We start from the raw sequence: 70,848 nt of genomic DNA on the forward strand, positions 1-70,848 counted from the left end.
AACAAAATGAAAAACATGAGAACAAAAAATCCCAAAGAATTTTGGAAACTTTTTCATGGTAATAGGCAAAGAGATATTTCTAAAATTCCTTTGCAAACTTTGGTTGACTTTTTTAAAGATTTAAATACAAACAAAGATCATTCAGACGATTTTGTTATTACAAACGAGATAAATTCAGACGAAGTAAATGAGATGATTAACAAGGAAATAACTGCAGATGAAATAAGAAAAGCAGTAAAAAAAGCGAAAAATAACAAGTCTCCAGGTGATGATTTAATTATTAATGAATACATTTCATCTTCATTGGATTCTATGATTGACATTTATGTTTATTTATTCAATTTGATTTTTGATACAGGTATTGTACCAGAGTCCTGGCTTTTTGGTAATGTTTTACCTATTTTTAAGAATAAAGGGAGTAAAATGGAACCAAAAAATTATAGACCTATAACACTGTTATCTTGCATTGGGAAGATATTCACATCTATTTTGAATGATAGATTAAGTACATTTTTCGATCATTATAAGATTTTACATGAGAATCAAGCTGGATTCAGATCCGGATATTCTACTAACGACCATATTTTTTCTCTGTATGTATTGTTTCAATTATTGTTTTTAAAAAGAAAGAAACTTTACTGTGCGTTTGTAGATTTTGAAAAAGCCTTTGATTTTGTACATAGAAACTCTTTATTTTTCAAACTTCTACAGAACCACATAAATGGTAAATTTTTTAGAATTGTACAAAATATGTATCAAGATACGAAATCCTGTATAGTACATAATAATGAAAAGTCTGACTTCTTTGCTTGTGATATAGGAGTTAGACAAGGGGAGAATCTCTCTCCTATATTGTTTTCTTTATATCTAAATGACTTGCAAGACTTTCTAGAAACTACAAATGTTAAAGGTTTAGAAACTATTAGTAAAGATATAGAAAATGAACTGATGGTTTATTTCAAAATGTTTATTTTACTGTATGCTGACGATACAATTTTGATGTCAGAATCAAATGAAGACTTACAATTGATGCTTAATGAATTTTGTGATTATTGTAAACGATGGAAACTGAAAGTAAATGTGCAGAAAACAAAAGTTATGGTATTCTCAAAAGGTCGACTGTCAAAGAATTTAAAATTTTATATTGAAGATTATGAAATCGAGATAGTAAATGAATATAAATATCTTGGAATTATTTTTTCAAAAAGTGGCTCTTTTTTGAAGACAAGAAAATATTTATATGGAAAAGCTACAAAAGCAATGTATGGATTGTTACAAAAATGTAGAAAGAACAATTTGTCTATTGAATGTCAATTAGATATGTTTGACAAAACTATTTTACCGATACTTTTGTATGGATGTGAAATTTGGGGGTTTGGAAATTTAGAGTTACTCGAAAAAGTACATTTGCGATTTTGCAAACTTATATTACATTTGAAACAATCTACTCCAAATTTTATGATTTACGGAGAGCTGGGAAGATATCCCATTTCATTTCACGCAAGAGTTCGTATGGTAAAGTTTTGGTGTCGTCTTTTACATGGAGAAGAATGTAAAGTCTCTTCACTTTTATATAAGCTATTATTCGTCTATTCTAATAATTATGGTTTGGAGAGTAAATGGTTATGTTTTATAAAAAGCACACTAGACAATTGTGGAATGTCAAATATTTGGAATCAGCAGGGTACTTTTTCTGCTCTGTGGATTTCTAAATGTGTAGAACAAAAACTGAAGGACCAATTTATACAGGAATGGTATGAAAATATGAATTCTACCTCAAAAGGTATATGTTATAGAATATTTAAAAAAGAATTTAAATTTGAAAAATATCTATCTATTTTACCATTGAATTGTATGTATATGTTTTGTAAATTTAGATGTGGTAGCCATCGTCTACCAGTTGAGACAGGGAGATGGCACAATCTGTCGAGAAATCATAGATTGTGTCGTATCTGTGGCTCGGCTGAAATTGGTGACGAGTATCATTATATTTTGTCTTGTAAATCTTTCGTTAATGAAAGACAAAAATATTTACCGAAATTTTGTTGGAAAAATCCAAACACCTTGAAATTATGTAATCTGTTTTCCTCAAATAATATTACTGTTTTAGAAAAATTATGTCGATATATTAAAGCTGTTAATGTGAAAGTCTCTCCTCCTGGTTAACGTATATCATTTTCCTCATACATGCACTGTATATTATATTGTTGTATATACTTATTGTCTCTATAACTATGTCAGTAGTTGATGAGAATAAAATTCATTCAGTTACAAAAGGCCAATATGCACCATATGAAAAAAAAGATCAAACGAAAAAACTAACGGTCTATTTTACAAAAAAAAAATATGCACATATGTGTACAACGATAACAATTGAACTCCATGCTCCTGACTTGGGGCAGGTACATAAAGAAAGTGCACGGGGCGGAGTTAAACATGTATGTGAGCAAACATCGGACTGTAACAGAGGTGTAACAGCACAACACGAGAAAAAATGTAAACTAGACAAAGTGATGCCCCGCACTCCACTCATTTAACCGCTTATACCCCAAAAAGGACAAAATTCAAATTTTCTCCCAACAGAGGAAAATTATAAAAAGAAAAAACCCTGACCACATGCACACCTTCGATACATGTACAAACAGCTAGCAGAGTGATAAATTCCTAGCATTCAAACTGTAGGAGGAGTTATCTGGAAACGCCCTACTTATGCAAGCACCTTTCCCAAAAATGACAAAGTTCAAATTTCTCCCAAAAGAGCACATATTAATAAAATTAAACCCTGACCACATGCAGCACACTTTCAATATATGTACAAACAGACAGTAAAGAGAAAACTTCTTAGGATTCAAACTGTTGGAGGAGTTATGCGGGATAACTATATACCCCTAATGGGACGGAAAGACCGACGGACGGGCAGAGATTAAACACTATGCCCAACTTTCAGTTGCGGTAAAGTTGTGGTGGCTTAAAAAACAGTTTCAATTGGCTGACTCAATAGATCAGTATGACTGGGTAATTTAAATCCATCCGGGTGATCTTGGGTTCCACAGAAAGGTAAGGAGATTCTGCTCAACGTGTGGCACCCGTCGTGTTATTCGCGAAATTACAAACCGAGTGATTTGGTTTTATTTGGAAGTTCACATTCGAGTAAAAGATGAAGGTATTATGGTTACGTCAACTGGAACATGTTCGTCGTCACATGTGAAACAGTTATTCCAGGTAAATCAGAGAACTCAATTGATTAAAAGTAAAAGATTAATATTCGTGTATATGTTCAAATGATCATTAACGCTAAACAAAAATCGGAGAATTCTTATTTTATAGTATTGATGCTTTGTCGCTTAATCCGAGCCCCTCCCCCGATTTTCTTGTGCCCTAAGTGTAAGTTGATTTGAAGTATTAGTCTTTTGATTTGCGTCGAGCCTGCGACATCAATGTAGCGGCAGTGAGACACAACAACGTCGTCGAAAGTGTCGTCATTTTGCGACCTTTTATAGCTTACTATGGGGTATGAGTTTTGCTCATTGTTGAAAACCATACGGTTGTGTTTCAGTTAAATAAAACCGAGTTCAACTTTTTTGACAAGATAAATTTATTACCTCCATGAAGTGTAATACAGGAGTTTCCGTCAATATCAAGAAAAAGCATCTACAGAAAAACATTTTTTTATTTTTTTTTTTTGACCGATGAATGTACAGCCGATCAGCAGCAGCGATATCAGGCAAGACACAGCGTTCCGTGGACTTTTTTACAAATTTATTATAATACTGCTTCTATTTGAGAACATCGGATCAAATAACAGGACCAAGAGGTTTGGGGATATTCCAATTATGTCCGAAATACTGTAAAATTTTTAGGATTTTATTTTTTTATTATTGTCTGCCGTTCCCCTTTTTCATATCAAATAACTCTCAACAACCACTCGAACTTTGATTGGAACTTTGGTGATACCCATCCAAAGCACTTTCAACAAACGACATATTGAAATCTGTTAACAAATAGATTTTTTTTCACATAGTGTATGGTGGCCTTTTGTAGCTGACTATATGGAGTGTTGAAGGCTGTACGGTTGCCTATTTATGATTTCTTACACCCACTGTCATTACTGTTGTTCAGTATGGGGAAACTGTAACAGGTTTTTAGTTGAAAGTTTATTAAAATTGCAAAAAAGGGCAGCTAAAATTAGCTAGAACACAATATTCATGAACCATCTATTGAACTATTTAAGGAATCTGGAATTATTCCTGTTCCTAAGAGAATATTTGATCACAAATCATTATTAATGTATAAATCAAAACACCAACTGGCACCAAAATATTTATCCAATCGTATTGTGCAAGTAGTAAACAATCGTATAATACTCGACTTTCATCATCGGATAATTTTATTATCCCTAAATCAAATACAGAATTATACAAATCAAGTTTTCTTTTAGTGGTCCAAAAGTGTGGAATTCATTGTCCAGTGAAATTAAAAAATCAAAAATTATATCTGCATTCAAAAACTCTTACAGGTCATTTTATTTTTAAAAGTGTTAAATTTATAAGTTAAGCCACAATGTATACCATAGGTGTTTTTGTTGTTGTTGTTATATTACTTTATATACGTCTATTGTTTACATGTGTGTAATAGTAGATTAATTATGTTTTATTCATATTGTTAACATTGTATGTCGAGAGCCTTATTGAAAATTGGTTTAATCAAAATGTCATTATTGAGGGACTCTCTTTAAATAAAGATATTATTATTATCATTACTGCATTTAAACTCTGGTGAATAGTTGTCTCATTGGCAATCATACCACATCTAACTTTATTTCAACTCAAATGTTGCGTTTTGTATACTGCAACATTGTTAATTTAGTACGCATATCCCGGAGCCCTCTTATCGGAAGCCCGAGCAAAAGCCCTTGTTCCGCGATAGAAAATTTAATTGCGAACTCCAAAAGACATATAAAATAGCTCGAATTTCAACTCGAAATCTTAATTAATCTAAATGAGACTTAAATTCGAATCTTACTCAAATTCTACCTCAAGAAGTGACTCAAATTCAAACTTGTAACTAGAACTCTGCCTTTAAATGTGACTCAAACTCGAAGTCCAACTCGAAACTCAATGCTAACTAGAATTTTAATTCTAAGCATGACTTGAATTCGAAAACTTACTCAAAGTTTAATTCAAATAGTAACCCGAACTTAAATTTGAACACTAATTAGATCATTCAAGGCACATACAACATGGAAATCTATCTAAAAATAGAACAGGTTTTTCCGAATTGGTCACGTGGTTTTACCTCATCAAGTAATGGGATAACCACATCAAAGAATGACAGGACCACATCAAAGAATGACAAGACCACATCAAATAATGAAACAAACACATCAAGTAGCGTAAAATCGTCAAATTTTGAAACATCATTACGTAAAGTTAAAACCATATAAAGAATAGACAAATCATCATTACGAAATAACAAAACCACATCATGTAATGAAACAACTACATTACGTTAAGTCACATACACATCAAGTAATGTTAAAACCACATTGACTAATGACACAACCATATTAAATAATGGTGAAACCACATCGAGTAATGACAAAACCATATTAACTAATGACAAGTTAAAACGGAACCATATCGTGTAATATCGAAATATCATAAAGTCATGACTATTCCATATTGAGTTATATTAAAACATCATCACGTAATGTCAAAACCATATTAAGTAAAGACAAAACAACATAAAGTAATATCAGAGTTCCACATAAGACAGCTGTGGCGTTCCATAGACAGCCACTGAAAATCCGGTTCAAGACTTAGGACAGGTGCAAACAATTTCAGAATTAAACGTTTTAATGGTACCCTTAAACCTATCACTTTGTATGACAGATGTTAATTGCGTTTTCACTGGTGTCAAAATGCTCTATGTAATTTCCATGCGGCTATCTCGCAATAAACTCGGTAGAACAAGAATGTGTCCATAGTACACGGATGCCCCACTTGCACTATCATTTTCTATGTTCAGTGGACCGTGAAATTGGGGTCAAAACTTTAATTTGGAATTAAAATTAGAAAGATCACATCATAGGGAGCATGTGTACTAAGTTTCAAGTTGATGTAACTTTAACTTCATCAAAAACTACCATGACCAAAAACTTTAACCTGAACTTCGCACTATCATTTTCTATGTTCAGTATTCCATGAAATTGGGGTCAAAACTATAATTTGGCATTAAAATTAGAAAGATCTTATCATGGGGAACATGTGTACTAAGTTTCAAGTTAATTGGACTTCAACTTCTTCAAAAACTACCTTGACCAAAAACTTTAACCTCGCACGGACGGACGGACGAACGAACGGAGACACAGACCAGAAAACATAATGCCCCTCTACTATCGTAGGTTTTTTTTTATTATTTTTACGAAACCAGGGATGAGGCAATCACAATGAGAATACATTTAGGGGTTGGTCAGCGTTAGAAGAGAGTCAGCAGTATTTGACTTAAAACTCCTATTTTCTGGTCTAGGCGATCTACCAAATTACATGTTATGATTGTAAATTCATTTTTGATATCATCTCGCCATGCATCTAAAGGTTTAGTATCCGTTATGAGGAATCATGGGCAATTGAACAAAACCAATGTATGTGTTTGTATATTTATTAAAAAGATCACCCATATAAACTAAATCTAAACTAGACAATACTAGAACATAATAATAAGGATTCAGATATGAATCAAACTTCATTCATCTATGAATATAACAGTCGATTCCAATAATTTCATCAGTCTGACAAGTCGAATTGATAGACATATGACCGAAGGAATTACCGGTCATCAATTTGCCGGTTTCATTTTGTACACAGGTTATGGAAGTGAAGGCTGGCTACTATACTAGTTAAGTAGATAAATATGCCCGGTATATATCTATTCCGCTATGAAAATATACTGAATTATAATTATTAAATTCTAGTTAAATGGAATCTAACAAAAATGATAGGCCCAATTCAACTTGAAATCAAAAGTCTCAAGGAGTTATATGTATCTCCGAGTTTTCATCTTGTACGTCAGGTAAACAAATTTTTAAAGTTTGAAACCATTTTAAGAGAATTCATGGTTATTCAGGACATCTGAAAATTGCAACTATGATTCTTAAACAAAATTTAACTTCTTATTGAGCGTTTCTTAAATTCGGTAGTTTATCTTTTAAAAGAAAACTATATCACCTTGAAGCCTATATTTACAAACATTTGTCTGAAAATGTTATGACAAGGATTAAACTTTACAAAATACCAATTCCTCTGTTCGTGATGTTTCTATAAGTGTTTCTCAAGAGAATTTGCTGCAATAAAGTATGAATTTAGGTCAAAGACAAAGAAATACTGTCTTTATGTCATCGGATGGGCCTTAATGAATATATCAATAGGAGGTCGCTCTATAACGACATTTTCCCCGCACCCTTTGTGTAATCTTGAGTATGGGCTCAATCGGAAAGTCTTCTAATGTTTTGTTATTTTTATTTTAATTGTCAAAATCAGAGATAATATCGTATAAAATTGCATGGAGCCATACTTAAATTTAACAAAACGACAGTAAATAGGAGTCTACTTTATAATAATTGTAAACTATTAAAAGTTTCAATAAATGAGTCTTAGTTTTACACGTTTCTTGAGATTTGATGTTTGAAATAAGGTCATTATTTTTTTAACCTCATGTTCGTGATGATTTAGTTGGATGAAAACCGGTAAGTGTGTATTTCAATTTGAAATCAGTGTTTGTGCTTTAATAAAATTTGTCAAAGTTCGGAAAAGATCCGGCGATTCATGGCTTTAAGTTTGTAAAAACATTTATTTAATCAAGACAACAATAAGATATTGTAAAACGTCTGCGTCCCAATCCTCCCGTTTGAATCCGATTCTGTTCTGATTTGTAATTATTGCATGATTAAAAAATGAATTAATCTGTCTCTTCTCTCGAGTTCGATCAAAGAATATCATACAGTGAACCGATGTCTGACATTGTTCCGAATTTGATAGTCACGATTGTAAGTCAACTAGAGAAAATCGGCTGAGTATTACGAACAACACGAATGCATCTAACTATCAAGGGTACTTGGCTGACAAATACCGATCATTCCCGATCATTAAGACTTAGTAACGAACGTATATGAAGCTAGGTTCACACTGCCGATCAGATCAACTCGATCAAGCCAGATCAAGACAAATTACGTGATCGGGAGACTGGTCTGACTCAATCGACAAGGATGTTCGGGATAGTATACCCTACTCGTCATCGGTCTGACCATCTACCCGAGAGTTTTTGACATGTCAAAAACAATCGAGTAAGCACCGAGAAGCAAGTAACTCGAGAAGAGATCGAGAATTCGTCGAGTAGCGGTCGAATTGATCGGAAAAGGACCGTGTAGAGATCGAGATTGGTCAGACCAGTGTCCCGATCACGTAATTTGTCTTGATCTGGCTTGATCGAGTTGATCTGATCGGCAGTGTGAACCTAGCTTAAATTACTGTGTTCAGACAATGATGCCACATTTCAGATTATTGAGGATAATTATACGTCTTTTTCACTTTTCGTGTCAAATCTTGTTACACGGGAGCCATAATCGGCTATGTTCAACTCCGCATTACATTGTATGAACAGTGTTGTTTTCAATGGACGAGAATGTAACCCACTAAAACAATACAATATAAAAGGACATGTGTGGGTTTGTAATATATGTATCCTATCAGTATGAAAGAAACATATCATTAATACTTCTGTTCAGTTGACCCTGTCAAACAGATCAGAAATTATTTCAGGTATTGTGAAAATGAATGTTTTTATTCATTCTAAATAATCACCGAAAACTGGACTTTTGTATCTAGATGATATGAATATATTGTGTAATGTTGCATAATTCGGCAATTCTTTTAAACCTAATATCTTATAAACATTTTTGCAATTTTTGTCAAATGATTTAACGACTTTAACATTGATATATTTTCTCCATAAATTGGCTGTTAATGTTGAATTTCTTCTGACAGTGTCATAGTATCCATTACTGTAGCCTGCCTTTGTATGACTTCCTAGCCACGATTCAAAATGTGCTGGTTCAGTTAATCCCAAAAATCGAAAAAGACTCCTTGCTGCTTTTAATGGTTGTTCTGCCACTGTTTCGTACAATATTGTTTTTATTCTGTCGGGATAAAGTGCTTTTAACCTGAATCCAACTTTTAGGTCCGACTTTAAATTATCACAATTACTTCGTGTAATCGCATCTAGGTCATTTTGATTCTTTAGGAAATATCCATTTTTCCTTGATTGATAAGAACCTCTAGGATCACGAATTAAATGTATAATCTTCAACTGTGGAAATTCTTCTATTAGCTTTTCTGCTACTTTCATATTCATTCTAATAGTTTTAATCATCCTTACGGATTTTCTACATTTATCCTGGAAATCTAAAAGACAATTGTATTGTGTATTATAATGTCTGCAATGGTCAAACCGATGCATTGTGCTACTCTTGTTTGAGGAGCGGAAGTACGAAATTGGCACATGAAGTAAATCACATTTATAAAATTTGGCTAAGTCATCTAAAATGCCATCGATATTCTCTCGCCTTCCCTTTTGTTTCCTGAAACACATAAAAAGCGGAATGTTTAATTAGAACATGACATTCATAGCAAGTTTACCTTAACTTGACATTTTGCTTTATAAACCATAGATACATTCAGAAAGTCAAACAACTGTTTACTGGTAACAACTATAAGTATGTGCAGGTTTGGACAAGTTTGATTAAAAAAATGTGTCACCTTGAAAAGCTAATAAGACAAAAATGCACGTGTTGTCAGGATAAGCATAATTATCACAATCGTAACTCAAAACATAGAAAAACAGATAAAAAAACAACACACACACACTTAACACTTGTTTTATATAAATATATAATCGTTTGTTTTTCGACTTGTAAGATACACATGTACTAGTATTGATTAGGAAATATGGTTATTAAACATTATTACTATAGACAATTTGTAATTCAGACCTATTTAGACGTACTTCATGTAAAAATGTCAATTTTAATGGAGTCAAAGTATGTTGCATGTTGAATAGTTCCTACGTCATTTGACTTATATAATTATAGAATAAACCATTATAATATTAAATACTTATGTTCAATCACATTGCTCTATTTGCAATACTATATCACAGAAGAAGTTGAATAAATTCGAACATAACAGTACTTTAGCTTTATATATTAGACTTAGATCGACGCCCGTATCTCTAATAGTTTTTTTATATAGACGTCCAACCACGGGGGGGTAACTTCGATATTTTTTTGGTAGGGGTGTGCCATTTTTGCCTCAAAAAACGTACCCATTTTAATATTACATTCACTGAAATTCAGTACCTATAGTTATATAAATATTTAATAAAGAATGACCTATACTTATATACAATACACCTTATCGCTATTCCCGGCTGACCCGTCCGCTTGAACTTTTGACGTCAACAACAATCACTTTTCCATTGTGGCGTCAGACATTTTGTTTTATGACGTCAAAATTTTACGGGAACCTGTGTGATTTCCAGCAATGGCGGACAAATAGCGATAAGGTGTATATTTAAAATATGACCCATGCTCATAATTCATAAATATACTGGTCAGCTACCCTTAAGTTTTTATATATGAATTGACATTCTTAATAGCATATTTATATATGATATGTAGATCATACCCCAAATCAATATACAGTTATCAAACGTAAATGCATTTTAATATAGGATGTCATTAAAAAGGAGGGTCATTTTTATATAAAATCTCGCAAAATTATGACCCATATTTTTGGCACATCCCCGTATACCCAATAATAGGAAGTAACCCCCCCCCCCCCCCCGTGCGTCCAACGTTATTTTATGTTCTAAATTATTACTATAAGTCGAAGTAAATGTATGGTAGGGATTATCATTTACAGGAGGACACTATATCATGTATATATAGCTATTCTGTTTATGAATTGCTCAAAAAACGAGAAACAAATGCTTTGAGTTCTAAAGAGATGTCTGGAGACGCGACTGTTTTTTTTTTTCACTCCAGTTACTGGACGACACAATTAAGCGTAACTATTTGAATCGAAGTTGAAACATTTTTAGCGACATTACAGTTCGTCTCCCCTTTCAAAAAATTTAAATCACAAATATTCTCTTGACCAGAAGCTTTATTTTTCGAATGATGTATATTAAAATTAACAGTGAAATATTATATAATTATAAATTTAATACAATAAATACCTGCATGTTCCGTTGATCGTATGACAAACTGAGTCCATTGTAAAATAATGCTGACCTTTCACATAAGGTTTTAATGGTTCATATATATAGAACATATCTGCTGCTTGCTGAATAAGGTCCGCAGTGAATGTTGATCCACTGCGCAAGTATGTTACTAATAAAACTAGAGTTTGATTGGAACTTTTCATTTTCTTTAGAATTGATGAAATGTTAGAAGAATGTTTTTGAAATTCATTTTCTTCTTTTAAAGTTCTCTCTTTCTCTGTATAATTATTGGTCAAATGTTGTCCAGGTCTGTAATTTGATGTGTTATCCAGTAAAGGAATTCTTTCTTTCTTTTTCTTTGACAACATAATGTCAATATTTGAATTCACAATATCTTGAAAGTTAATAAAATTTCCATTTGAATTTCTATCTTTAGATGAAAAGTTTAACAGTTTTGATCTCTTTGATATGGATGAAGTTGTAGATTTCTCTATTGTAGGCCCTGGATTTGTAGATTGACTGAACTTTTGTAAATTGTTTTCATTAAACGTTTCAACATCAACTGCTGAGTGAAGGCTTCTAGATTCAATGTCTTTTACGTCATATTTGATGTAACTTTCAATATGGCGATTCTGAAGATAACGCATTTGTTGAACTGAAAAAAAGGAGATAGTTAAATTAATTGCAGGATGCATTACGTGTACTACTTGTATACTTTTGGCTAATGTTCGTTTTGATTTTAATTCATTTCAATGAGATAAAAGAGGGGTGAAAGATACCAGAGGGACAATCAAACTCATAGGTTGAAAATAAACTACTGTAACAACGCCATGGCTAAAAAATTAAAAGACAAACAGACAAATAATAGTACACAACACACAACATAGAAAACTAAAGATTAAGCAACACGAACCCCACCAAAAAAATGGTTTTAACATGTACTACTTAATAGAATAGAGAATTTTAGAAGGGAATAATCAAAGAGACAACAACCCGACATAAAGAAAACAACTGTCCGAAGCCATCAATGACATCAATGGGTGATCAACCTAGCGAGAAAATACCTCACAAAAAGGCGGGCTTGAGAGCTGGCTCATTACCAATACTGTATACCTTCTCAGCTAAATGAACGCCAAAACAAACACTGAAACATGCAAATGAACCAAAATTTTAAAAAATTCCACAAGACTAACATGCTAAAGGTTTTTGACAAAGTTTTTGTTCATTTCACGTGTTTTTAAATCGTATACTTCGCTTAAATACGGCAAATTTCAACGCAAATCGACGTATACCTACAAATTAAAAATGATACTGCATATTCCGCTATTTACGTTTCTGATTTATGGGCTTTTATTCATTACAAAATTCGTAAGGGTTCCGCTGAACCCGGTGTCTTGCCTACTTTTGCTGTTAATCGCAGGCTAAACAAAATTGAGGGAAAAAATCAATGAAAATATTACTCTCGATACTATCTTTTGATTGTAAGAAACTTCTTATCTGTCCAAGTTTGGTAAAAATCCAGGATAGTTTTTTAATCTACTAAATGTTTTTAAAAAATTAACTGTAGACTGAATGTAATATTAACTGGAAGAAAAACTAAGGTCAATTATAAGTAAAATACGGATAAACAAGTACAAAATTTAAACAAAATTTTAAAAACTTTAACCACATAGTGAATATTTGTGGACGCCGTCGCCGACCACGATATGACAGTGAGGAGTTACGGAACTTTATTCTTTGAAAAAGCGACGGGCGCGTCGTGCGCTCATAGCGCAGCTTTTTTGTTGTTGTAATTTTGCCTTTCTGATCATTTAAGGTGTTAAAGTTTCTTTATATATTATACTTATCTCAGATTATTAGTAAAAAAGACACAAACATGGGGAAACTTTGGATATTTATCTGATATTAAATCAAATATTGTATTGTCATATAAACTTTACAGTTTGTGACCAACATATATTAACACAATAAACATACATATTAAACATACACAATAACAACAGCATCAAAATGTTTTAACAACAAATAGGTTGTTAAGAGTCCCCTGCCCTCAGTTCTAATGACTTTTTCAAGAAGGATCCTAACTTATTTGTTTGTAAAGGCGATGATGGATTTAGTAAATATTGAATTTTTTCTTCTTCATTTAAATTATTAAAGTTATTATTTTCAGTACATATGTGATGAAAAAATTAATTTCTTAGAGTTTTATTATACTCACAATATAGTAAAAAATGTTTCTCATCCTCTAGTATTTTACATTTATGGCAAAATCGTTCTTCTCTTGGGATTTTAAAATATCTCCCCTTTTCAATCAAGAGGGAGTGATCACTTACTCTAAATTTAGTGATTAATCTCCTTATCTGAAAATTAGATGTATTTAGATAAGATTCTAGTTTGTAATCTTTTTTAAGTTTTTTATAAAGAAAAAATTTACTTTTATCATCAATGTTTTGAAATTTAGTTTGAATTAAATCTTCATATCTATTTTTCATTTTTAACTTTATATCGTTCTTTTATTTTATTTACATCTTTTGTGTCCTTACAAGTAGAAAGAATATTAAGGTCAACATTAGTCTCTTTAACAATATTTTTTGCATATGTATACCATGAGTAAGTTCCTGTCAAATCTAGAGACTGTGCTGGAGAAAAAGCTTCCTTTATCAATGGATTAATATTATTATTATATAGTCTAGCTAAATATAAAAGGGTTTGTGTTTTAATAAAACATTCTATAGGCAATCTCCCTAATTCAACTTTTGCTCCTAAATTGGATGCATTTTTTCTTATTCCTAGAGTAGATTTACAAAATTTAAGATGCATATTTTCAATGGGGGTTTTGTCTATAAAATCAAGTTGATTAATTTCTTTTCCTGAAGATAAGACTCTGTTTTGGCTCGATGAAAAGAAATATGTTACTTCTGAATTATAGGTCATAATTGGTTTTACTAAAGAATCAAAAAGATTATTTGCTACTTTTATAGGTAGATTATTCAATGATTTAGTATAGGATTTTATTGCAAAAAATACTTTTTTTGCCTTTTTTGTCAACTCTAAAGTACTTTGTGATAAATTTCCATTACATTATTTTATCAACATTCCCAAAAATGAATATTCTGTTACACTCTCTATGGCTTTATTCTCATAGTAAATATGTGATGTTTTACTATTATGTTTTGACTGACTAAAAATCATGGATTTAGTTTTGTTTGTATTCAAAGAGAGTTGCCATTTGTTACAATATAATGTAACATTATTTAAACTGTTTTGAAGACCCTCTTTTGATTCTGACAGGATTAAAAGATCATCCGCAAAAAGGAGGCATCCCACCTTACTATTTTTATCCATTTATCTATAATAATATTCAAGATAATTAACAAAATCTGCAATATTTTCTTAAAATTACCAATTCAGGGGCAGCAACCCAACAACGGATTGTCTGGTTCGTCTGAAAATTTCAAGACAGATAAATTTTAACCTGATGAACATGGTTACCCCTACATGTATATAAGATTTGCTCTAAATGCTTTAATTTCAAAGATATAAGCCAAAAGCAACATTTTGCCTCCATGTTCTTTTTAAGCAATGAAAGCCATGTTGGTTGGAAGGCAGGAATGTCGGACACATTTTTTAAACCCGAATGATGGTTGTGGCCAAGTTTGATTAAATTTGGCCTTGTTATTTCAGAGGAGAAGTTAAAGCCTCGGTCACACCGTAAAGCTTCGGTCACACCTTATAATGGATAGCTCGAACGGATGCCTAACGGATAACTTTTTTTCAATCCGTTCATGTCCGTTAGACGTCCGTTCTTATCCGTTAGACGTCCGTCCATATCCGTTGCATGTCCGTTTAGCGTACGTTTTATTCGTCGACGTCCGTTCTGTCCGGTGGAAAATTTTGAGCATATTCAAAACTTTGAACGGACGTCCAACAGATGATATGTTCGTTGAACGTCCGGTAGGCGTCCGTTTTGTACGGTACCAAACTCCATTCGGGTCATACTTCCCTTTCTCTACAAAGAAAGTTTGGTACGGTACTCGTCCGTTTCGTTTCCGTTTAGTATCCGTTACGTGTTCGTTATACATCCGTTGGAAGTCTGGCAGATAAATTCACCAACGGATTTCTAACGGACGTCTAACGGATAAAACGGTTGTTGAACGAATGTGAAACGGACTTCTACCAGACGTATAACGGATAAAACGGGATGATGAACGGATCTGAAACAGCTAATTGCCAACTGAAAATTTCGCGTCAGAAATTGCCAATTAGATATTTTAGGTTCATGAATTCTTGTTATTCATAATCAATCTTAGAGTTCGACATCCGTTCTGTCCGGTACGTTTCTGTTTCTCGTACGTTGCATATCCGGTGTATGTCCGTTATGCATTCGTTACGCGTCCGTTTTATTTGGTCAGTACATCAACCGACTCCCAACGGACAACAGTTTTGTCATCGGACTACTTTTATTTTCTTCCGTAAGGCGTCCGTTCGTGCTATCCTGTGAGGTGTGACCGAGGCTTAACGTACGACGACGACGGACACCGAACGCCAAGTGATGAGAAATATCGATTGTTCATTTGGGTCATTTGGGCCAAATGAGTTAAAAAGATTGAAAGAGTCCATATACCAGAAGAGAGTCAAATTAACTTCTAGCATCACCTTGTATGTTTGTCTTTTTATATAGATTTTCATCATTTTAAATTGTGGAAGTTTGTTGAATCAATTTTTCTATGGAAGATTAATCATAAAAGAATGAATTTTGTATCAAATAAACCGACAGAGATGATTTGAGTTGTGTAAAGAATTTACAAAGCTATTTTACGATATATATAAATCAAAGTTTGATATATGTTTTTGCAACGTAAATATGAAATAAATTGACCATTAATCTGTCTTTTCTACTTGGCATGCATCAATACATCTTTGTAAACAAGCCAAAGTTTAGCCCACTTAAACAGTGAAATCTTTAAATTTCACTAATTTAAAAACAACTCTCAATTTAATATATTCTGCATTATTAGTTCAATTCAATTCAATATTTTATTTAAGTCTCATATCTCAATAATATATCATACAACATTACATTAAATGTAAAAATATATAAATATAAAAAGAGAGCCATTCTGTACAGAATTACAAGAGACTATAACATTAACAAGAGGCTGTCACAACGACAGCAAACCGGATTTATTAATATTTATTTGTGTCCTGGCAATATCACAAGAACCATTACTGATGAATGGTGAAAGTGAAAATCGTCAATATCAAATTTGACCTCTAATTTGCCATCAGTAACAACATATAAAAATTTCAAAAGCTTTGGTTGAATGGTTCATGAGAAAATGCACGAACACGACTGGAAACACCATTTTTCAATCTTTCAAGAACCATAACTCCTGAACGGTAAAAGTCAAAATCGCCATTATTGAACTTGACCTCCATTTTGTCATCAGTAACAACATATTAAAATTTCGGAAGCTTAGGTAGAACAGTTCATGCGTAAATGCACGGACACGACTGGAAACTCCATTTTTCAATCTTTCAAGAACCATAACTCCTGAACGGTAAAAGTCAAAATCGCCATTATTGAACTTGACCTTCATTTAGTTGTCAGTAACAACATATTAAAATTTTAAAAGCTTTGGTTGAACGGTTCATGAGTTAATGCACGGACAACATTTGATGACGCCCGCCCGCCCGCCCGCCGTACATCCCCAAATCAATAACCGACATTTTTGTCACAAAAATCCGGTTAAAAATTATATAAAGAATACATCTATTATAAAACATATTGACAATAACATTATTTACAGTATAAAACATTTCTACGTCTATTTAAAATTAGATTACAGGCTTTGTGGCACAGCTACGAATCATATTATTATCTGTAAATAAAAACACTAATTTCTGTTTATCATCAAAAGACATAAAATCACTATTAAAATGTGTTGCTTCATCAAATATTTTTTTTTTCTAAAATCGTCATATAGAAGACACGACAAAAATAACATGGGCTTCATCTTCTAAAATATTCATACAATTCTCACAGACTCGATCTTTTAAAATGAATTTTTCAAATCTTCCCGTCTCTATTCTTAGTGGTGCTACACCACATCGAAATTTGGCAAAAGAACTCCTTTGCGAAAATGGCATTGGAATTTTACAATAAGTTTCCGTTTCAAAACTGTTCTTAAATAGATTATATGTACGAAGTTTGTAACCACCTTTACCAGATAAAGCTTTCTCTGATTGTAAATTGCCTTGCTGTTCGACATATTTACTACCTAGACATTTTAGACGTAACAGTATTGACAACTGAAGTACTATCAACATATTCTGTAATGATATACAAATGTTCTGCATTATACTCAGAAAATGTTTTCCTTACATAAAAATTCCAATTTTTTATACAGTTTTGTTTTTTACTCATAATGTCTGCCCACATGAAAAGTCTAAGATTGCGAATTGAATCTGTCATAAGAATGATTATCACCGCTAAATCGTCCATCCACTTTTTGAAGGACGTGTATATATATTCTTTTCCAACTATGACCCGATAACATGTTGACTTTAAAAACACATTTTAATTATTTTATTTTTGTTATTAATTAATGACATTCGGATGTCTTGTTTTTGTTGTTGTTCGTGTAACCGATCAAATATAGTACTTAAACATATTAATATATTTGAGTATTATATTTGTTACTACTGTTATCGAGTCGATCGTCTGATAGAAAAAGAACAAGTTCGCTGTATTTTGATTATCTTCATTATACGATGATAGTGTTAGGTCTAAATCAGGATTATGTATATGTAATGCACATTTCCGAGGATCAAATTCAGCTATTATTTTATTTGGCAATCGCCAATGGCAGTCAGCAGGGTTTAAGAACATCAGTTGTTCGACCTGGTAGTCAAATGAGTTTTGTTGAAATATACTTTTTCACTTTTTTGGTCTTTTGGAAAATGTTATTTGTGCTGTATTTAGACCCTTCTACAACGAAATTTGTTTTACATGCACACGTATAAAAATTGCGGTTTTTATCCAACGCAATCATAGGTTTGAACGTAGTTTTCAAAATTCATAAGTTAACTGGATTTTGCCGTACACTTTTTTTCGTCTCTGCAGAAGATGATAAAATTAACAAACAGTTGAGTTTACCTTGATATGGTCCACTCAGGTACACAGTTTAGATAACCAATTATTGTCAGGTATCTTTTGTTCATCTCATGTCCATGTCAATTAAAAATGCTCACTTTAATTTTTACCTGTGGGGACGTTCTCAAACCTGTTTCCTAACTTAGTTTATTTTGGCACCTTCTTGAGGAATAAAAAAAAGTGCACGGCAAAATCCTGGTAAGTTTTTATTTTTCTAAAACATAAAACATACTTAAAATTCATTTGTCTAGGGCATGCTATGCCTGAATTTTTTTACAGATGCGCAGGTTTGTCTGTACTCAGAGTAAATTTTGAGGTGAAAATACGGCCATTTTAGCCATAGGGTCCACATGAACCTTAATGACTGTTATGGAATTTCCCGAGACCTCGGTATCACTGCATGCAGCTAATAAGAAGGCTATCTTTTCGCTCGAATGCAAATGGTGTAACTGCGAATGATCGTGCCCAATCAAGACGTGCAAATGGTTATGGTACCGTGTGGAAGTAAATGTCATCCTAAGCGTAAATTTAAGAATACAATTCGCGATGAAAACTAGCTGTGGCATCAATATTTGATTTTTATATAGCCTTTGGATTATAAAATCAATACATTTTCATGTAAACATCATTGTTTTTTTTTAGATAAAGTTAATTAATATTTGAAAAAATACCTATATGGTCCAAATACTCATATGGTCCGGTTTGTTAATAACCAAACCAGCATATATACTCATATGGTCCGACCATACGCGTACGTGACCATACGCGTATGGTCAAAATACTCAAATGTTCCGGAACATATGTATATATTCAAATACGGAAAGTTAAGGCACGGACCACAAAAGGTGGCATGAAAAAAAGAGGGGTGTAAATTTGAAAAAGAGAATGCGTATGTTATTAATGTACATGTTCAAGCCTAAATTACCGCCTTCATTATTCACTGTAATTTCAACTGCAAGGAAATGTTCACCGATTTGATCTCATAAACAAACGACATTAATAGATGTTTTCAAAGATAAATTACATGAAAACGGATGTTATGGAAACAAAAATAGCATCAATTACAATACATCTTCTTATTTTTGTATATAAGTGTTATATATCATGTATCAACGAGAAAAATCTGAAAATTCCGGAAATTTAATACATGCATGCATTGTTTTATTGCATATTCTATTACATGCACGAATAGCTGTATCCATCTAGTCGTATTATATAACCCCCTGCGAACATAGTTATTCATTTCCAAGTGAGCATCTTTACGATAAACAAATTCTTCATATCTGAAAATAGTATTTTATCCCTCAATACCCTTGGTACTTAAGCATTCTTTTGCTGAACTTCCACTTTATAGTGGCATTTTAATACATGTCAAGTATGAAAAACAGCCTGATAGCCATTTAACTCTCATCTTTAAGGTTATTACATACAACCTATAACTTATATGTGACAGGTTTTATCTGTAAAATACCTACTGCTGGAAATTCCTTACACAATTTAAATCATCTATGCTAAACTATTTGGTAAACTATTTCATTCATGTTGGATATAAATATTTTCCCCATCATAAACACAGATAATTTATGTTTAAGATGCTAAAACGTTTGAGGGAATCGGGAGACTCGCCTCAACTGCTTTTGTCTTCCTTGGTCATTGTGTTGGTTGTTGCCTTTGTTTTCTATACTAATATTATCTATATGAAAATTGTTTACATCTCATAATTTTACGTCTCCTACCCAAGAACAAAAAGTAAAAGACATGTTAAACCCCTGAGCCTCTATCATAGAACATGCATGTTAAACATATTGTCTCCGTTATAAAACAGTCATTTGAACTAAGGGCAGACGTCTTATAATTTTTTTCCATGTGTTCATTTCTTATAGAATTGTTATTTCTTTGCTATTAAAATATTATGTTTGTTTTTGTTTTTGTTTTTTGTCACAAATTAATTATGTTTATATGACAATAAAGCTATATATATAATTTATAGATACTCTTGTTTTTGTAACTTCATAAATCAAAACAAGTCTCAATAGACATTTGCCCCTCAACATCAAATTGTTTGTAAGGAAGATTTTATATCTCCTCTCAAATTGTAGTGTTATAATAACTGTAAACATTATAAAATTTGTGATTCGTTTAATCCTTTGGTCAGAAATTATATATATACATTGATTATACATGTGTGTTCAACTGTTTCCACAACAAATACCATTAAAACAGTTGATTTAAACATGTATACGAATATTTAGAAAGAGGGCAAATTACAAGACAAAAGGTTATTATACCATTTAACAATAATAATAGTTTCCTTGTCACAATAACACATGCCACTGGTGACATTCATTAAAGGAAATACTAACAATAAAGTCACAGAAAATGATGTGTATAACCATGGAAGTATTGATATAATATATTTCCATGGTATTTCACATCATATTCTTTTTCTTAAGGGGTGGGGGTGAGTGGGAGTAGGCAGTTAAATCATATGATGCAGTTACCAAAAATAGATTAAAAATTAAGGATTGTGCAGATTAAAAACAAAATATCAAGTCTACGCCAATCCATCTAAGTTATATATTTATATGTGAATCCGTTATAAGTAAACGAGTCAAGATCTGAATTTTGAATACTTTTTTGGACCTTTTATAGCTTGCTGTTCGGTGTGAGCCAAGGCTTCGTGTTGAAGACATTGACCTATAATGGTTTACTTTTATAAAATGTGACTTGGATGGAGAGTTGTCTCATTGGCACTCATACCAGATCTTCTAATATCTATCGGTAAAGAAAGAAGTATATCGCTTCTTTTACGTATATTCTGTTAATCTCGCTAGCTTTTTTCTTCGTATTTTTAACACTCATATATTAAAGTGCCTAAACATTTTGTAATGGGTGATGAAAGTTATAATATACAATATACAAACAAATACATGTATCAGTGTGTACATGGAAGTTTTAAAATCAATGCTTTTACTTTCCACTTAGTTAGCTGAGTGCTTAATTAATGGTTGAAGTTCATATTCAGTCCTGCTAGTAGCCAATGTTTCGGTCTTGGATTAGTTGAAATGGTTATATGTACCTTTTTATTGTAAAGTTTCATTTAACAGATTTTTGTTTATGTTAAAGCTTATTCTGCACAAGTAAATTTTACCTGGTGAACAAGAAACGGAGATGTAGTATAAACTTCAGTGAGAATCGAAGGTAACCGTAGGAACAAATTATAAGACAGACATACGAAGAGCACCATTCAGGCAGTTGCATTGGTATCTATGTGCCACTAAATCCCGCCATGTTTACCTACCACTCAAATTTAAATGAGTAATATCCCAAGAGTAAATTCTATCAAGGATTATACTAGTTTTATAACTTTTAGACTAATTTTAGTTAAATTACTAATCTGATTATGATATCTAAAAACATAGTTATGAAAAGGGTAAATTGTTTTAATTAGCCTAGAGAGTAAACCATGTCACTCAATGTCAAAACTGAGTATTAAATTACATATCAAAGCATGTGGCTATGAAATAAAATTGATCATAAAACAAAGAGAATTAAAGTATAAAATATCAAAATTGTGAATTTTATATTAAAGTCCTAAATATTTAAAATGAAGCTGTATTTTCCCCTGGTCACATATATTTGTATATCTGTAGAGGACCATAGTATGAAATTCAAAACAGTGTAGCTGTGGCCATTGATTGACACATTAAAATCATTCATTGACTGGGACAATTTAGGTGAACGTTTGTATGTAACGACCAATGCTCACTATGTACTTTTAAAGACACTTAAACTATGGGGTCACCAAAGGTTCTCAACACCTAATTAAGTAATTCGAAAAATTAATCAGAAATAACACGATATTTTGATTTATATCAATTATATAAATCAAAACACAAAGGTTATTCCTGATTAATTTTTCGAATTATTTTATAATTAAAGGCGTTAAGAAACCTTTGGTGACCCCACAGTTTAAATGTCTATCGTAGGTACGTCATGAACAGTGGTTGTTACAGACAAACGTTCACGTAAATTGTCCCAGTCAATGGATGATTTTGATGGGTCAATCAATGGCCACAGCTACACTGTTTTGAATTTCATACTATTTACATAATTCCTTTTATATTCGGTAAATTGACCGAGTGATTAACGAGAAGGTCTAAAAGATACACATGTGATTTCCCATATTGTTTAAATAGGGTCTATGTGCTACAAATGCGCGCAATGTTTTTCTTCCGATAAACATTTAATGATGGTAGTTTTATAAAGGTCTCTCAATAGTCTGTCCAATAAATATTTCGTCTTGCAGTTGAAGAGGAGAATTAAAATTAAAGATTGCCTCTGTTGGCCATACTTAATTTTCCTCCCGGTCAAAGCCAAATGAAGACAGTTTGACCTTCAATACACCAATCCTACAAATATTTGATAAAATCTGCCTAGTGGTTTCAGGAAAGTAAATGATTGCAAATGTGAAATGTAAAACGACGACAGATGACAAGTGATTGCATTAGCTCACATATACAAATTTAGAGATGAGGTATGATTGTCGATGAGACCACTCTCTACCGGAGTTGAAAGGGGATGATAGTAAAAAAATCATATAAATAGACCACATTCAACAACCAAACCACCCGGCCACCCCGTATGGCTAGCCCTGAAATGTGAAACAATTTAAAAAACGAGAACTTAAAGCCTAATTTATAACAAAACAATTTACGAAAATCAAACCGTCAGACATGATCCAACGATAGGCTCAATGTGACTTCAAACAAAAACAAAAACACATTATAATGTATTCAAAAAAAAATAAAGTATAATAAATTAAAAATATTACTTACCATGATGTGTTGATAAAACGAAAATCCCAGCAATACAAAAAGAAACAAGAATGGCCACTTTTTGATGTCTTTTCCCCAGTAACACTATATTCTTTACACGTGTATGAATGCTCATACTGTACTGTCATTCTAAACACATGAATATGACATTTTATGTTATTAATGCTATAATAATATCATAAATAATGCGTATTGTATAAATATGTGACCAATCCTTTAATAATTAATGCATCAATGCGTGGAAAAAACATTCATAGTATTTTCCTCAATTACTGTTTTTTTTTTTACAATGAAGCTATACTGACTCTAAGTTACAGCCTGCAACCAAAATTAAAATTGAAATAATACTTGTAAGCCCTGCCTTCGCCTTGTCTTAAAAACAATGTACTAGAACTTTCAGTAAAATCCTGATTATTGACATACCATCTGTATATATACTATATATACATGCCAAATATGTTTTATTATATCTTAATTCAGCGTCGTACATTTTATAGTTTTTTAAAAGATCAAAGTGCATATAAACAGGTCACCAGGTCTATTGTTAAAATTAATGTTTTGGAACTCAAACAGCAAGTAATGTCAAATTCCAGCGTATTTTATAGTCTCTAACACTGTTAAATACTGCTATCTATCTGGATGCTGGGAAATATTAAAGTTTATTCACCATCATTGATTCCAGATCAAAAACGTTTAATCCGGACTCAGCTAAATATACGCGTAGTTTATGTTATATAGGTTATCTTGAAAAAAACAATCCTTTTCACATTACCTAAAGATCTTACAAAAAGAAACTTAATAGACTGTAGGAAATTTGCATGAAATTGAAACACATTTGAAAAAAGATAAAATGTTACTATAGGGAGTCTGTCCATTTTAATTAACCTGTAGCTAATTCAATAAGTGAAACTCTAAAGCGATTTGAGTACATACATTTAGATAATTTATGACGACGAGAAATGCTATGAAACACACACAAATAGACACACACTCATACATAAATAAATGGGATACAATGGATAGGGGCGCATTTCATTTGCTGCAAGTTTTTAAAAACATGAAATAATTGCGTCACTAGGTATTATTTCATTTGTCCTTAAAAATAAATACTGATTTATAAATACAGGTCAAATATAACAGAAACATTTTATATAAGATGTGTCATGAATGCGAGAAATTGTGTAGGGTATCCCCCGGGATAATTTAACCAAATGAGAGTTCATAATCATTTTTTTTACAAAATGGAGACTGAGTGATGGGTTAAGAATTGCACAGTGTTCATATGTACACGGTGACAAGGTGGATGTGACTTATTTGGAGACAAATAGAGAAGGAAATACGTGTGTATTTTTTATGACCACACATAAAAGATATCTATTGTATTGAACAAGAGATACATGTACAAGTCGTAATGATATATATATAAATAAAAATTTGTAAAACCAGAAACACAATTGGCGTGGACAGCGAAACCACTACAATAACACTGAATGAAAGCAATCAACCACTGTTGAGGGGGAGGGAGGGTGGACGTTTATCGAGACTACGGGGTCGAGTGTTTTTAAGCTCGGGATTTCGGAATTGATCCTTTAGGTATCCGGGAATTCTTTTTTCGAATTTCGGGATGTTGGGATTTAAATTTCTTTAAATTCGGGATTTTGGGATCAGGAATCCTCCTACCCCTCACTGTTTAGAGCCGCAGAAAGTACAATCTCAGCATTTAAAAAGTAAATCAGTTATTCAGTGTCTAATGTGATTCGATTTCAATATATATCTATAATTATTCATACTGTATACCTGTACATGTAACTCATATATATATGTTCCGGACCATATGAGTATTTGGACCATACGCGTCTTTTTGATGAACGGTCATACCATATGAAGAGTTTAGAAGTATTAAAAGTAAACTGTATAACAGAGTGTAAATTACCTCGACCATACGCGTACGGTCGGACCATACGCGTATGGTCGGACCATATGAGTATATACCCATATGGTCATGACCATACGCGTATGATCCAAATACTCATATGGTCCGGAACATATATATTATATATTTTATACTATTTACCTGTAAAACTGGGGCAAATGAAATGTTTTATTTTGGGGCAAATGAAATATGGCTTATTGTGAGAATGAAAGATTGGTGTGTCAAAAATGATATGCTAATTGACTCGCATGCAAAATACTAATATCTACAAAAATGTAGGATAAACAATTGTCAATACAAGCGATCGAACGAAACGCAACACCATTTTATTTTTATATTATATAGTTATTTGCAATCAAAAATGGAATGGCAAGTATTTCTAAGTTTTAACCTGTTATAAAATATTAGTAGCTTATTTCTGTCACACCAATTTCGTTCTTACTACGCTAAAACAAATGTAACCGAACGATCTTAATCATAATGGTGCTCAAGATTTTTACGCCTATGAACCGAATTGGCTTTTCTAAACTTGGAACGTACTTTAAATATTTGTGCTGTGGTGGGGTATAATTCCTTAATGTCCTGCTCTACGCTCATTTTAACATGAGTAGGCATTATATTTGTCGATATTTTACATTTTATATGCGTTAGCGAGGTGTAAAATATGATGAAACATAATGCTTCTCATGTTAAAATGAGCATAGAGCATGACATAAAGGAATTATCACGACACTTATACGACAAATACAATAATTTTATAGGTCGAAGCGCACGAAAATACCCCAAAAATATTATTTTTTAAGCGACGAACGAGTATCAGAACTGCCAAAAACGTGCTTGTTTTTTATAGACGTCAGGCCAGTGCAAGAACTGTTAAAAGAACGAACTTGGATCGCATTGTTGACACTACCCGATCCGGCCAAGGCTGTATATTCATTTAAGCAAGACCAAAACCTGTATTACGGGGGGACTGGTTCGGACGTTTTGAGAACTAGTTTGGTGTAACTAAACCTTAAATAATATTGGTCGTCATCTGTATACAAAATATCATGCTACTCTATGGATGATTTCATTCTGACTAATTCATAATACAACAAGAATGTGTCCATAGTACACGGATGCCCCATCCGCACTATCATTTTCTATGTTCAGTGGACCGTGAAAATGGGGTAAAATCTCTAATTTGGCATAAGAATTAGAAAGATCATATCATAAGGAACACGTGTACTAAGTTTCAAATTCATCAAAAACTGCTTTGACCAAAAAAATTTAACCTAAAGCGGGACAGATGAGCGGACAAACGAACAAACTAACGACCGGACGAACGAACGAACGAATGCACGTATGTAGACCAGAAAACATAATGCGCATAAATGGGGCATAATAAATGGGGCATAATAAATGGGGCATAAAAATTAATATCAATATGATTATCAGAATTTCTGATTTTCTCATGTAAAGTTATTTTTCGGATATATCCAATATATAATTAATGTAAATCAGGGATTTTGTTTCCAATAGATTCAAGAGTTGAACAGCTTGGTGAAAAGACGGAAGATATACTTTATAATGTAAAGATCAAAGGAAAAGATTTAAATAAATCAGCCTATGTGTTTTAGTACAAAACAATCGACAAGTTAGGAATGGGTTATATGAAGGACGCACTCATAGTTTTAATAGAATTAAATTAATTTTAACATACGTAGATAATTATGATCAGTAATAATACATTTATAATTTCATTATTTGTATATTTCATTAAAATACGTTGTTACGATTGGCTTAAAGTAACTTCCCGTCATTCTGAAATCAACATTCATTTCAAATTGAAATGAAGCAGTCGTGAGGACATGAACTTCCACAATACAGTTGAATAAAAGAAAAACTTGATACATGCAAGGATTTGTATAGTTATGACTATACTAACTATACAAATCCTTGATACATGTAGAAATCGTGTTTTCATTATCCTAGCAAAGTATGTAGTTATAAGTATTGAATGCTACTAGTAGTAATTTTATCATAGTGTTGTAAAGGCGTTGACTGCGTACATTTTAGAACGAAGCGCTTCGGCGCTTCAAACATAATGTTCTTTGGTCAACGCTTTTATATCCCAATAAATTTACAAAAAGAAGCATTCAATTCTTAAATAATTTATATTCTTAATAATTTATCTTCGTTCTAATTAATTCTACTATGTGAAAAAAAGACTTACCTATTTTTAGTAATCAGTAGATAATGGCCAATTCTGTAAGATAATAGTAATATCCATTAGTGAACATCCAAACTACAATTATCAATGACATTAATGTGGTAGCTGGTCATCACCTAATTATCGTTTATTAAGGTGTCATTTAATGTTAGATAGTCCGGCTCAGATGGTCATCACATAATAATATCTCATCAAGTTGTCATTAAACACATATCCTTGAACTGACTCCCTGACTTCTGATCACTTCTTGTTATATGTATCCATAAGTATTAAATAAAATGAGTCGTATATGATTTATCGCTATTTGTATTACACCTGATTTCTTTAAATAAATCAACCTTACAAAAAAACGTAATAAGAATGGATTATGATAAGACTGGGACTTTTTATATAAACAGTCCAAAGATAAGACCGAGTGACACGATTTTTATTTGCCATGGGTAACACGATGGGCTGCACCGGGGGATCAGATACTACTTGAGCCGTGGTGTAGTGGTTACAAATGTAGTTCATCGGACTACTGACAAAAAAGTTCATGGTTCGATTCCCCTACCGGAATGAAAATTTCAGGGACTGAATGTTCGGCTCTCCATTGACTCCATTTGCGAGTATGGTCTCTTAAGAAAACGGTGATAGTCTGTCAGAATGGGACTACAAATGGCTGACCCGTGTAAAGAGAGCCATATCTCTTGCACGTTAAAGACACCCTTGTAGATTTCGAAAAAGGCAGGCTATGCCGCTACAAGGCAGCACTCGCACCCGCAAAGTGGAAAAGGATTAACATAAGTTGCAAAACTTGTTTCCCAATCAACTATAAATAAATATCATGTTTAAACTAGCCGATCTAGAACGCCCAAATTTAAATTTTTTTGGTGAGAAATGCATTTTTGGAGTTTAGATAACTAATTTTTTGGTTCTATTTAGTGTGTGTTAGTACTACTGATTTTTTTTTATAAATTTTGAAACGGTTGTCTTCGTTAAAATAATGGTGATACCATAAAATAAAGATCTTATACTTACTAGAATATAATTCAATTTTGATAAATGTAAGTATACACTTACGTAAAAAACTATGGACATAAATTTGGAAGTTAATTTCCCACACTTTCTAAATATAGATATACTCGTGATACCAAGCAAAATAATAACCAATTTCAGTTCTTCAAAGATATTTACCTAAATAAACTGAAATTGGTATGTTTAATATTGCCATGAAAGCGGGAGGTTTCGCAAGCCACAAAACCAGGTTCAACTCACCATTTTTCATAAAATATCCTGTACCAAGTCAGGGAAATGGCCATTGTTATATCATATGTCGTTTCTGTGTGTGTTACATTTTAATGTTGCGTTTCTGTAATGTAGTAGTTCTTTCTTATATTTGATGTGTTTCCCTCAGTTTTAGTTTGTAAGCCGGATTTGTTTTTTTTTTCTCAATCGATTTATGAATTTAAAACAGCGGTATACTGCTGTTGCCTTTATTTACAATAAATTTAACTTAACAAACGACTAGTAATGATTAAAATGTCCACCTAAACTAATGAATCATAAAGTGACATGATTTATAATTTACCTTCTTAATTCTCTGTTGATGAATTTAGTAATTATTAAGAAACAAAGGAGCAATTTTGACCGTTAGATAGAATTGACCATTCTTTTTACGTCTATTTTCGTTATATTGTTTTTCGTGTATTCAAACACAGTCAATATGTACACTCTATGCTTTTGAAGTTTAGAACTAAAACAATACCGATGAAAGCAAATCAATAAAAAGAAATCTTTAAAAAAAAAAATGATAATTTTTCTTTAGATTGTTCGATTTGGCTTCAAAGGATTTAAACGCTCATGCCAATGATCTGTCAATATTGAAGGCAAAACGAACCCAAAGGATAAGAAAATTGAGTATATTGTCATTACTTTCATTTAGGCATCACACATAGATCTAGAAACCACAGACCTCACAAAAAATGAATTGTTGTGGCATGATAAGACCATAATTGATGAGAGCACGTCAAGTACGCCATACTAAAATTTAACGGTCAATAAAAATGCGACTGTTTTAAATAGATATTAACGTAACATCGAGATCTTTATAAATATATTATAATACGTCATACAGACTAACTTTAACTTAATTTTTATAATCTTGTTTGTTTATAAATTGAATTTGATTGGTCAACACCTACTGTAACAAAGTATATGTCCAAAGTACATATTCAAATTAATTACTAATTGGTGACCATTTAGAACAAGTGTCAGATGACATTGTTTTGATTTATTGGGTACAAATGTACATATCTTCTTGTATGTTTACCGATAAAATGACTGGACGTTTTGTTCTTTTACGGAGGTCAACGAACGGACCCTCACATTGTTTGCCCGATAACTTACTATATATAACGTATATTTTCTAAAGTATATAAATATCTCCAAAATAGACCAAATCTCACAGAAATTAAAAACTATAGGTCACCGTATGGACTTCAAAAATGAGCAAAGTCATTTATGAAAAGTCCTGACAGTACTGTACATCATTTCGAACACTGTACAATATAAATCACTCATGCTATACAGATATATACACGTATGAAACAATACGATAAACACACCAAAGACTTTTATTCGCATGACATCGAAAACTATAGGCATTTTAATGAAATATTATAATGTTGTTTTTAAATAAAACTAGCCATCAGTAAAATTTAAAAAAATGGAGGTATATTTACACAAACTGAGACGAAGAAAATGTAATCGGAAATAGATTAGCCATATACTACCAACAAATAAGTTAAAATTAACTCGTTAACATTAATTGTCCTTAAATAATGACTTATCTCCCTTTCTGCGTATTTTTGTTTTACATTAACAAAATTACTATATTTTTGACTGTCATCTTGTTTTATAATAAAAACTATACAAGTGTGGACACAGATTAGTGTGGATAGTATATTTGGATGTTTGGCTGTGTTTTCTTACAAATTAATAATTCTCTGCTAATTCGCATTATCCAGTTCACATTAGAAATATGTTTTCGTTAATAAGAACTAGTTAATTCGCTTCAATTCGAATCAAACTGTGGTGTAGACTATTTATAAATTATAATTCGAATAAAATTAAAATGAATTAATTGATAATGCGAATTAAGTTTTAACGTCGTTCTGACAGTAAAGCGAATTTGAAGTGCAATTAGAATTTACGTTCGGATGTAAAACGTTTCGAATGCGAAGTAAACTAATGCGGATCAAATTCGAATTACTTGTAAACGCAACAATACAAAAAACGATGTTAGGTGACTAACTCTAAGCTTACATTTATTGTTATTAATATGATAATTTTCAGCCTTACCTTCAAATGGTCATTGATTTAGCTTTTTGAAACCAATTTTTAATTGAATTCCCATTATTTACTCACAAACTTCCAACAATTTTTTTTAACTTTTAAGTGACACTAAGCTTTCATTTATTGTTATTAGGATAATGTCCAGCCTTACCTTCAAATGGTCAATGCTTTGGTTTAACTTTTTGAAACCAATTTTCAATTGAATTCCAATGATATTTACTCACAAACTTCCAAAAGAACTTTTAAGTTTTAATTTTTGTGATAAAACTTTAACAAGGTAACACTGCCTTAGAGCTGTTGCATATTTATGAAAATCAATCTACCAGGTAGTTTATAAAAAAACAATAATTTTACATTTTTCTATACACCAACTGACAATGATATTTTATCTTTTTTACAATTGTAAAGAAATGTCAGCATGATCCTTTCTAAGTACGGTTAACATGGTTTATTTCCAATTCAGGACATAAACTATTATTATAATGTCTTTAACTTTCTAAATCTATTATTTGGATGGAGGTGTCTCATTGGCACTCACACCACATCTTCCTATATCTATAAACGGACATTTTTTTTTATTTGTTTCCCCTTATTCTTTGAACATTAGATACAATGTATCTCAGAGCTCTAATGCAACATCGTTTGTAAAGTTCATTTTGATTGTATAACCTCACCAATTTTCATAGTATCAATTTAAGATTCACAATGATGCTATAGTTTCATCAGAATGAAGATAACAATTGATTTTAAGCTCCATGGTGTTTTTAATGTAAAAGACCTAATCCAATACGGTATATAGACACCCACCATAAACTTGTCCGCTGAATAGAGATTTGTTGGTATTGATGGTTCAGTTGACTGGTGTGGTTTGTAAAACTAGCCGACAATAATATGGAACGCCGTAACTGCCTTATGGTACTTCCTTCTTTATCTTGATGAGGTTTTTCTTTATCATGATGAGGTTTTTCTCTATTATAAAGAGATTTTTCAATATCATGAGGAGATTTTTCTCAAAAATAATGATGTTGTTTTCTCTATTATGATGAGCTTTTCACTTATTATGATGAGCTTTTCACTTATTATGATGAATGTTTTCTTGATTATGATGAGGTTTTCCTCTATTATGATGAGGTTTTCCTCTATTATGATGAGGTTTACCTCTATTATGATAAGGTTTTTCTTTATTGTAATGCGCTTGATACTCAAACAGTTCCCATGTCGTTGCACTCCCCGGTACTATAAACTCCCCGAGCTGCTACCAAAATGGCGCAAAACTGCCGAAAGATAAAATAGATTCTTGAAGAATTAGATATTTAATTATACCCAAAATGCTGAATAAGAATAAATATAAGTCCCAAATGGCCTTGACTCATGACCTTGAAAATTAATATGGTATAACGTCTTGCTGTGGAAATCCATTGTACTAAGGTTTTTTCAAATCCATTGTGAGCTGTTTATTGTAGAGTGTTCATAAGGATTTCTGCTGAAAATTTAAGTCCCATAACGACCTTAACCTGACGCATGACCTTGAAAATCAATAGTGTTCAAGGTCTTTGTATGGACATTCATTGTACCAAAATGGTTGATATCCTTTTAGCAATGTTAATTCTATAGTGTTCACAAGGATGATATTCGATGAAAATTCCTAAGTCTCAAAATGACATCGACCAATGAGCTTGAAATCATTAGAGTTCAATGATTTGCTATGGACATCCATTGTACTACGTTTGGTTTACATTCATTGAGAGGTATTGATTCTAGAGTGACTGTGTTCATAAGGATTTTCGCTGTAAATCTTAAGTACCATAACGACCTTGTACTTTGACGCATGACCTTGAAAACCAACAGGGTTCAAGATCATTTTATTGATATTCATTGTACCAAATTGGTTGATATCCATTTAGCAATGTTCATTCTATTGTGTTCACCAGGATAATATTCGATGGAAAATTCTAAGTCCCAAAATGACCTTAACCCATGACCTTGGAAATCAATAGGGTTCAAGGTCTTGTTATTGATATTCATTGTACCAATTTGGTTGATATCTATTTAGCATTGTTAATTCTACAGTGTTCACAAGGGTAATATTTGCTAAAAAAACTTTGATCCATGACCTTAAAAATCAGTAGCTTTCAAGGTCTTGCTATGGACATTCATTGTACCAAGTGTGTTTGAAATCCAATAACGGATGTTGGTTCTAGTGTGTTTACAAGAATTGTTACGGAAGGATGGAGGCATTCCTATACGTTTGCATGGGGATAAAAAAAAAACGAACCCCGAAATACTTGGACAGCATCGGGTACTCCGGAAGCACATTCACTCTAGAATCAATATCTCTCAATGAATGTAAACCAAACGTAGTACAATGGATGTCCATAGCAAGTCATTGAACTCTAATGATTTCAAGCTCATTGGTCGATGTCATTTTGAGACTTAGGAATTTTCATCGAATATCATCCTTGTGAACATTATAATATAAATGAAAATCAAACAACTTAGTACAATGAATATCTATAGCATGACCTTTCACCCTATTGATTTTCAAGGTCATGCGTCAAAGACTAAGGTCGTTATGGGACTTAATTTTTCAGCAGAAATCCTTATGAACACTCTACAATCAACATCTCTCGATTGATTTTAACCAAACTTAGTACAATTAAAAACCAATTCTTCAGAGAACAATTGAAGGTCTTTCCACCTCGATAGTAAGAATGAAACGATGTTAGAAAATGTCACTCCTTGTTGATGTAATTTGGTTCTTCAAATTGATATAAAAGAATAAGATTAATAGGTATATGCAGAAGACTAAATTGTTTTATTGTGAACAGAAAATATTTTTTAGCAAAGGTCAAAATCTAGAACATCAAATTGACCTTTGACCTTGACCTCAATTTCAAGGTCATAGGTCAGTGATCTCAAATCAAAAGACCCAAGGTCAATCATTTGTATGGTTGTGGAGAAATACTGATTTCAAATACATAAGGGGAGAAAACTCCTATAAGGGTTAACCAAAACACTTCGACTGAATTAGGTTGAAGTTGCGCCTTTTTGTAAACAGTAATTTGACAAACAAATCATATCATTAACTGTAACAGTTTCTGTGGAATAACGATAACAAGCAAAATTCAAAATTTATAACATGACCTTGACCTTTGACCTTGATCTCAATTTCAAGGTCATAGGTCAGTGAACTCAAAATAGAAGACCGGAGGTCAATCACTTGTATGGTTGTGGAGAAATACTGATTTGAAATACATAAGGGGAGAAAACTCCTATAAGGGTTAACCAAAACACTTTGACTGAAATAGGTTGAAGTTGCGCCTTATTGTAAACAGTTATTTGGCAAACACATCATATCATTTACTGTCACAGTTTCTGTGGAATAACGATAACAAACAAAATTCAAAATTAAGAACATGACCTTGACCTTTGACGTTGACCTCAATTTTCTTCTAATGGACCAAGGACTTCATATCAAAAGACTGTGGACCTCTACGACTTATAACGTAGGAATTTATCCAACAAATTGCCTATCTTAAATTTTCAAAGGCCAATAACTCGTATAAGATGTCTTCCGATCACTCAAGTCAAAATAAACTAAATCATTCTCAAGAGTAGACAAACAATTTGGTGAAAACAGTTTGCTAAAATCTTTTACGGTATTAGAGATATAGTGATAACAAGAAAAAGGGGACGCGGGGAGATAACTCCTATAAGAATAAGTGTTCGGTCACACAGGGTGAGTTTTGAAACCCCCATTACTGTACAACATCATTGGCCAAATATCCATTCGATATGTTGTAAGACAAAAAAGCATCGATCAGACGGCAGAAGAAAAAAAAAAAAAAAATAATCAGAAGAAAAACAAAAGGTCTTTTTTTTTAGCATTTTGGGTTTAATTAAATTTCTTATTCTTCAAGAATCTCATCATAATAAAGAAAAACCTCATCATGATAAAGAAGGAAGTACCATAAAACAGTTACCAGCTGGTTACGGCGTACCATAACAACACATCCAAAACCGTATTAGAATGTAACTTATCTTGTTTTTGTAATTACGGTTTTCCTTTTAGGATATGATCTGAAAATGAACAAGAAAACGTGTCTGTTGCAGTCCACGTGTTATACACATGAGGCGAAGGAAGCATGATTACTGGAAAAGTACCCACAACCAACAGATAGAAAGTCTTCGAAGAGACATATTTAAAGGCGTTCTGTGATATTTTTACAAACTTTTCTATCATATGATATCTAAATTATCAATGTTTGCGGACGAGTCATTTAATATTTTAGAATGACAAATCCTTACTGGTAGGTGAATCAGAAAGGATCATACTGACCAAGTAACAAATTCTAAGGTCTGTATACTGCTTATTCGGAAATTAAAGGTCAAGATCAAGGTAAGAATGATGGTTCTTGGTTGTTAAATGAAATGATTCTTCAGCTATTTTCGACCTACTGTGATGGAATCTATTGATTTTAATGATCAATTTAAGAGTCACTATATTCATTTTAAAACACGCGCATTAATTGAATAAAGAAAGAAACATACTAAAGTTTACGCATTGTTGTCATTATAATGGAATTTGATGCGACTGTCATACAAGTGCGATGTTTCATTTTAACAAGCTATAAAACCAAGTCTATCCACCATATTCTACATGAGAAAATGATTGTACCAAGTCAGGAATATGATACTATAGTAGTTGTTATCCATGATTCGTTTCATGTGTTTGAGCTTTTGATTTTGCCGTTTAATTGGAGTCTTTCCGTTTTAAATTTTCCTCAGAATTCAATGTTTTTGTAATTTTACCTTTAAACTAACTAAAAGATAAAAAATATATATAAATAGTGTCACATCTTTGTTCTTCTGTCTTTACGAATATTGTCTCATACGCGATCATACCACCTTATACTAGTTTAGTTTTGACTAAAAATCATGTCACAGGCAAAATTGACCTTCGATGATTATGGCTCTTTTTAGAGCCTCTTCTGGTCATATGTAGCTGCTTACGTTTTACCGTATATATAAATTCTTGGTTATCAAATGTTATATTGAGGGGGGATAGGAGGGGGTCCTGATCCCGAAATCCCGGGCTTAAAAACACGAAATCCCGAAATCCCGGGCTTAAAAACGCCCGATCCTGGAGTCCCGATAAAGGTCCTACCCCCCCCCCCCCTTCCCCGTATATTGGTTTGGAAAGCGTTCCTGATGACAGTGCTTCGAGCCCTCGATACTTATCAAGTCACGTATCCTACGCGATTAAAACACCAGTTAGTTTTTTAAATTATTATAGATGGTGTATTGCATTTGACCATTGCTCTCAAGCTTTCTAACATTGATCACTTGAAAACTATCACGTACAAAAAATATAAAAGATATATGTCATATATAACTACCAAATACTTACAAAACTGCCAGCATCTGTAAAGTCCATATTACACTGTATTGCCCTGTATTTTGATTCTCCCTCTGTCACAACATCTGTCAAACTAAATCCGCTTTTCTTAATTTTTGTTCATGGTTTAATAATGCCATAATGTCGTCTTATAGATACAATGGTCGAATAATAATGTCGACAAATTGACAGGATTTAAATAATGTATTCAGATTTTTATATTATAACTAAGCTTGAATAAATTTCTGACCTTTTGGTCGAAATAAACTGTCATTAAATTTTACGAGTTTTACCACCTACATCAATCTATTTTAAATAAAAAGATATTAATTCTGCATGTCAAACTACTATATACATGTATATAACCGGGAATTCACCTTGATCTGTGATAATTTCAGTGTTTCTATGGTATGACCTAGTGAGTCGGCAATACATCCTGAGTTATCCGAAATTAAGTGTTAAACTGAGAATATAAACCCCTAAAAATCATTATTCATTTGAGATTAATAATTCCATTAATTCATTTTAACTTAGGCCTTAACATTTGGCAGCAATAAATTAATTATTCAGAATCAGACTCTTGTGTGTTCATTTATCATTTTAGTCTCCCACGTCAAAGAATAGGTGTATTTAACGTTATTTAGCAATGACGATCGGTTAAGAACTGAACTTTACAACAATAGAGATGAATTCCCACTATGAACCTTCAATTTTAATTTATCAAAATCGCAAGCACCATTTTATCTTTATACGAGTTAATACGAATAGCTTATATAGTTTTTTTTTCTAACTGAAGTGTCCGGGACCCCCTGTCCCCCTCTAAATAAGCCTATGCACTCGACTCCAATCTTAATTGACTAGTATTAATAAGCTAAGAATGGAAATGGGGAATATGTAAAAGAGACAACTACCCAACCAAAGAACACATAACAGCCGAAGCAACCAATGGGCCTTAAACGCAGAGAAAAAAAAACTACCTGGAGGTGGGACTCAGCTGGCTCCTAAATAAAACTGTGTACTAGTTCAGTGAAAATGGACGCCATACTAAACTCCAAATCATATAAATGAACTAAAATTTTTAAAAAAATACATACAGACTAACAAAAGCCAGAGGCTCCTGACTTGGGACAGGCGCAAAAATGCGGCGGGTGTCCGGTTTCATACCCAAGGATGGTGGTTCTCTCAACAAACAAAAACACAAAAACATACAAAATAGCAAAATAGTGTTGAAAGTGGCGTTGAAAACCAATCAATCAATCAATCCAAATGTCCTTTATATTGTTGTACGTTCCCCAGATTATATATTAAGGTAAATACAGAAAGTATGGTGTTTTCATCATATCATCAGTAATTACATATACAACATATACAAATGATAGAAAATTTACATTTGGTACATTCAGGAACAAAATAAATCCATACTCCTACTTTCACGTTAAAATGTTTCTAGTATCCAAATTTCTTGAGTTATCTCTGCATACATGACACAGGCACTTGTTTCTATCCAAGGGAAGGTCGACTATCCATATAAATAGAAGTACATGTATATGGATAGTCGACCTTCCCATGGATAGAAACAAGTGCGTGTGATACATGCATGATTCAGTTGGCAAAAGTTTTACAGTTTAATCAAAAGAAAAGTTGTTGAACGGTTTACTGTTCAAACAAACTTGCAATCATATACCTATAGTTTTATAAATGTGAACTAATGATGGCGATGGCGATGACATTTATGAATCGTGATTAAATACATGTAGTTGGTGAAAAAGCAAAGTAACTGAGGTAAACTTAAATAAATATATCAATGGGTAATTACTAATATAAATATATCGAAGTGTAAAACGTTAAAAAATATTTAAAAAAAAGTCGTGAAAAGGGTACAAAATCTGCCCTCTAATGATTTGATAAAATATATCTAAATAACATGATAACAAACACTGTTCTTCACCAATTGTGAAAAGTTATCTACATTGACCTCTTCGTCGTCAAAGAATATAACTTTTGTGTCTGTACTTGTTGAAGCCATTGTATCTACTAACACGGGACCATCTGTTTCAATGTCATTGGTGTCATTTTCTACATTAACTTTTCCATGTGGTCCTGAATCTAACATATCACCTTTGTCTACATTTATAAAATCCTTTCTGTCATAAAATATATCCAAAAATGTTTCTGCTTTGTCATATCCACAAATGATAACGTTTCCTTTTCTTGCATATTTGTTCGGCACAATTTGAATGTCGTCAGACTTTTCAATAAACACATCAGTTAGTCCAAGCCGTTCTATTTCAATTAAAATTGTTTCCATGTTCATCTTTGATGGTCTGATCGCACTTATAATAAATAATTGGCATTTTAAGTCATTCTTCCACTTTAGGAGTATACTCCTGTCGACTCCAGTCTTTAAGGTGCGTTTTTCTGGATTGTACTGCTTCAGAGTATTGTCCCAATCAAACACTACTGCAGAGGAGGATGAGACGGTACTCTCCTTAATATCCCCTATAGATATTTTATATATACTTGAAGAAGGAGCGGTTGCCATTCGATGCGTTTAAAACAATTTGCTCCTTTGTGGACTTTCGGAACCTGTAATTCAAGGTATATGTGTAAATTAAAAAGATATACATATAACTATGTTTAAGAACGTGGAATTGTATGCTGCGACTGTCATACAAGTGAGAGATTAAGCTAGATATAAAACCAGCTACTTAAGAAAATACCTGTACCAAGTCAGGAGTATGACATATATTGTCCATTCGTTTGATGTGTTTGAGCTTTTGATTTTGCCATTTGATTAGGGAGTTTCCGTTTTGAATTTTCCTCGGAGTTCAGTATTTTTGTGATTTCACTTTTTATATAGGCATTACATTATTTAGTCTTAGATGTAAGGTTTTTTAATTGGTTGCTATTGGCTTTGGACTAGCTGTCAGTGACTGCGAGTACTCGATCAGATCTGTTCCTAAACTCTTTTTGTTAATGGGATGTACAACTATCCGGCCACGTTCACTGTTTTTTTTTTTTTTTTTGTTAGATGTATTTCTATTTGAATCTATCTGATGAGTTAATCTTTTTTCAACTGATTTTTATTTTTATTCTTTAACTGCATGTTAATGAACTTTTACCAGATGAACTTTTGTAGGATTTCATCATCCGCTTTAGAAGTTATCTCCCTTTTATTGATTTTTTTCAACATGCCCCCCCTTTTTTCGTTGTTTTTAAAGATATCATGACCTTATTTGGAAAATTGATAGCTCTCATCATGATGTATTACCATATGAGGCTGAATAGGATTTCATCGTCACCTATGAGAGTTATATCCCCTTAAAACAATTTCTTTCCTATGCATTTTTCTCAAAAAGTATTAGAGATAGAATCGATTTGAAAACGGCAACATGTACAGGAACAGATGGCAATGTTAATGAACACAAACAATAATTTTGTTATTAACCCTTATAGGGAGTTATTTCTCTTGAAAGATTACACTCAATTTTTGAAAAATTCTAATTCTAGAACGGGAAGTCATGGCGACTTGGAACCTTCACCAATAATCTTTAATTCATGTGACCTTCAATATGCACCCAAGGTCAAAGGTCGCTGAGTGCAAAAACAAATTACGCTGCAATTTCAAGCTTACATATGAAGAAAACGATAAGACTTTGCTGCCTACATACAGTGTATAAAATGTTCCTCTCAACGAGCCCTACATTTTATACAATAAGCCCAAAAATGTCCGACCGTCTGTTCAAAAGTTATAACGGGATGATTCTTAAAAGTATAGTTTTGTGTGTATATCTTTTTAAAGGTAACAGATATCAACCTACTATAAACTGCAAAGATGATCAGTAATTCAAGACCTTTAATTTAAGGTCAATGTTAGGTCATGATGAAATTTCACCTTGACCTTCACAGTATACTATGACCTTGAACTTGTGATATTTGAAAGGTCAAGTGGTCCTGAGTTGAATGGTGGTAGTCCCATGTCTCTACGACTTCCGGTTCTCAAGTTTGGTATTGCATCATATATTTCATGATTCATAGTGACCTTGATGAACTTTGGAATTGTCCCATTTTTTTTCGACAATGTTTTCCTTTAACTGTAGATCATTTATCACTTACCAGATTTGAGATATCTGCTGTCGTTTTAGAGAAAATTCAGATTGAAGTTTTGCGAGCGGATACATGTTTTTCTGAATCAACAACAGGTTACCAGCTAAAATGATTTAGAAATTGAAGAGGTTAACATTGTTATATGTTTGACCAAATACCCAAAAAAATCCATGAAACAAACCCCAAAAATCAATGTTTTGCATTGACTTTGTAAGTTTCATAAGGCAGCAACCATTTGATTTTCTGGGGGGGGGGGGGGGGCTATGGTTTTTTTTGGAAAAAAAAGTTTGTTTCCAGTTTTTGGAGAAAAAAATAATTTGTTTTTGATTCTGAGAAAAAAAAATTGTTTGTTTCACCCTCAGCTGCCACTATATGTAATGCTAAAATTAAAAAAGAAAAAAATTGTTTTCGACTTGTAGCGAAAAAAATAGATGGTTTTTCGCCGTAGGCGAAAAAAAAAATTTGTCCAGAAAAAAAAACCATAGCCCCCCCCCCCAGAAAATCAAATGGTTGCTGCCTAACCTCTTTTTATATAGTTGATATTGCATCATTTTTAGCACTTTGTCGAATGGGGTCATTTGATATATCAAATTGAAGTTCTCAATAAACTCTACTTATAAATTAAAATTTTAAACCCCTTTTTCATCCAAGGGGGAATGGTGGGGTCATTTAGTGCAAAAAAATTCAAATTTCTCGAATGGTAAGGTTGTCGCATATCAAATGATAGAACATAAAGCGTACATTTCAAATTTCAAATTGACGTCCCCCAAAAATGTGCAAAAAATAAATTTTCTTTTAAGATAAGGTTGTTGTATAACAAATGAAAGGTCATGATGTGTACATTTGAAATATCAAATTCCTGACCTCCAAAAATGAGTTGGATGGGGTTACCTGTATGAAATATTCCAGGTGGAATGTACACGGAATATAGTAGGAATATTGGTCTGAATTCCTACCACAAAAGAGTGATATTCCAGTCAGACAGTAGTAGGAATCCACACGGAAAATAGCCGAAAAATTTAAATGAGCAGAAATTTCTTAGTAGGAATATTGTATATTCCTGTATATTCCTACCAGGAATATTGTATATTCCTACCAGGAATATTGTATATTCCTACCAGGAATATGCAAATTAGCAGGAATAATTTGGTAGGAAAATGAAATTCCTACTAGAAAACCTAGTAGGATTTTTTTTTAAATTCCACCCAGAAAAAATATTGTCTGGTAGGAATCTAAAAATATACAAAAAGAAGTGTATATTCACAAATACACAACTGGGTCAATGATTTAAGTTTGAATCTCAACAACAAAGAACAAAGGAAATTCATGGAATAAATTCATTTTTTTAAAAATGGACTTTTGAAATGTATAAGGAAACTGCAATATATGCAAGCTAGAAATTGTGTAATACATAAACATGAAGAAAAGCCAAAATATGCCTAGTTGAAATTTAAAGTTATTCAAATAATGAGTGAAATTATGTACTATTGTTGAGTTAATTGATAACTGAATATTTTGGCAGGCAGCTGGTAAAAAATTATTTTGAATGTATAAGAGTTACCTTCAATCTTCATAAGCTACATGTTCTTACATTTCTATATTGTAGTTGTGTGACACTAGCTTGCAGCATTGTGTTCCAACACAACTTTTCATTCTTTTCCCCTCCAACTTTTGAATTTTGAACTGGAACCTGCTTGCATGTAACACTGCAAAATGTGTGTTCTTAGCAAACAGGAATCCAGTGCAAGATAATTCCAGGTAGAAAGATTATCTGGTAGGGAATCTATAAATTCATTCTGGTAGGAATCTTGTACAAGTAGTAAGAAAATAAATTATCAAATCAGATTTTCAAAACAGAAAATAATCCATACAGACTTTTAAGATTCCACCTAGGTAATAGGATTTTGGTAGTAGGAATATAAAAAAATCCAGTCAGAATTTTGTTCATTTTCCATGTCCGCCTACTTTCTGTGTGGAATCTTTGATTCTAGGTAGATTCCTACTTCATTCCTACTAGTGTCTAGGTGGAATCCTACTACATATTTCGTACGTGTATTGAGTGCAAAAATCAAACTTTCTAGAACATGGCGTTGTCGCATATCAAATGAAAGATCATCAAATCTATGTTACATATATCATACTTCCGAACTCGAAAATGTAGGCGGATGAGATCATTAAGTGTAAAAAGCGAAAAGTTTCAGAAGGTATGCTTGTTGTATATTTATTATATGTTATTGGCTTTGAAGTAGTTGCCAGTAACTGCAAATGCTCCCATATCTGTACTTTGGAGATGTTTAAGAGAAACCTACCACACGTCCGATCTGTGTTTTTGTTAAATTTATTACTGCTTTGTATCGATCCGATGAGTAAAGCCCTGTTCAACTGATTTTTATAGTTTGTCTTTATCTTGTATTGGTACACCTCTGTTCAAGCTTCAATGTTAGGGGGTGGTTAGCGCCTTCAAACTAGTTTAACACCGCCACATTCTGTGTCATGTCTATAGTCAGGAGTCGGTTATTCGGTGGCTGTCGTTTATTGCTGTATATCATATTTGTATCTCGTTCATTATTTTTTACACAAATCCGGCCGTTAATATAAAAAAAAATAAAAAAAAAGAAGATCTGCTATGATTGCAAACGAAACAACCTTTCACAAGAGATCAAATGACACAGAAATAAACAGCTATAGGTCACCGTACGGTCTTCAATAATGATCAAAGCTCGTATCGCATATTCAGCTATATGCAACTAGTAAAAGGCCCCGAAATCACAAATGTGAGACAATTCAAACGATAAAACTAACGGCTTAATTAATGTTAATAAAATTGACCCAAAAGAAAATATGCAACATACACGCACATACATACAGAACGTGTATGGCGGGGTTAAACATGTTAGCAGGATTCCAACCCTTCCCCTAACCTCGGACAGTGGTGCAACAGTACAACATAACAACGAGTCGTTGAAAAAGACTTAACTTATCAGATGGATACAAACAGAAATACATCTAACAAAACACAGAGTGGAAGTGGCCGGGTACTTGTACATCTTTACCATGCTTACAGCAAAATAATAAAATGTTAGTCCTGTCTCATACAACCTTTCGAATTAAAAAGCACAATGCAACTAGTTACTAAAGATTCCCTGAAATATTATTGAATTTTAGAGACTTACATTGATTGAGAGGACGAGCGGGGTAGCTCATGTACCATTTTAACAAATTGATTGTATAAACGAAATAGTGTATTTCATTGTGTAGTATGTTATGAAACAACAGAGAATCTATAAATAGGAGGTGAACAATGCATTAAGTCTGTACACGAATAAAGAATCCTTGAAACTTTCAGTCCATTTAACGGTTTTAGATGAGTTACAAACGAGAGAAGCCTACTCCTGACAAGCAAAAGGTGTACAAGTATATATATAATTCTAAAGTCCATTAAAAAAGTTAAAATCAACTTAGTCTAAAAACTATATGCAGTTTGATCGAAAATAAAATACAAAGATTTTTTTTTTTAGAAATATTGAATGTCATTGTATCCTTTATTGCAACAAACATATATATATATGCTATAGGAACGTAAACATATTTACAACATGACAAATGGTAAACAGCTCGGAACATTAAAAAGGGAGGTTGTTGTTTTGGTCTATACCATAGTTTTTCATTGTTGACTTTTGGAACAAGTCTCTGTATCTTCTGATATTTGAGTTTATATTTGCTTTTTAGGATTTATCCTTACATTGTTCATTAAACATGTTAAAAGCATAACAATTTCATATCATCATAGCAAATCGATCGTTCCACTCAAAAATTTGGCAGAATAATTAATTAGGTGCTTTGGAGCCGGAGTGGGACACCTTTTATTGGAACTATTTAGCACTGTTGTTAATAATATACATAGTGATGGTAAATTTGAGGAAACTGATCGAAGTATAGATTAATTCTAATTATAGAGGTAAATTCGTTTTGTTTTTTTTTTTGGGGGGGGACTCTCTTTTGATCTCTTTTTATAAAAAAAAAGTTATTAGACATATAAAAATGAAGCTGTCCGTGTTTAATAATAACTTGGGTACGACTTCGTAATTACTTTTATTTTCTCCGATTGCATGATGCCTTTCTGTGTCATGAGCATGCCTAAATCTCAGGCGGTTTGGGGGGGGGGGGGGACTTCAATACTTATTCGTTAGGGATGCCGCTGCCGCGCTGGGGTTTTGTTACCTACCCATGCATTTCATAAAACTTAGATCTTAAAAAAATATACCGGCTTTTAATATGTTGCGTAGTTGTAGAAATGTACTCTTTTCTCATATTGAAAGATGAATATTTGAGCACATGCAGGCACTTCATATATCCAGAAATCAACGCCACTTTGCTTATTTGAATATTATACTATAGAAATCGGATACCGGTCACGGAAATTATATTGAAATGATAGGGAATTTTGGAAAAAATGATTGTTTCAACTTTAATTTAAGTGATAGACAGGTTGCCGGGGCAGAAAATAAATATACACAACAATATGAAAGATTTTTTACTGTCATCAGTACAAATACCCGTGGGCATAATTGGAAATTAGCAAAACCTAGATGTAACACTTCTTTTCGATTAAGACATTTCTCACAACGAATTATTAATGATTGGAATAACCTACCAGTTGAAGTTATTTCATCAAAAACTGTGGAAGCCTTTAAAATTAGTATAGACCGTCATTGGGAGTCAGTCATGTATCAGTTAAGAAATTGATGAGGACACAAATAGTTTTCTATATAACTTTTTAATTGTGTGAAATATTGCACCAAATCATGCAGGATTGATGATTGTATCAGTTTTGAAAGTGTACCAAAATAGGGTGGGCTAAAAAGGATAGGATCCTTCCATATGAGCCCCACAACGATCTTACAGGTATCTTACAGGTATATACACCATTTAAACGAAACATAATGACTGTCCTTGTAAAAATCAAGGTTCCTGAGCTATTCTAAAAATCGAAGCGAGTGGCTTTTATCATTGCAGTATAAAATACAGGCTAAAATGGCTGAAACGTCAAATTTGCAAACTCCGTGTTGAAAATTGACTAACAAGGTCATTAGAAAAACAAGTTGCCGGGGTGAAACTTGAAACTTGAATGCAGAGGCGGATTTAGAGGGGGGGCCAGGGGGCCCGGGCCCCCCCCCTTTTTGGGAAAAAATTTGGTTGCTTATATAGGGAATCACTGAAGCGTGACTGAAGCGGGCCCCCTCTTAGGTCAGTTAGTGGACCCCCACTTATGAAAATTTCTGGATCCGCCACTGGAATGTCCAAAGAATAAACAAGTCCAAACCTTGTATGTGTAGTCGTTGAACTCTAGGTTCCCACGAAAAGTTAAAATGCCAATACTTCAAGAAGAATAAATACCTGAAAACACGAAAATTCACTAAATTCTCGTTCATTGTTTTGATTTTGACCGCCTGACAACTTTCCGGATATATCAGAGTGATTATAAACAAGGACTCTGTGACGGGCAACTTATAATATCCGTGTTTTAAAGATTTTAATGATATCAAGCCAGTCCAGTTCAAACTATAATCACGTGGTACAATTTTCATTTACATATTATGAATATTAATTAGGAAAAGCACTACTAATTTCTGGCTATGTATCTCAAATTAAGGAATATAGAAAACATATATTCTGAGACAAGTGCCTGTGTATTTGAGGCTAAGATTCCTTACATGTAATGAGGGGGAGGACAGGGGGGTACCCTTCTCCCTTCTCCCACCCCTCTTCTCCTTTCTCCTACCCCCGTTCTCCTTTCTCCCATTAGAATAAAACATCTCCTTTTGAGATATTTTTTCTTGAAATATTAGAAAAAAATTTAAAAGGAGAGATATTTTATTTTTTCTCCTTTCTCCAACTTTTTCTCCTTTCTCCCAGCCTTCCTCTCCTTTCTCCTACCCTCTTTCTCCTTTCTCCCACCCCCTTTCTCCTTTCTCCTACCCCCTTTCTCCCTGTCTCCCTTACCCCTGTCCTCCCCCTCTGTAATGTTTACTCACGGCGGCGATCGACTTTCGGTTGTGAAAAAATGACAAACTTTGAAAGCTCTTCATATCATAAGTAATTGAAACTTTATCATGTTTATTGGCCGCCGCCGTATAATATATTTCTGATATATTTTTCTCCAGCTATTTACAGTGATAGAGCTTATGTTTCCTGTTTACTTACGTCAGAGGCATACAATACAGTCAAGTGCAATGTATCTGCTTACATGTACGTCTACAATACAAATACAAATATTTTTATTGGCACAAACTCATCAGTGAAACTCATTAACAATAAATGGTTAAGACCTATGGAATTACATACAACTATAATAATTGACATGGTAGAATGAAAGGTTCCATGATAACATATCATGCTAAATTATGAAAAGTTACAAAATGATGTATTATATAAGTTCACTATTTCTTATATTTAGACATTCTACATGGTCAGGCTATAAATAAGACAGCTTCGAGCTCTAAACAGTTTACGTATTGCTCAACTGAGTCATATTACTACTTCTAGCTAACCTACGTTTTCTATGTTACATTTTGTGGACGGGTGCGGGCAGTGGCGGATCCAGAACTTTTTGTAAAGGGGAGGGGGGCGCGCTGAGTAACTGACCTAAGGGCCGGGGCTCTCTCCAGTCATGCTTCAGTGATTCCCTATATAATCAACCAAATTTTTCCCACAAAAGGGAAGACCCGGGCCAGCCAGCCCCCCCCCCCCCTGGATCCGCCTTTGTCGGGATCTTTTGATATCTGTTTTCCAAGGAACATATAATATTTATACTGTTGCCAGGTTTCCGAACTACTTGGCCAAATTTATCCGGATGTTGTTCAGGGTGAAACCGAAAAGTGTTTAGTTTTACTTTGCAAATGCTGTCAATCTTCCCTTAGATTTGTCCAACACACTGTTACCTGTAGACGATTCTTTTTTTACTGTAGTAAGTATCCTATCTACCCCTTAAACAATATACTTACGTGGGCACTTCGCTGATTGCTTTATAATGACACGAATCAGTAGTTAGAAAGCAAAGGGAGATAATTTTAACCAACATGGCTGACGTGTTTGGTCGTATGATTGTGGGCATTGTGTTCGTAACTAAATTATTTAACAATGCGTTTTACTTTATAATTATATAAATTTAAAGGGGCATTGGCTGTCAAATTCATGTTCACCCTTTTGACTGAAATTCTCATATTCGACTTCTAATACGAAACATGCTAAATTATAAGGGTTTATTTGGACTAGCTATGATAATATTCTGGTGAAGACTGGCCACAGTGAGACTGGCTGTGGCATGACTGGAATTTGCTTATTTATTATTTAAACTCTGCTGAACAGCTAATCAGACTACATGTAGAAATGCTACATTTATATACACATAATATTACATTAGACGTATGTTTCATTATAATACGTTATTCTGATTGTCTAACTGCACATCACATGTTAATCCTTAAGCAGTTGCATTCAGTGGCGGATCCAGGGGGGGGGGGGGGGGTTCCGGGGGTGCGCACCCCCCCTTTATTTTTGCCGATCAATGCATTTGTATCGGGACATATGTTTTGCACCCCCCTGCACCCCCCCTTTGCCCTGGGTAAGCACCCCCCCTTTCGAAAATTCCTGCATCCGCCCCTGGCATTACACAATAAAACTTATCATTCATGATGACACGAGGTCCCATAATAAAGTGCACAGGTAAATTAAATAAAAACTTGATGTAAGTCGTGTTTTCATGATACTAGCTAAAAAATGTAGTTATAAGTATTGAATGCTTCTTTTTGTAACTTCATAGAGGGTTGTAAAAGCGTTGACCGTGCGCACATTTTTAGAATGAAGCGCTTCTGCGCTTCATACAAAATGTACTTCGGTCAACGCTTTTACACCCCAATAAAGTTACAAAAAGAAGCATTCAATTCTTAAATATATTGTCATGTCAAATTACAATTTTAAGTCTTTATTGGTTCATACCTGTAGGGACTTTCTATAGTATAGAAAGTCCCTGGCTCATATTGTTTGCATTTGATGTTTTTTTACAATTTTTTTCTTACTTTAAACAATGTATAGATTTGCCGATCCACAATATATCTATAATAAAACAAAAAAATTGATAAAAAATGTAATAATCAAATGTCTATGAACTTGATGAACCGGCAAAGGATTAGGACATGTATGATATATACATTTGTTTATAAGGACTCGAAACACTCGAGTCTAGTGTTACATTGTATAGAATGTGGCGCCCATATTCGCCGGGGACACAATTTCGCCGTTTTATGATTTTGAGGTGTAAAAACTTTAAAGGATGGCTGAAATGGAATAAATATGCCGGTAATTCAAATTTCTAAAAAAAATATGATTATTATTTATTAAACTTTGAAAAAATTTCAGCACTTAATGCAAACGACCGAAAAATGAACAACGTTTTTCAGCCAATTTCCTGAATAAAATACACAATTTCAAAGAAGTATTTCTTTGTAACTCTTGTTGCCCTAAATTTCAGTTCTTTACACCTTTGAAATGTCTGCTATTTATCTATAATGAAATTGATTTGATAAATATTGTTTAAAGCTGTTAAAATAGATGTGTAAAAACAGCAAATATGTGTCCCCATTTGACGAAACATCAGGAAATTTCAAATAGCCTTTAATCTAACTTTTCAGATATTTTTTTTCAAAGAAACACGTTTTTAAAGCTAAGAATATTTTGCTTTTGATGTTATCTTCATATAGAAATATCAGTATACTTCAGAAAACATAAAGACCTGAACATATTAACTGCAGAAAACATGGAAAACAATGACGAAAATGAGCACCCCACTTAAATTTGATAACATACAAGACCCCCATACAAATACATACATGTACATACAATGAAATAATTACTTTAACAATATGAAAATAAAAAGACAAATATCCCACAGGACCAAATATGAAATATATGTGAAAATCTTTAGGTCACCATAATTTATAGCTTTCTACAATAAGTAATCAATACCTTATAGATATTAGCAATGAAAGCATAATATATATAAACAGGAAACATTTCATATTGTTTTATCATACCAACAACTCCGCTGTTGTATTTAATAATACAATTGTTTATTATTACAGATCCTGAAAAACATAAACGACTTTTAACGTGATGGTTTCTTTGAGAGGTATGTTTTATTTATTTATGAGGAATAATTTACTGTCACTGACTATTGTGTACATGTATATACACAATATTTACATGTATATTTTTGTAATTTCATTCCTTTTAAAACGGGCAGTGCATAAGAATGAAATTAGTTTCTCCTGGGTGTTTTCATCATATGTAGCATAGAGGGTGCTAGGTTTTTTCACTTCAAAATTTTTTTTGCGGTATTTTATTGCCTATGTAATCATTTAGCATGACACCGCCAATTTGAACAATCAAATTTTCTTGGTAAATTTTACTTCTGGTTAAAATTTATTCAGCTTTATATTTGAAGAGATTTTTGTTTGATACTGATGTTTGAATTATATATTATATGTGATTGAATAATGTTTATTTCATATTAAATATAGAGCATCAGTGTTGTCATACCACTATCCACTTTACAGTCTTTGGTATTTATTATAGCCTTTTATGGGGTATATATTCAGAGTGTTTATATAACCTCGGATATTTGGTATAAGTATTGGTTGTATCAGTCTACAATGATGGGTGGTTAATAAAGGGAGAACTGATTTTATCTTCATACATGTATCTGGACAGGGAATTTTATTGTTCAATGAAGTAGCCTATATAAGTTATCTCCCTTTAGCATGTTTAGCTAGACTTATTCTAATCTTTAACCAATTTTTTTTTCATTTCTATTTGACTGCAAATTTTTTTTTGGGTTCGTATAATGCTATGATGTAATTGTCGTCTGCGTCGTCGTCCAAAGACACATTTGGTTTCTGGACAATAACTTAAGTTTTAAGTGAATGGATTACTATGAAATTTAAATACAAGGTTTATAACCACAAAAGAAAGGTTGGGATTGATTTAAGGGGTTATGGTCCCAACAGTTAAGGAATAAGGAGCCAAAAAGTGGCCCAAATAAGCATTTTTCTAGTTTCCAGACAATAACTTGTGGAATGTTGTATGGATCTCTCTAAAATTATACCACAAGTTTCCATACCACAAAGGGATGTTTAGGATTGGCTTTGGTGGTTAGGGCTCAAGCTGTTTAGGTTATACGGGCAAAAAAAAGGAGAAAAACAGGGGTTTCCCTGTTGTTAATGGGCAATTACTTTAAATGTACAATGTTGTGTTTGAATTACCTCCCTTACACTGCTTTTAAATTATGTACATGTATAAAGAAATGTTGTATTGTCTTGAGGTGATTAGCTGTCAATTTAATTTTAGAACTTGCTGTTTTGAAAATGCCTATTAAGGTATATTAATTTTAGCCATGATTATGAATGTCATTTTCTATTTTAAGACTTATTATGTATTTAAATTGGTAATTATGGTTGCAAACTCCATTGGAAATTTGGATTGAGATTATGACCAAATATTGAGGGAAAGAATTTGGTAGAAAAAAAGGGGGGATAAAAGAAGAAATTGTGAGAGGGGGACAATTTTGCGCAAAAAAATGGGGGAGGACAGTCTGGGGTGTCAATTTGCAACAGCATAGTGTATTGCTCAAAAGCAAAAAAGAAGGGGTAGTCCAGTCAATCTAGCATAAATTTGACCCTAATCTTAAAGTAATTGCAACAGAAGATTTTTAATCTTTAGCATTATACCCCAAATACAAACAGAAAAAAGTCCCATAAAATCATACTTGAGGAAGACTAAAAACATCACCATTTAAAATCCTATGGAGATTTGCATTGAAAAGGGAGATAACTCTGCAAAAAAGGCAGAAATATCAATAAAATTACAAAATTATAACTTTACCGCTTCATTTCATCATAATGTATTGATTCTTGATATTCAAGCCATCTTTAGAGTATACTATAACAAACAACCCTAACAGTGTTTTCATATCTTCTATCAAGCTACCATCTAGATTTCGTAATTCATTAGTTCACCATTTATTGAATTTTTCAATATGTCAAGGTAAAGAATCTCAAATTTAATAAAAATAATTAAGCATGTGTTCTTCTTTTTGTGGTTTTTAAAAAGTCTCTTTAAACAAGTAAGATGCTGAAAAAATATAATATACAGTTATAAACAATACCAAATTTTCGTATTATTTTTTCAAAATAGTCACAAAGCCACAAATTTGCAATTTCTTTAATGAAAAATGCACACAAAAAATAATAATACCCATAACACTTCGGTTTTGTTCATTTTATGAGCAGAAGATTATATAATTTAGTCAAATACGAACTTGTAACCCCATCAAATATCATACTTTAAGTTTACATAAATTTTAAGAAAATCAACCAAAAACTGACCAAAAAAAGACTCATTTTTGCTGAGTTAACTCCCCTTCCAATCAATTTCCATAGGTATTTTAAAATGCTGATTTTGAAATTAGTTTGAGGTTAAATCTAGTAGTTTGACTGGACTAGGGGGGTAAAATTGAAAAAAAAAGAAATTGGAGGTAAAAATTGAAAAAAAAATTGGGGGGGGGGGGGTCAATTTGCAACAATATAATAATTTCAAACCTTATATGCTTATAACCAATTCTATGTTCTTTGTCTACAGTTATTCTGTGTCCAAACCTATATTGTGGCAAATATTGTGGCAAATATTTAATTACAATCCAAATTCAGACAAAAATGTCTACATAAATGTATATGCAGCTGATAAGTCCTACAATAGAGTAATGTCCAACATTCAAAACATTCTCAAATAGTTTGTCAATTTTCAATATGGTAATTAAGAAACATAACCTTAAGTTTAAGTGACTTTTAAAAACTGTACAGGTGTATGTAGAGGTAAAAGTTATAAATGTATTAATAATGTTTGCAATAGCAAATTTGAATTTATGCATTTTTAATTCAGACAGATGACAACTGTATTAAGACTCAGTACCATTCATTTCCATGTTGAATTTATATTATCTTTGGAACAAGTATTGAAAAGAAGGTAATTTAGTTATAAATCAAAATTTATATTTTGTAATTCTTGGTAGGTATTTTTGAAAATCAGAAGATGTGGTATGATTACCAATAGGACAACTCTCCACCAGTGACCAAATGACATAGAAATTTGTCATGTTTGTGCAAGCTTCCAATTGGCATATATTTGAAAATGCAAACATCGCAATGATACTGTACAATTTTTTTTACATACAGTTAAACATGTTAAATGAGTTGATATATATACACTAGAAATGGTTATGTTACAATTTGCCATATCCTTAACACTTATTGCACCTAATTCATTGCATTGAAGCTTAAGACTGCTGTTAAATTGGGAGAAATACCAGTAACATTTGGAAACAATGAGTTTTTCTTTTTTAGATTGAGGCAGGGAAGTTGCAAGTTTTATAGGTTTTGATTAAATGTCCTCTGAAGTTTTCAATAAATACTACTACATGTTCTGACTGGGATATGATTTAAGAATTGAACCAGAACTTAGACATGTTAGACATGCATTACAGTTAGTTTTTGCTGACTCTTCAAATTTCATTAATTAATGTATACCAGGCATACCGAATGAAAATCTGCTTTAGATTAGATTCATTCAATCAGCTGTGAATGAATTATTTTTTGTGGCATGTAAGATCTTTGGCATATTATCAAATCTGTCCACTACTTTTACTATAAACTACAAAAAATATTATTGGGTAAACCACAAAATTGATGCATGAAAATTTTACATTTAAGATCTTTACCCCAAAAAAACATTTAGCATTCTGATTCAATACAGTTGGATGAATTCCAAACCAACAAGAATTTTACTACATGTAAATGAGACATATCAATTACTTTACCAGTCAAAGATAAGACGTTCACTTAATTATTTAATCAGCCCATGAAAGTCTTATATTGCACACAAAGTGACATATTGCCATCATGATCAGAAAGTATTGTTGAAGTACAAACATTTTTAGCTCACCTGGCCCGAAGGGCCAAGTGAGCTTTTCCCATCACTTTGCGTCCGGCGTCCGGCGTCCTGCGTCCGTCGTCGTCCGTCGTCGTCCTGCGTCCGTCGTCGTTAACTTTTACAAAAATCTTCTCCTCTGAAAATACTGGGCCAAATCAAACCAAACTTGGCCACAATCATCATTGGGGTATCTAGTTTAAAAAATGTGTGGCGTGACCCGGTCAACCAACCAAGATGGCCGCCACGGCTAAAAATAGAACATAGGGGTAAAATGCAGTTTTTGGCTTATAACTCAAAAACCAAAGCATTTAGAGCAAATCTGACATGGGGTAAAAATGTTTATCAGGTCAAGATCTATCTGCCCTGAAATTTTCAGATGAATCGGTCAATCGGTTGTTGGGTTGCTGCCCCTGAATTGGTAATTTTGAGGAAATTTTGCTGTTTTTGGTTATTATCTTGAATATTATTATAGATAGCGATAAACTGTAAACAGCAATAATGTTCAGCAAAGTAAGATCTACAAATAAGTCGACATGACCAAAATGGTCAGTTGACCCGTTTAGGAGTTATTGCCCTTTATAGTCAATTTTTAACCATTTTTCGTTAATTAAAGTAATCTTTTACAAAAATCTTCTCCTCTGAAACTACTGGGCCAAATTAATCCAAACTTGGCCAAAATCATCTTTGGGGTATCTAGTTTAAAAAATGTGTGGCGTGACCTGGTCAACCAACCAAGATGGCCGCCACGGCTAAAAATAGAACAAAGGGGTAAAATGCAGTTTTTGGCTTATAACTCAAAAACCAAAGCATTTAGAGCAAATCTGACATGGGGTAAAAATGTTTATCAGGTCAAGATCTATCTGCCCTGAAATTTTCAGATGAATCAGTCAATCGGTTGTTGGGTTGCTGCCCCTGAATTGGTAATTTTGAGGAAATTTTGCTGTTTTTGGTTATTATCTTGAATATTATTATAGATAGCGATAAACTGTAAACAGCAATAATGTTCAGCAAAGTAAGATCTACAAATAAGTCGACATGACCAAAATGGTCAGTTGACCCGTTTAGGAGTTATTGCCCTTTATAGTCAATTTTTAACCATTTTTCGTTAATTAAAGTAATCTTTTACAAAAATCTTCTCCTCTGAAACTACTGGGCCAAATTAATCCAAACTTGGCCACAATCATCTTTGGGGTATCTAGTTTAAAAAATGTGTGGCGTGACCTGGTCAACCAACCAAGATGGCCGCCACGGCTAAAAATAGAACAAAGGGGTAAAATGCAGTTTTTGGCTTATAACTCAAAAACCAAAGCATTTAGAGCAAATCTGACAGGTGGTAAAAATGTTTATCAGGTCAAGATCTATCTGCCCTGAAATTTTCAGATGAATCAGTCAATCGGTTGTTGGGTTGCTGCCCCTGAATTGGTAATTTTGAGGAAATTTTGCTGTTTTTGGTTATTATCTTGAATATTATTATAGATAGAGATAAACTGTAAACAGCAATAATGTTCAGCAAAGTAAGATCTACAAATAAGTCAACATGACCAAAATGGTCAGTTGACCCGTTTAGGAGTTATTGCCCTTTATAGTCAATTTTAACCATTTTTCATAAATTAAATTAATCTTTTACAAAAATCTTCTCCTCTGAAACTACTGGGCCAAATTAATCCAAACTTGGCCACAATCATCTTTGGGGTATATAGTTTAAAAAATGTGTGGCGTGACCTGGTCAACCAACCAAGATGGCCGCCACCGCTAAAAATAGAACATAGGGGTAAAATGCAGTTTTTGGCTTATAACTCAAAAACCAAAGCATTTTGGGATAAAAATGTTTATCAGGTCAAGATCTATCTGCCCTGAAATTTTCAGATGAATCGGTCAATCGGTTGTTGGGTTGCTGCCCCTGAATTGGTAATTTTGAGGAAATTTTGCTGTTTTTGGTTATTATCTTGAATATTATTATAGATAGAGATAAATTGTAAACAGCAATAATGTTCAGCAAAGTAAGATCTACAAATAAGTCAACATGACCAAAATGGTCAGTTGACCCCTTTAGGAGTTATTGCCCTTTATAGTCAATCTTTAACCATTTTTCATAAATCTAAGTAATCTTTTACAAAATCTCCACTGAAACTACTAGGCCACAATCATCTTTGGGGTATCTAGTTTGAAAAATGTGTCCGATGACCTGGCCATTCAACCAAGATGGCCGCCACGGCTAAAAATAGAACATAGGGGTAAAATGCAGTTTTTGGCTTATAACTATGAATTCAAAGCATCTAGAGCAAATCTGACAAGAAGTTAAATTGTTAATCAAGTCAATATCTATCTGCCCTGAATTTTTCAGATGAATTGGACAACTGGTTGTTGGGTTGCTGCCCTCCAATTGGTAATTTTTAAAGAAATTTTGCCGTTTTTGGTTATCTTGAATACTATTATAGATAGCGATAAACTGTAAACAGCAATAATGTTCAGCAAAGTAAGATCTACAAATAAGTCAACATGACCTAAATGGTCAATTGACCCCTTAAGGAGTTATTGCCCTTTATAGTCAATTTTTAACAATTTTCATTAATTTGGTAAATATATGTAAATTTTTACCAAATATAGTTCTCTGTTACTAATGGGCAAAGTTCATTATAGATATAATTGTAAGAAGCAAAATCGTTCAGTAAAGTAAGAACTTCAAACACATCACCATCACCAAAATACAATTTTGTCATGAATCCATTTGTGTCCTTTGTTTAATATGCACATAGACCAAGGTGAGCGACACAGGCTCTTTAGAGCCTCTAGTTGTCTCATGTGAGCGGCCTGATTGGGGTGGTCTCATCACGATTCACGAGTTGATTTTTTGGTCAATCACGATTCACGGAAAATTAATTTCCATGATCACGGAACATCAAAATATACACAAAAAAAAATCTGTAGAAAAACGGATCACAATAGCAAAAATGTGCCGATCACAAAGAACAAAAATATCAGGCCCCTCTCATGTGTCTTCTGACCAAAGTATGATTTTCACATGTACATATAATATAATGTAATAATGGTTTGAGTTGATAATTAAAAAATTGAAAACAACACGTTTAATAATTTCATGTGTCTGAAGCACTTTTCTGGATTTACCTTAATCATTGAGGAACGCTCAAAGCCAAACATTTGAAATCTAAGGAATGTACAAGTACTGATACAGTTGAAGAGCTATATGACAAAAGTACCTAAAACAAATAGCTCAATTCATCTAAGGACAACTTTGCCTGAGGGAGTTGAAACCATTAATTACTTTCAACATACAATGTATATATTTATATATCTTTTTAACAGATAAAGAAATGAGTGAAGAAAATTGTTTTAAACCTACATACACAGAACAAAGGGAGATTGAATGTCAAACAGAATTAGTAGATGCACATTATGATGAAGAAGAAGATGATGATAATGACGATGATGGGTTGTATGGTCTGCTTAAACTGCCACAAGACAATGATGACAGTGATAAATACCCGTCAGTACAAGTTATCTCTAACCTTAACAAGGAACAGTTAACAAAAATGGAAAGCTTGAAGAAAAATGACTTCACTATAAATTCAAAGAACTTATTGCGTTGGACTAAGGTCATTACCCCGAGTAAATTTGCGGAGCAACCAGCAGAAGAAGCAAGCTGGGAAATTTTATCTAAAAATTACTCCAAAAAGGTCATTCATTCTGCCGGGAAACATAAGAAAGTGATAACAAAGAAAGCTAAAACAGCTAGCAAACACTTACAAAAACAAAATATTTCACTATTCAATAATTTACATGCCAATGATATAAAGATACAAGAAGAAGGAATGTTTATTGCTGAACCAATGGTTGCATTAAATTATCAAACTACTCAAATACCTACTCAATATTTGGACAATCAAAATACTCAGGCATTTAATGTTCAAAATATTATTTCATCAGAATCCATTTTGGAACAAAACAATTCATTTCAAACCACACCTATCCAAAACAAACAGTTTAGTGAAGAACACATTAATCAAGTTGTAATACCATTTGAAGAAAACACTGTTACACTAGGAGAACAATGCATTGAAGAGGAAAATAAACTTTACCAAACAGTTCCCTTTCAACATGAAACCATTACAGGAGTTGGAATATCCCAACAGCATATGAAACAAGAAAACAACTCTCATGTTATGAAAAACATTCATACTAATGTGCAAAATAATCAGAATACAGAAACATACCCAAAGCAACAACAACCATCATTAAATCTTGAAAAACTTATTGAGACCCTTAGGAATCATGGTAAAGGTATAAATACACTAGATCACTTACTGTCAAATGAAGAAGGGGAAATAAAAGTTAATGGTGCACCGCTAAAATTTATTCTTGTAGAGCAATCATCAGAAGATTCAAATTTACCTAACACAATCGAGATTTCTGCTCCATCAACTGAACATGATACAACTGGAAATATAAAGTATTTTGTTCATTCAAGCATAAAAGCAGACAACATTTCAGACATTGCTTCCAAGACAAATTCTAACAATATGAAAGCGGAAAGTGATGCTGATATAGGGTTTTTAGAAGAGGTTCCAGATGAGAATCATTTATTGAAGAAAAATTTAATATATAGTAGTGTGGACAAAAATAAACTGAAAGCAGATGAGTATCATGAAATGCTGAAAGCTGCAAACAAGATATTGCGAACAAAAGTCAGCGATGATAAAAACATGACCGACAAAGAGAGAAAATACAAATGTGACGTATGCACAGCATCATTTAAGAAGAGTTGTAACTTATCAGCTCATAAACGCATCCATAGCAACGATAGAAGATTTTCCTGTCACATATGTAGTCAGAAGTTCTATGTTGGAACTAAACTAAGATCCCATATGAGAATTCACACAAATACTAAGCCTTTTGTATGTAATATTTGTAAGAAAGCATTTCGTGAAAAATCTGTATTGAAAAATCATATCTTGACTCACACTGGAAAGAAAGAGTTTGAATGTTCTATCTGTAAGAAGAAGTTTTTCCGTAAAAGTAAATTGGATATACATATGAGAATTCATAGTGATAATAAGCCCTATAAATGTGAACACTGTAACAGATCATTTGCTGTCATTTACTATTACAGAAAACACGTAAAAAAACATGCGGTAAAGAAAGAATTTGAGTGTCATATTTGTAAGAAGGGCTTTCATTTAAAAGAAAATTATAACTGTCATCTTTTATCACACGATAAATCAAAAAGAAAACGGTGTGAGAAATGCTTGAAAACATTCATAAAAGACTCACTATTAAAGAACCACAACTGTTTAGGCATGCCTGTAAAGTCTGCAATGAGTCAGTTCCTCTGTGGTCAATGTAGTAGGAGCTTTAGTAGCAAATCACAACTCTTGATTCATCTCAAAGAACATCGAGGTGAAGACGTCTTTTATTGTAAGATTTGCAATAAACCATTCCTTCATGAATACTTACTTAAACGTCACAAGGTTGTCCACAGTGATAAAAAACCTTACAAATGTAGAGTTTGTAAAGTTGAATTCAGTTGGATATCCAGTTTGCGTACACATATCATGACAAAACATAAGGACAAGATCATGGAACAAGAAAAAGAAAAGAAAAACGATGGTGAAAAAGATCTGCATCTGGACATAGAAAGAATAGAAGTTGAAACTGAGTTAATGGAAGTGAAACCAGATACCCACTTGGATAGTCAGATATCTTCTCAAACAGAAAATGTATGTGCTGTATGCAATCAATGCAATTTAACAGAAGAATCCTTAAGAGAACACTATAGAACACATAACCTAGATTGGACACCATCCACTAAATATAATACGGAAAAATTACGACAATTTCATCAGAATGATAAGTTTGAGATGAAAAAAGTGGCTTCATTTCAGTGTGACAGATGTAAAAAACTGTTACCTGAAACTGAAAAAGAATCCCATTCCTTGGTTCATGCTAGATATCCCTTTACTTGTGGTTTTTGTTTCATGAATTTTGAACAGGAACACTATTTACTGAAACATTTAGAAATACACAAAGGAGATAAGCCACACAGATGTAATTTATGTGGAGAGAAATTTGCAACATTGCAGCAATTATCAACCCACAGAAAAAATCATGAGGAGGAAGAAATTAAACCCATCAAGTGTGATGAATGTGGAAAAAGATTCCGTAATAATTATAGTTTGAATTTACACAGGCATATCCATACCAACGAGAAACCATATAAATGTGATGAATGTACAGAGGCCTTCTCCAGAAATGATTATCTCAAAAGACATAAGGCAAGATTACATTCCGGGCAAGTCTTCCAATGCAACTGTTGCCCAAAAACATTTAACGAAAAATATGAGTTGACCAGACACATTCAGTCCTCTCACGTTAAAGACAAACCACATGTTTGTACAGAATGTGATAAGAAATTTGCTTTTCAGTATGAGTTAAAGAAACATTTGGAAACTCACAACAAAAATCTACCTTTTAAATGTAATGAATGTCCTAATGCGTATGAAAAAAAGAAACAGTTGAACAGGCACTTCAAAAATAAACACCCTCATAATGAAAAACAATTGGTCATGATTAATAAACTTATTTTATATACTGAGACTGAAAATGAGAATTTTGGTGAGCATATAGAAGAAGAAATAGTGGAATTTACACCAATACAATCATACAAGCATGAAATGATAAATACTTTTGAAACTGACATTAAATCAGAAACATCAACCAATCAGATTAAAGATTTAGGCAGAATTATTCAACAGAGCACACAAAGTGAAAATGTGAAACAAAGTGATTCTGAATTGAATGTAAGTCAATCTGCTATGCAAACACAAAGTAATTCTCCATGTTTGACTATCATCAGGACTGTTGATGATGAAGTGATTACGAATGATGTAGATAAAGAACCTGGAGAAATTGTTGTTGGTTCAATCAATCAGTCTGTACAGGAAAACTCAAATAATGAACATGAAATGTATATGACTGTAGACCAAAGCACAGTAGAAACAAAAATAGAACTTCCATTAGAAGTGTATAGTGACATGAACAATAGTGAAACTCCTTTTCAATACCTTGACCCTAAATCTGGGACTCTTTACCAAGTATCATCTGAAGTATCAAACACTTATGAAGTTGTTGTTGGAACTGAAGATAGTGAAGTTGTTAGTAAGGATACAATATCTGACTTAACAGAAATTGACAAAACTGATGAAAAAGAACATAGTTATGTTAAAGTGTCTAATGTATTCATTCCATCTACCAAGTAGGAAAACTCTAGTTATAAACTGATTAGTTATTTTAATGAATGAAGTTAGTATATTTTCATTTATTAAAATACTATTGTTATTGGATTGCTCTTTCAAATATTGTTGGGTAAAAAAAAAAAGTGAGGTGCTGTTTAATGATTGCCAATGAGATAACCAATGAGATAACTAATCACCAGAAATCAATGAAGGAGATTGTTGTAGAGCCTGCAGCTTTTGCCGCAGAAAGCCTGACATAGGGAGTAATTCGGCGACGGCAGCTTCTACAGCCGTGTAAGCTTACTTCTTTAAAGCTTTATATAATAGAAGATGGAAGATGCTTCATACTTTGTATATAGATGCCTCGTGTTACGAAGTTTCTGTCAGTTGCATGTCCAATTTACTTGACCTTATTTTCATGGTTCAGTGACTACTTAATAAAAAGGTCGATTTTATATTATGTTGAATTCTCTCTTATTATAAGTAATGTGATAACTTTATTTGGTATGTGCATACCTTGCAAGGTCATCATGCGCGTCAGACAGTTTTCACTTAACCTCATGTCATGGATCAGTGAACAAGGTTAAGTTTTGGTGGTCAAGTCCATATCTCTGATACTATAAGCAATAGGTCTAGTAAATTCAGTGTATGGAAGTACTGTAAGGTGTACATGTCCAACTGGCAGGTGTCATCTGACCTTGATCTCATTTTCATGGTTCAGTGGTCAAAGTTAAGTTTTTATACGACCGCAAAAAAGTTTTGTGTTCGTATAATGGTATGATGTCGTTGTCTGCGTCGTCCGAATACTTATTTGGTGTCCTGACAATAACTTAACTTAAAATAATAATTTTTTCTAGTCCCCATGGACAATGACTTGTTGTAGTTTACAGTCAATAACTTGTGTTTAAGTGTATAAATCTCTCTGAAATTATACCACAAGTTTCCATATTACAATGGTATGGTTACGGGGGTTATGGCTCAAATCAGTTAGCAATTAGGGGCAAAAAAAGGGGGTAAAACAAGGGGTTTTCTGGTTAAAGGAAACATTAGACAAGTTAAAAGCAGTGTTAGGGAGTTAAGCCAATTCCATTTAAAGAATACTGTTATATATATGTTTTATTACCTCCCTTACAATGCTTGAAAATTATGTATTAAGAAATGATGATTGTCCATAGACGATTAGCTGTAAATTTATTTTTAGAAATTATCGTTCTCAGATATTTTCCACTTTAATAGTAGCTGCTTTGTAGGAATAATATACTGAAGCAGTTTCCATCTGAAAATTTTAAACTTATTTTCCATTAAAATTTTAAATATAAAATCGTATACAAATGACATATGTGGTACGTACTGATCATTTTCACTAGATTTTATCTTAAAATGTGCATTCGGAATATACTATAGTATCGTATTTGTCATATACAGCAAGCATTTAGTAAAGCAATGTAAATCAACAGGATTTGTAATGAAAATTTCGGTGACTTTAAGATAAAATAAAAATGATTGTACTGTAAAATAACACCAACGTACGGTAGCAGAATGCGGCCATGAAAGAAAAAAAAATTATGTTGTTCCCTCAAGATACTATGTCCCAACGTAAAAAGAATGCAAAACGAAAAAAAAAAAAAGCACTTTAGTTTATTTCAAAAAGTAAAAAACAGAATAACAAAAAGTAATTAAAACAATTAACAAATCACATAAAAGATCGGTTAGATCTCGGCTACTTTTGAAAATAATAAGTTGTAAATTGAAAACAAAAACTTACAATAACAATTTGTGACTGCGGGTGGTCATTGCACATATTAAGATGACCCCTTCTGAAAAAGGTTACCTAAAGGTATAGATGTAGGCGGAAATGACGGTACTGAATAGTTTTGGAAAATGTCTTATGTGCCATACTTATACTGACACGCACTACAAAAAATATGAACATAGTTGATGGTCCAACTGTACTTTTTCATTTTTCATGTATAAATGTAACTCTATAGAAAGCTGTATATGGTTAAAAAAAAGAAAAGATGGACAGTTAAAATATTATGCATTTTAACTGTCAAGAAGCTGCTCCAGAATGTGCAAATATCTGCGTTTGTCAAGCTATTAAGTGTAAATCAAAGCAGAAAGCAATGAAAGGATTACTTACGATAGTCTGCGGTCACAATGGCACAAATAACAAGATAGAAAAAAATATCTATAGTAGACATTGTCGTCTGCTGAACGGCAAAGCAAGAAATGTCCTGCTATATAATGTTATTGTGAATATAATCAATAAATATAATCCAACAAAAACGATGATTGCTTTATAATATTTGGTTTTTCGGATGATAATATACGACCACCTGGGCTCTACAATAATAAAGCTTTCAGTGGCCGTGTGTTACCTTTCCTCGTCAGTTTTAATCTAGCGGCGTACTACAGTACATGATATATAAGGCATGGAGATGTTATTGTTACAGATCAGCTCAATTATATGTGTAATTCTTTATAAAAGAAAACGTACAAAAATATCAAGGTTATTCTTTTTATTAAATGAATGTTTAATCAAACAAACAAAAAATCAGCAGATTGTGACACAAATTCGAGCCTAGCTATCAATCCTTATAAAATGCATTCATATTCGTAAATGAATACAAGGTATGTTAAGTATCTAATTTGGCACAAATTAATAGATTTATTTAAGACCTTGATAATATGTAACATGAAGCTGTGAATACAAGAAAACATTCTTGATTTTCAAAATCTATTCATTATATGTTTCAGGAAATATTAAATTGCAATTTATGAACTAGAAAGTTGTCGCGACTAAAATGTTGATGAGAATGTCATGAAGAATATTTTTGGTATATAGACCTACATGTATGTTATTATATAACCATGCAAGAACTCATACATTCTGTTTTATGTACTGGTACCCGGTATGTTTACCATGTTGCACCAGTAGGACTGTCTTAAAAGGCCAAACTGAAAAAAAGATACCAAGCAGGCTATTGATAACCATCTGTCGGTAGAAATACAAACAACCTATTCAAAGAAAAAATGAAAGAAGTCGTGTTCAGCATGAGTTGAAACTTGTGAAAGCACATGTTCACCTTAATATAGAAACAAGTCATCCTCGTTTTTGTTGAGCCTGCGACTAACAGCAATAGTAGGCGAGACACTGGGTTCTGTGGAACCTTTATTTTTTTTTTATATCCACGTTATTTAAAGCAATACGATTGTCTTTCATTGCTTACACCCACTTCATTTTAACTTTGGTGGATAGCTATCTCATTGGCAATTATACCACACATTTGTTTTTAATTTTTATGTTACCTTCTTGAGTGCCTGGAGAGAAATTCTGGTTCGTTTTAAGAGAAAAACTTTTCGCTCATCTGCCCCAAGATTGTCTTGAGTTTCAATTTATGTGAACATTACTAAACGGTTAGGGAATATGATGAACAAGTATTAAGGCGCAAAAACGGGAATTTTCATCTGGGTTTAAAACATGTGACTAAGCTTTCTAGCTTTAACAACAACTTTAACAGCATTATTACGCATATTTAGACAAAGAATGTCATCAACATTTTGTTAAGAAACCATTACAATGAATATGTGTTTGATGCTAGCAGAATTGATAAACTTACCATATAATGTTTAAAGACGTTCTCTGGAAACATTTTTACCAAACATTATTGAATGTTAAGCCTAGTAATTTTTACTTTACAATTGTTTCTAAATTGTATTAATAGCATTACTATGCTACTGTATGCATCTACAAGGTAATTATGATAATGGTGGTTGGCTTTTTAACGTCCAGTGCATGTCAAATCAGATGCACATTCAAGACGAGAATAAATAAAGCGACATAAGAAAAAATACCCTTTTTGCAATAGACCGACACGCTGAACCAGTTTTACGCACTATTTCATTAGGTTACAGTCCACAAGAAGACAGTTCACCTTGTTCGATTCCAAAGGTTAAGAAATAGGAACAGATCATATTCATCAAGATGAGCGAAGGCAAATTAAAAGATGTACAAAGAGAAGCCATAACAATTCAATCAAATAGGGAGGGTAAAGTTACTAGTAACCTGTTCCTATTTCATATTAAAGCAATCTTTCAAAAGTCCTCCAATTCGTGATGATGACCATACAACATATTTAGACGTGTCGATTTCTGTCGTTTTCTTTAAAACTCTGTTGGATTGAGTCTTTTTTGTCAAGAGCACACCACTATATCTGTTGATGAGATCCAAAAGGTGTCAACATACACGAGCGTAACATAATTGCGATATGTATTCATGATCAAGTAGAGTATGCGTAACTGATGAGAAATGGGAGCTGATGATTGGATAGTTGAAATTAACTTTCTAGTTTGAAGTCGTTCTACCGTGTCGATATTGAGTAAAGGTAAAGATAAGAAGCAGAGCTTGTAGTTTCGGTACTAATGTATCCATAATCTTAAGTTCACTTGAATATATTAGATTCAAGAGCCCATTCAAATTCTGATAGTATTAGGCAAATATGTCTTACCAGAAAATCTGTTGACAAATATGTCAATGTTCTGAGTGTCTTTTACATGAGTTAGATATAACTTTCGCATCTAATAATAATTGCCTCCTTAACAGAAATTTGATAAGAAATGTCGCATCTAAAACCAATGCATTTGTTAACAAAATTATCATAAAACTGTCGCGTCCTTCTTATAAGAATTTTGATAAGTCTGTCGTATTTAATACCAACAGCAGAGGCGGATTTAGGGGGGGGGAGGGGACCGCCCCCCCTCCTTTGAGGAAAAAAAATTGGTTGTTCAATCACTGAAGCGTGACTGGAGCCCTCTTAGGCAGCCAGTGGGCCCCACTTAGAAAAAAATCTAGATCCGCCACTGAACAGCTTTTTAAATATGATTCTGATGGAACTGATAGGATATCTATATCTTTCGAGGTTTATCACTTCTAGTTCAAACAATATAGTGCAGTGAAAAGTAAAATCACAAAAATACTGAACTCCGAGGAAAATTCAAAACGGAAAGTCCCTTATCAAATAACAAACTCAAAAGCCGAAACACATCAAAGGAATGGATAACAACTCTCATATACCTGACTGTGTACAGGCATTTCCGTATGTAGAAAAATTATGGATTGCGCTTGGTTTTAAAGCTAGCTAAACCTCTCACTTGTATGACATTCATATCAAATTACATTATATTGACAACGATGTGTGAACAAAACAAACAGACATACTAGGTAAACAAAAATTATCATAAAACAATAACACTATGACAGGAAGTATAAGTACAGAGCCACGCCAATACACAGCCCAATGTGCGTACTATTATCAAATCGCAATTCGTAACAGATATTTGACAATTTTTGAGTATGTAAATAAAGACAACAGTAGTATAACACTGTTCAAAAGTCATAAAACGGTTGAGAGAAAACAAATCCGGATTACACATATAAACTTAGAGGAAAACGTCAAATATAAGAGGAAAACAACGGAACAACAGAAACACTGAACTGCAACAAAAACAAACACCAACATACATAGAAACAGATTATTGAAAAACAACTGCCATATTCTGACTCGGTAAGGATATTTTAAGGACTGAACCTTGTTGTATGGCTAGCAAAACCTCCCGGTTATACTTGTAAGATGGACATTCGCCACTAATACCAATTCTGCTAAAAGTTAAGATATAAATTGTCTTTAAGATAAACAAATATTTCATTTTGTTCACATGTACAGGAATCCTTTGATACAAAGTTTTACAAAAGATGTTGATTTGAAATTTTGTATCGAGATGCTCAAATATCAACATGTAGTCTTGAATGACACTTTTTCTCTACTGAAATATGAAATAAAAACACATTAAACTATTTGGAGTATGTTATATAGACTCATTACTAACTAGATTAAAAAGGATTTGACAAAAAAAGATTGTCTTGAGTTTCAATTTATGTGAACATTACTAAACGGTTAGGGAATATGATGAACAAGTATTAAGGCGCAAAAACGGGAATTTTCATCTGGGTTTAAAACATGTGACTAAGCTTTCTAGCTTTAACAACAACTTTAACAGCATTATTACGCATATTTAGACAAAGAATGTCATCAACATTTTGTTAAGAAACCATTACAATGAATATGTGTTTGATGCTAGCAGAATTGATAAACTTACCATATAATGTTTAAAGACGTTCTCTGGAAACATTTTTACCAAACATTATTGAATGTTAAGCCTAGTAATTTTTACTTTACAATTGTTTCTAAATTGTATTAATAGCATTACTATGCTACTGTATGCATCTACAAGGTAATTATGATAATGGTGGTTGGCTTTTTAACGTCCAGTGCATGTCAAATCAGATGCACATTCAAGACGAGAATAAATAAAGCGACATAAGAAAAAATACCCTTTTTGCAATAGACCGACACGCTGAACCAGTTTTACGCACTATTTCATTAGGTTACAGTCCACAAGAAGACAGTTCACCTTGTTCGATTCCAAAGGTTAAGAAATAGGAACAGATCATATTCATCAAGATGAGCGAAGGCAAATTAAAAGATGTACAAAGAGAAGCCATAACAATTCAATCAAATAGGGAGGGTAAAGTTACTAGTAACCTGTTCCTATTTCATATTAAAGCAATCTTTCAAAAGTCCTCCAATTCGTGATGATGACCATACAACATATTTAGACGTGTCGATTTCTGTCGTTTTCTTTAAAACTCTGTTGGATTGAGTCTTTTTTGTCAAGAGCACACCACTATATCTGTTGATGAGATCCAAAAGGTGTCAACATACACGAGCGTAACATAATTGCGATATGTATTCATGATCAAGTAGAGTATGCGTAACTGATGAGAAATGGGAGCTGATGATTGGATAGTTGAAATTAACTTTCTAGTTTGAAGTCGTTCTACCGTGTCGATATTGAGTAAAGGTAAAGATAAGAAGCAGAGCTTGTAGTTTCGGTACTAATGTATCCATAATCTTAAGTTCACTTGAATATATTAGATTCAAGAGCCCATTCAAATTCTGATAGTATTAGGCAAATATGTCTTACCAGAAAATCTGTTGACAAATATGTCAATGTTCTGAGTGTCTTTTACATGAGTTAGATATAACTTTCGCATCTAATAATAATTGCCTCCTTAACAGAAATTTGATAAGAAATGTCGCATCTAAAACCAATGCATTTGTTAACAAAATTATCATAAAACTGTCGCGTCCTTCTTATAAGAATTTTGATAAGTCTGTCGTATTTAATACCAACAGCAGAGGCGGATTTAGGGGGGGGGAGGGGACCGCCCCCCCCTCCTTTGAGGAAAAAAAATTGGTTGTTCAATCACTGAAGCGTGACTGGAGCCCTCTTAGGCAGCCAGTGGGCCCCACTTAGAAAAAAATCTAGATCCGCCACTGAACAGCTTTTTAAATATGATTCTGATGGAACTGATAGGATATCTATATCTTTCGAGGTTTATCACTTCTAGTTCAAACAATATAGTGCAGTGAAAAGTAAAATCACAAAAATACTGAACTCCGAGGAAAATTCAAAACGGAAAGTCCCTTATCAAATAACAAACTCAAAAGCCGAAACACATCAAAGGAATGGATAACAACTCTCATATACCTGACTGTGTACAGGCATTTCCGTATGTAGAAAAATTATGGATTGCGCTTGGTTTTAAAGCTAGCTAAACCTCTCACTTGTATGACATTCATATCAAATTACATTATATTGACAACGATGTGTGAACAAAACAAACAGACATACTAGGTAAACAAAAATTATCATAAAACAATAACACTATGACAGGAAGTATAAGTACAGAGCCACGCCAATACACAGCCCAATGTGCGTACTATTATCAAATCGCAATTCGTAACAGATATTTGACAATTTTTGAGTATGTAAATAAAGACAACAGTAGTATAACACTGTTCAAAAGTCATAAAACGGTTGAGAGAAAACAAATCCGGATTACACATATAAACTTAGAGGAAAACGTCAAATATAAGAGGAAAACAACGGAACAACAGAAACACTGAACTGCAACAAAAACAAACACCAACATACATAGAAACAGATTATTGAAAAACAACTGCCATATTCTGACTCGGTAAGGATATTTTAAGGACTGAACCTTGTTGTATGGCTAGCAAAACCTCCCGGTTATACTTGTAAGATGGACATTCGCCACTAATACCAATTCTGCTAAAAGTTAAGATATAAATTGTCTTTAAGATAAACAAATATTTCATTTTGTTCACATGTACAGGAATCCTTTGATACAAAGTTTTACAAAAGATGTTGATTTGAAATTTTGTATCGAGATGCTCAAATATCAACATGTAGTCTTGAATGACACTTTTTCTCTACTGAAATATGAAATAAAAACACATTAAACTATTTGGAGTATGTTATATAGACTCATTACTAACTAGATTAAAAAGGATTTGACAAAAAAAGATTGTCTTGAGTTTCAATTTATGTGAACATTACTAAACGGTTAGGGAATATGATGAACAAGTATTAAGGCGCAAAAACGGGAATTTTCATCTGGGTTTAAAACATGTGACTAAGCTTTCTAGCTTTAACAACAACTTTAACAGCATTATTACGCATATTTAGACAAAGAATGTCATCAACATTTTGTTAAGAAACCATTACAATGAATATGTGTTTGATGCTAGCAGAATTGATAAACTTACCATATAATGTTTAAAGACGTTCTCTGGAAACATTTTTACCAAACATTATTGAATGTTAAGCCTAGTAATTTTTACTTTACAATTGTTTCTAAATTGTATTAATAGCATTACTATGCTACTGTATGCATCTACAAGGTAATTATGATAATGGTGGTTGGCTTTTTAACGTCCAGTGCATGTCAAATCAGATGCACATTCAAGACGAGAATAAATAAAGCGACATAAGAAAAAATACCCTTTTTGCAATAGACCGACACGCTGAACCAGTTTTACGCACTATTTCATTAGGTTACAGTCCACAAGAAGACAGTTCACCTTGTTCGATTCCAAAGGTTAAGAAATAGGAACAGATCATATTCATCAAGATGAGCGAAGGCAAATTAAAAGATGTACAAAGAGAAGCCATAACAATTCAATCAAATAGGGAGGGTAAAGTTACTAGTAACCTGTTCCTATTTCATATTAAAGCAATCTTTCAAAAGTCCTCCAATTCGTGATGATGACCATACAACATATTTAGACGTGTCGATTTCTGTCGTTTTCTTTAAAACTCTGTTGGATTGAGTCTTTTTTGTCAAGAGCACACCACTATATCTGTTGATGAGATCCAAAAGGTGTCAACATACACGAGCGTAACATAATTGCGATATGTATTCATGATCAAGTAGAGTATGCGTAACTGATGAGAAATGGGAGCTGATGATTGGATAGTTGAAATTAACTTTCTAGTTTGAAGTCGTTCTACCGTGTCGATATTGAGTAAAGGTAAAGATAAGAAGCAGAGCTTGTAGTTTCGGTACTAATGTATCCATAATCTTAAGTTCACTTGAATATATTAGATTCAAGAGCCCATTCAAATTCTGATAGTATTAGGCAAATATGTCTTACCAGAAAATCTGTTGACAAATATGTCAATGTTCTGAGTGTCTTTTACATGAGTTAGATATAACTTTCGCATCTAATAATAATTGCCTCCTTAACAGAAATTTGATAAGAAATGTCGCATCTAAAACCAATGCATTTGTTAACAAAATTATCATAAAACTGTCGCGTCCTTCTTATAAGAATTTTGATAAGTCTGTCGTATTTAATACCAACAGCAGAGGCGGATTTAGGGGGGGGGAGGGGACCGCCCCCCCTCCTTTGAGGAAAAAAAATTGGTTGTTCAATCACTGAAGCGTGACTGGAGCCCTCTTAGGCAGCCAGTGGGCCCCACTTAGAAAAAAATCTAGATCCGCCACTGAACAGCTTTTTAAATATGATTCTGATGGAACTGATAGGATATCTATATCTTTCGAGGTTTATCACTTCTAGTTCAAACAATATAGTGCAGTGAAAAGTAAAATCACAAAAATACTGAACTCCGAGGAAAATTCAAAACGGAAAGTCCCTTATCAAATAACAAACTCAAAAGCCGAAACACATCAAAGGAATGGATAACAACTCTCATATACCTGACTGTGTACAGGCATTTCCGTATGTAGAAAAATTATGGATTGCGCTTGGTTTTAAAGCTAGCTAAACCTCTCACTTGTATGACATTCATATCAAATTACATTATATTGACAACGATGTGTGAACAAAACAAACAGACATACTAGGTAAAC

General features: G+C 32.9%; 2 protein-coding genes and 1 long non-coding RNA gene across 11 annotated transcripts; 1 reads left to right on the forward strand and 2 right to left on the reverse strand.

The window, feature by feature from the left end:
• Positions 1-6,642: 6,642 nt before the first annotated feature.
• Positions 6,643-37,667, reverse strand: LOC143063992 (carbohydrate sulfotransferase 1-like). Of its 2 annotated transcripts, XM_076236469.1 has the most exons (6): positions 37,539-37,667; positions 36,163-36,244; positions 27,420-27,452; positions 23,272-23,400; positions 11,293-11,932; positions 6,643-9,634 (listed from the first exon to the last, which is right to left on the reverse strand). In XM_076236469.1, exons 4-6 carry the CDS (start codon positions 23,384-23,386, stop codon positions 8,842-8,844), a joined length of 1,548 nt encoding a protein of 515 aa, XP_076092584.1. In that variant the 5' UTR covers positions 23,387-23,400; positions 27,420-27,452; positions 36,163-36,244; positions 37,539-37,667; the 3' UTR covers positions 6,643-8,841. The 2 variants fall into 2 exon arrangements, with proteins under 2 accessions (XP_076092584.1, XP_076092583.1); XM_076236468.1 differs by lacking the exons at positions 36,163-36,244; positions 37,539-37,667 and having other exon boundaries at positions 27,420-27,678.
• Positions 37,668-38,030: 363 nt separating this feature from the next.
• LOC143063993 (uncharacterized) lies at positions 38,031-47,351 on the reverse strand. Of its 7 annotated transcripts, XM_076236470.1 has the most exons (4): positions 47,262-47,351; positions 46,462-46,512; positions 40,267-40,360; positions 38,031-38,736 (listed from the first exon to the last, which is right to left on the reverse strand). In XM_076236470.1, the coding sequence occupies exon 4, from the start codon at positions 38,690-38,692 to the stop codon at positions 38,066-38,068; it is 627 nt and encodes a 208-aa protein (XP_076092585.1). In that variant the 5' UTR covers positions 38,693-38,736; positions 40,267-40,360; positions 46,462-46,512; positions 47,262-47,351; the 3' UTR covers positions 38,031-38,065. The 7 variants fall into 7 exon arrangements, with proteins under 7 accessions (XP_076092585.1, XP_076092587.1, XP_076092590.1 ...); XM_076236472.1 differs by lacking the exon at positions 40,267-40,360; XM_076236475.1 differs by lacking the exons at positions 46,462-46,512; positions 47,262-47,351 and adding an exon at positions 41,849-42,209.
• LOC143063994 (uncharacterized) lies at positions 46,995-60,656 on the forward strand. Of its 2 annotated transcripts, none has more exons than XR_012975157.1 (4): positions 46,995-47,224; positions 49,398-49,444; positions 52,252-52,335; positions 56,623-60,656. It is a non-coding gene; the product is annotated as an uncharacterized LOC143063994 (long non-coding RNA). The 2 variants fall into 2 exon arrangements; XR_012975158.1 differs by lacking the exon at positions 46,995-47,224 and adding an exon at positions 47,322-47,374.
• Positions 60,657-70,848: the final 10,192 nt, after the last annotated feature.

Source organism: Mytilus galloprovincialis, chromosome 2 (genome assembly GCF_965363235.1).
Source record: "Mytilus galloprovincialis chromosome 2, xbMytGall1.hap1.1, whole genome shotgun sequence".
Taxonomy (NCBI): Eukaryota; Metazoa; Mollusca; class Bivalvia; order Mytilida; family Mytilidae; genus Mytilus; species Mytilus galloprovincialis.

What these genes read in the sequence shown, in the direction of transcription:
- LOC143063993 (XM_076236472.1), bottom strand. Translation starts at nt 38,692, where the DNA reads ATGGCAACCGCTCCTTCTTCAAGTATATATAAAATATCTATAGGGGAT.
- LOC143063992 (XM_076236469.1), bottom strand. Translation starts at nt 23,386, where the DNA reads ATGAGCATTCATACACGTGTAAAGAATATAGTGTTACTGGGGAAAAGA. An exon ending in CGTTTTATCAACACATCATG is followed by an intron (nt 11,933 to 23,271) that starts GTAAGTAATATT and finishes CCTTTTTTTCAG; the next exon opens with TTCAACAAATGCGTTATCTT. An exon ending in ACGATCAACGGAACATGCAG is followed by an intron (nt 9,635 to 11,292) that starts GTATTTATTGTA and finishes TATGTGTTTCAG; the next exon opens with GAAACAAAAGGGAAGGCGAG.